At 43.5% G+C, this 70,578-nt stretch overlaps 2 protein-coding genes across 2 annotated transcripts; both read right to left on the reverse strand.

Moving 5' to 3' along the window:
- Positions 1 to 15,966: 15,966 nt before the first annotated feature.
- On the reverse strand, positions 15,967 to 40,333 carry LOC121841760 (GATA zinc finger domain-containing protein 14-like). The gene is made up of 11 exons (XM_042311778.1): positions 40,272 to 40,333; positions 39,368 to 39,925; positions 37,586 to 38,009; positions 24,077 to 24,291; positions 23,762 to 23,992; positions 23,417 to 23,494; positions 21,395 to 21,661; positions 19,749 to 20,018; positions 18,793 to 19,062; positions 17,308 to 17,583; positions 15,967 to 16,270 (listed from the first exon to the last, which is right to left on the reverse strand). Exons 1-11 carry the CDS (start codon positions 40,331 to 40,333, stop codon positions 15,967 to 15,969), a joined length of 2,955 nt encoding a protein of 984 aa, XP_042167712.1.
- A 1,356-nt stretch (positions 40,334 to 41,689) lies between these two features.
- Positions 41,690 to 43,414, reverse strand: LOC121841761 (integumentary mucin C.1-like). The gene is made up of 3 exons (XM_042311779.1): positions 43,408 to 43,414; positions 43,012 to 43,212; positions 41,690 to 42,129 (listed from the first exon to the last, which is right to left on the reverse strand). The coding sequence occupies exons 1-3, from the start codon at positions 43,412 to 43,414 to the stop codon at positions 41,690 to 41,692; spliced, it is 648 nt and encodes a 215-aa protein (XP_042167713.1).
- Positions 43,415 to 70,578: the final 27,164 nt, after the last annotated feature.

Below are 70,578 nucleotides of genomic sequence, written 5' to 3' on the forward strand. Positions count from 1 at the left end.
CGAAGATGCTGGATATTGGTGGAAACTGGAACACGCTGTCGTACACGTAAATCCAAAGCATCCCAGACGTGCTCAATTGGTGACATGTCTGGTGAGTATGCAAGCATTGAAAGAACTGGGACATTTTCAGATTCCAGGAATTGTGTACAGATCCTTGCGACATGGGGCTGTGCATCATCATGCTGAACCATGAGATGATGGCGGCGGACAAATTGCACGACATGATTTCGTCACTGTATCGCTGCACATTTAATTTGCCATTGATAAAATGCAATTGTGTTCATTATCCGAAGCTTTCACTTGCCCATACCATAACCCCACCACCACAGTGGGGCACTCTGTTGACAATGTTGACATTAGCTAACCGCCCGCCCCACGATGCCATAAACATGGTCTGCAGTTATGAGACCAGTTGGACGTATTGCCAAATTCTCTCATTTGGACACAGATTATGGAAGAGAAATTAACATGACATTCTCTGGAAACAGCTCTGTTCTGCCCTCTCCACCTCATTCACTGCTGCCTGCTAATGCTCAACCTGCTCTCTTTAGGAAGAAGTTCTGAATATCAATATTTGCTCTGTGTTATGCTACAGGCTCTGACTAAGTGACAGGCGTTTTGCTGAGTGATGACATTGACATCTAACTGGTGCGGGAGCTGCCAAGGGACATTGACCGGTCCAGTGCGTTGTGAAATCTCAACAAATCACAGCAGGCACCGCATCACTCCATGGGCTCCTTGCAATGCCTGCTACTGCCTAGTGCAGGATATTGTACTGTTCATTTTTGTCATAAAAATGTGTCAGCAAATTTCTTTTTTTATAGTGCATAGCGCAAGTGATGCGTGGTTATGGAAACTCATCAGACTGAAATTAATAAAATAAAATGTACTGTATTCTTTTTTATTGTACCATCAAAAGGTTTGGGGCTGACACCCAGGAAATCCAGGCCTAGTGACACCATTTCATTTTTGAAACCCACAAGTTATCTATTTTTCAAATGCAACCACTATGCTGTGACTGTCATACAAAATTAAGCAACTAGGTAATGCTAAAAGAACGGATCTTGGAAACTTGTGGTGGTTGTGAACATGCAATTACAGCACCTATATGGGTTATGAGAACTAACAGGTAAAGTGTATGTACAGTATGCATGATTTTAGCAAAAAGCATTTGCTAAATCTCATATTTTACACAACATATCAAAAGTATGTGGACACCTGCTCGTCGAACATCTCATTCCAAAATCATGGGCATTAATTTGGAGTTGGTTCCCCCCTTTGCTGCTATAACAGCCTCCATTCTTCTGGGAAGGCTTTCCAATAGATGTTGGAACATTGCTGCAGGGATTGGCTTCCATTCAGCCACAAGAGCATTAGTGTTGTGCAATTAGGACTGGCTCGCAGTTGGCATTCCAATTCATCCCAAATGTTTTCGATGGGGTTGAGGTCAGGGCTCTGTGCAGGCCAGTCAAGTTCTTCGACACCGATCTCGACAAAGAATTTCTGTATGGACTTTGCTTTGTGCATGGAGGCATTGTCTGAAACAGGAAAGGTCCTTCCCCAAACTGTTGCCACAAAGTTGGAAGCACACAATCGTCTAGAATCTCATTGTATGCTGTAGTATTAAGATTTCCCTTCACTTGAACTAAGAGGCTTATACCAAACCATGAAAACAGCCCCAGACCATTATCCTCCTTCACCAAATTTTACAGTTGGCTCTAAACATTCAGGCAGGTAGTGTTCTCCTGGCCTCTGCCAAACCAAGATTAGTCCGATAGACTGCCAGATGGTGAAGTGAGATTCATCACTCCAGAGAAACACGTTTCCACTGCTCCAGAATCCAATGGCGGTATTTATACCACTCCAGCCGACGCCAGGCATTGCACTTGGTGATCTTAGGCTTGTGTGCGGCTGCTCGTCCATGGAAACCCACTTCATAAAGCTCCTTGACGAACAGTTATTTTGCTGACTTTGCTTTCAAAGGCAGTTTGGAACTCTGCAGTGAGTGTTGCAATCGAGGACAGATTATTTTTTCACGGTATGCACTTTAGCACTCAGCGGTCCCGTTCTGTGAGGTTCTGTGGCCTACCACTTTGCGGCTGAGCCGTTGTTGCTCCTAGATGTTTCCACTTCACAATAACAGCACATACAGTTGACCGGGGCAGCTCTATAACAGGGAAGAAATTTGATGAACTGACTTGTCATGTTGAAAGTCACTGATCTCTTCAGTAAGGCCATGCTGCTGCCAATGTTTGTCTATGGAGACTGCAAGGGTGTGGCTTAAATAGGCGAATCTACTAACTTGAATGGGTGTCGAAATACTTTTGAATATATATTGTATTTTATTATATTGCATGAAAGAATGCATTGTGTACTCCTCTGCATGATTAATGTGCACACGTGTCTCTGAGAAAGCAATTATCTTGTGGTATAACTGGTAAGGCAAATCATTCCGATACCTCTTTTGCAATCAGACAATGAACAAAAACAACATTTAGGCGGATGGCACTGATGATGTATTTGCACATTGGGGCAGGGTAGATGGATTATCCAGGGTGGAGTAATGTTTAGAACATTCTAACAACACAAAAGGGCTGACATTGAGGTCACCCAACCAGTGGATCAGCAATTGCAATATTAAGGCTGTAAATATGGTCTGAGATTCTTATTCAGCATACCTGGGTTCTCCTGCCATACTGACAGTAATGATCGTGAGGTGATAGAGTGAGGATATGCGCTACTTTTGGACCTGTATTCCTGGCTGACAATAACTTTGTGACCCTTTGGGAGTATAATTTTATGTGGACTTTATTTATTATTTCAAGAAGTTCAGGTGAGTGGAAATTGGCATGCAAGATACTGAATTTCGTGTAAGAATGCTAGGATTTTTTTATGATTTAGATTTTATAGCATTACTTTGTAGAGTTATCTCTCATTATCCAACTAATTTCATATTCATGATTGTATTTGTGCATTTCATCATTATAAATGCAATTGTTTTTTATGTGCAAACTTTATACACACATCTGAACTTCAAAAATAACAGTTTAACAATTAAAATCCATCAAAACAAAATATTAACACAATTAAACAATATATACAAAAAAAATCTATGTTTCATAATTTTGTCATCAATATTGATATTTGACAGAATTTCGTGTTAAACTACAAAACAGTAATAAACACTCAAACATCAAAATTCCTCTCCAAAAAACGGTGTTATTGCACCAGTTTAGAGAAATGTTTCCTAATCCAATAATATCACATTAAATGATCTTGTCACCAAGTAAACTTGTGACCAAAATCTCCTTCACGTTTATCTACCAAATCAATCAAGAAGGTTACCAAGTGAAAGCAAGAAAGGACATCAGACATAGTAGGATTCTTTCATTATAGAATGCCAAGAACGTCTTCACACCCTTTGCAAGCTTTTCACATTGCGCAGCCTTAAATTAAAATCTAAAAATCAATTAATTAAATTAAGCTACTCCACACTTTGTAAGTAAAATGAAAATGATAGAAATGTGCTTTAAAAAACAAATATATATATATATTGATTGTGTAGGCCTGCACACCCTTGATGTGGCACTTCTAAGTAGGCCTACTGGCCTGTATGACACTGGCCTCCATTCCAAATCATAATTGTTGATTGCAACAAGGCCATTGTGTAATACTGTATTATATAACGGGTGGGTCTTGTTCTGAATGTTGATTGGTTCAAATCGAATTCCAGACAGTGACTATTCCACAAATTACCGCTGGCTAAATCTATGACCTTAAAATGCCTATTTACTCTGTTCCATCTGACTGCTCCATCCACTGTCTCTTCAGTCCAGCCAAGCAATTTACAAACTTGATCTCCACTATAAAAAAAAACATAATCTCACATTTCTTTTTAGCTACCATTTAGTTTTCAACAGCAGAGATTTGTATAAACCTTGCTCTCTGTCTCTCCGACATTTGCAACATTGTTTCAATTTTCAAATTCGATCTCCAGCTGTCCAGTAATAATGAACATGTCGGGAGTAGGGACGAGACGGACAGACAGGCAGCTTTTCTCAGCCAGTCAAAATCAGTTCATGGATATATATACAAAGAAATGTCAATTGAAAAAGGTAAGTGCAGCTAGTTTGCCATCTGTCCATCTTCAGTTTGAAGTGATTATGTTAGCTGTGTTGTTCACTAGCTCCTCTGAACAACAGTGTCCTGACGAGTAAGCACATTTTCTTTGCCAGGCAAAATCGCACCTCATTAGCTCATTGTAATGGATGTCTGCAAATCAATGTCAATAGAAAGCAATTTAAACAAATGCAAATACTTTGCTGGTATTCTGGCTGTACTTTTTAACGTGAATGTAAATTAGCTATAGTTGGCTTGCTAGCAAGCAAGGGATAAGAACGTTGTCAGCGAGTATGGCAATGGGACATTTAGAATGAACAACTGGGTTGCGTCCATACACTTCACAAGACTGAGGCAGGTGTAAGGTTTCTTTACTATGACTGTGAGTTGTGGTTCTCGTACCTGAATTCACTAACTGTAAAAGTTACTCTGAATAAGAGTGTCTTCTAAATTACTAAATGGTTTTCCACATGGTGTTGAGTGTTTCTGAGGGTGCTAGTCTAGGTCCAGACTTAAATCTGCTTGAAAATCAGAGTCATGGGTATGCTTGTCACCAGCAGGGACTGGAGAGTTAGTTAGGATCAAAAGTAGTTGTATTTCTCAGGTCTTCAATTACTCAAATTGCCAAATACACACCAGAATGGTTTTCCACACAATTGTGTTTCTGAGTGTGCTAGTCTTAAAAAAAATCAAAGACAAGATTTCAATGTTGCGCTCCTTCAGTGATCCCCAACCAACTTGACTGAGGTTGAGCAAGTTTGCCGAGAACAATGGATCGATGTTTCTGAAAAAGTTGATGTAATCTTATTAAAAGTATTCCACACCAGTCATATGTGCCAAATGGTGCTTCCACTGAATATGAACTCTTGGGTGTGAAGACCTACGCAATCAATACATTGTTTGTTTTCAGTACTTTGAGAACATATCTATAATTTCTCTTTCACTTTGAAAGTATGGAGTTATTTATGTAGATCTGTGGGAAAATCCCAATTTTGTCTATTGTTGGATTTTAATTTAATTTAACATTTTTTAAACTGTGCGAAGGGTGTGAAAACATTCTCCATATATGGGGCGGCAGCATAGCCTAGTGGTGTTGGACTAGTAACCGGAAGGTTGCAAGTTCAAACCCCCGAGCTGACAAGGTACAAATCTGTCGTTCTGCCCCTGAACAGGCAGTTAACCCACTGTTCCAAGGCCGTCATTGAAAATAAGAATTTGTTCTTAACTGAGTTGCCTAGTTAAATAAAGGTTAAAAAAATGCATATTTGTAAAGCAATAAGGCAGCTTAATTTTATTTTAATTAATTTTTATTTTTCCTAAATCTATTTTGCATGTTCATCACAAAATTTGTGAATATCTGGGTTTTCCCTCTTCACAATGCAGAAAGACTGCATTTATTCAGTGGACACCACTCGTTTTTACAGATTTTTCTATTGTATTATTGACTGTACGTTTGTTTATCCCATGTTTAACTGTTGTTTTTGTCACACTGCTTTGCTTTATCTTGGCCAGGTAACAGTTGTAAATGAGAATTTGTTCTCAACTGGCCTACCTGGTTAAATAAAGGTGAAATAAAAAATAAATAAATTAAAAATTACAACAAACCTGTCATAATTGTTTTCTTTACTAAAGTAGAGGTTTATTATTATTATTGCTAAAGGTACTGTATAGGTGTAAACATACACATTTTTTAGCAAGAGATAGAACTTGTATTTTCTAAGAATGGAGCAGAAATGTGCAGAAAGTAGTTTTGAATGCATTTTATTGAACGGAAACAATAACAGTCTTGAACTTTTTTTGGGCAATATAGTGATATACTTTTATATACTGTACAATGAGAAATTCTGCTACAAAATATGAGTCTTCTCCCATTTTGTTATCCATTGCCCCCACCCACAAGGTGTATAAACAACAACAGTAAATAAGTAAATAAAATAAAATAAGATGATAGATGCAAAACAAAAACATGAAGAACATAAATCAATCAACTCTAATTATCACGTAGGACAGTATGCAAATGTGTGTGCATGGACTTTGTAGGTGTATTTCTCACATGTGCAGCACATAGTATTTGTTTTACAGTTCTTCCTTGTGGGGCAGAATTGGCATCTCCTCCTCTTGCCTGCCCCAGCTGCAGCCTCAGGTGGATCAAGACAAGATTCAGCCACCTGAACAGCTTTCACCAGCGCAGGAGAGGCTGCTGTGCGGGGGATGCGCTCCCTTCTTTGAATGTGTGGGGTTACAAGTGCCTTTCCCAGCTGCTCCAGGAACACCCTTCTCTTGATTCGCTTATCAGTCATCCAGGTAAGGTTGATCTTGTTCCATATCACGAAGGCATTGTATGAGGACACATCAAAGATATTATGGAAGATGACCAGGGGCCAGAGGGCAGTCATCCTCCTGCAGCTGTAAGTTTAAATCACCTTGTCCAGGTTGTCCACGTCTCTTTTCTTATGGTTGTAGTCCAGGACGATGGCTGGCTTCCTGTCCTCAAAACCACTGATCTCAGACTTTGTGTGCAGTGTGCACAGGAGGACCACATTCTTGTTCCTCTTTGGGAGATAAGAAACTAGAGTGGTGGTGGGGGTGAAGGCACATTTTGATAAGAATGCCTCTCTCCCCCTTGTTGCAAGGAGTGCAGGGGGAAATCACGCTTGTTTTTTCTAACTGTGCCAACCATGGTGGTCTTCCTCTTCAGGAGTTGCTGGCTGAGTCATAAGAGGTGAAGAAATTGTCGTTGTGCCCCCTCAGTCCATCTGTCACATTAAGCACAACCTGCATCCCCTGGTTCTTCCCTGGGCCTCCACTGGTCGGCTTCCCTGTGTTGACTTACGTCTTCCAAGTGTAGCTGGATTGTGCATCACAGGCCACCCATATCTTGATGCCATACTTTGCTGGCTTGCTGGGCATATACTGCCGGAAACGACAGCAACCTTTTGACCAAAGAGATTACGATCAGTAATTAGTATCCGTGTCACAAAAAACAATCACATAAATCAATGATATTACAGCAATACATAATAAAATTAACAGTGGAAATTACTTATATTACAGATATGAAAATAAACATTTACCTCTGAATGGAACCAGTTGCTCATCCACTGTTACTTCAGGCCCAGGGTTGTAGAGGTATGGCAGACGCTCCACCCACTTCTCCCAGACCTCTCTTAAGGCCTCCAGTTTGTCTCTCACATGTCTTGCAGGTCTTTTATTTTTTATTTAACCTTTATTTAACCAGGCAGGCTAGTTGAGAACAAGTTCTCATTTACAACTGCGACCTGGCCAAGATAAATCAAAGCAGTGCGACACAAACAAAAACACAGAGTTACACATAGAATAAAGAAATACAGTCAATAATTCAATAGAAAAAGTCTATATACATTGTGTGCAAATGAGGTAGGATAAGAGAGGTAAGGCAATAAATAGGCCATGGTGGCGAAGTAATTACAATATAGCAATTAAACACTGGAATGGTAGATGTGCAGAAGATGAATGTGCAAGTAGAGATACTGGGGTGCAAAGGAGCTAAATAAATAACAATATAGGGAGGAGGTAGTTGGGTGGGCTATTTACAAATGGGCTATGTACAGGTGTAGTGATCTGTGAGCTGCACTGACAGCTGGTGCTTGAAGCTAGTGAGGGAGATATGAGTCTCCAGCTTCAGTGATTTTTGCAGTTCGTTCCAGTCATTGGCAGCAGAGAACTGGGAGGAAAGGCGGTCGAAGGAGGAATTGGCTTTGGGGATGACCAGTGAAATATACCTGCTGAAGTGTGTGCTGCTATGGTGACCAGTGAGCTGAGATAAGACTGGGATTTACCTAGCAAAGACTTATAGATGAGCCAGTGGGTTTGGTGACGAATATGAAGCGAGGGCCAGCCAATGAGAGCATTTAGGTCGCAGTGGTGGGTAGTATATGGGGCTTTGGAGACAAAATGGATTGCACTGTGATAGACTGCATCCAATTTGCTGAGTAGAGTTTTGGAGGCTATTTTGTAAAGACATCGCCGAAGTCAAGGATCGGTAGGATAGTCAGTTTTATGAGGGTGTTTGGCAGCATGAGTGAAGGATGCTTTGTTGCAAAATAGGAAGCCGATTCTAGATTTAATTTTGGATTGGAAATGCTTAATGTGAGTCTGGAAGGAGAGTTTGCAGTCTAACCAGACACCTATGTGTTTGTAGTTGTCCACATATTCTAAGTCAGAATCATCCAGAGTAGTGACGTTGGACGGGCGGGCAGGTGTGGGCAAAGTGAATGTAAGAAATGAAAATCGAAACAGTCCTGAAAGGTGAAAACACAAAACAGGAAACAACTACCCACAAACAACAGGTGGGAAAAGGCTACCTAAGTATGGTTCTCAATGAGAGACAACGATAGACAGCTGCCTCTGATTGGGAACCATACTAGGCCAAACGCATAGAAAAGAAAACATAGAATGCCCACCCCAACTCACGCCCGACCAAACCAAAATAGAGACATAAAAAAGGAACTATGTTCAGGGCGTGACAGTGCGTGTGTGGTTATTGTGGTGCGTAAATGGTTTTATAACCTGGGGTCAAAAATGACCCTAAGACAATCTTTGTACCCTGGTGGTGTTCAGCTTTCATGGAAATATGAACAAAGGTGATGTTTCACTTTTCTAATGTTGGGGTCACTCTCGGGGAAAGTCATAAAATGTCAAGTTGAAAAAATGTAGGGGGTTTTCTCTGCTTTTAAACAAAGTGGCTTTAAAGGGAAATGTATGACCCTTAAGACATCACAAGGGTGATGCAGATTGAATTGGAGATTGGAGTTGAATACTTATTAACTTAAGACATTTCAGATGTTCTTTTTCTATTAATTTATAAAATGTCTAAAAACGTCACTTGTCTTTGACATTATGGGGTATTGTGTGTAAACCACTGACACAAAATCTTAATTGAATACAATTTAAATAGGCTGTAACATTTTCTTTCTGAAAAAATCAAGAGGTGTGAATACTTCCTGAAGGTAGTGTATGATATCTGTTATGAGATTTCACTTGATGATACTTCCTCCAGACAATATTTTGTTTGTCAGGCATTTCGGAAATGTACAATTTAGTGATTTACCGACTGTTGAACATTTTCATGTTCATGGCACTCAATATCTCAGATAAGTACAGTATGTATAATGTAGTATGTAGACTTCAACAACATTGATAAGATTCATTTTAGTTTATTTCCGTGTTATTACAATACATCTACTATCTAAAGGCTATTTGTTAATACATGTTTATTGGTATATGGTTTTATATGGCAATATTTATTCAAGGGTTTTCAAAGTAATTTCCAAAGATTACAACGTATGGCTGGAGTTGGGTCACAATAAGGACAAATATAGATGACAGAATAGACAATTAGGTTTACATGCTTATTTTATAATTGAATTTGTTAATTTCATTTGTATGATATTACATTATTCATAACCTATTGCAATATACTAAAACAAAATGTAAATATTAAATAGCAAAACATCACACAATTTCAAAATGATACATTTTCTGGTTTTGTGGCAGAATTAGCTTCATTACATTATCAGCTTAATGGGTTTAATTGAGTCCTAGAGTTATTCTGTTCTGAAGAAATAGATCAGCATTGAAGCAAGTAATATAGTGACCATTTCTTGAGGTCTGTTTCTTGCCATAGCGCTGCTGGAGGTATTTGAACCCTCTGTAGTGTTTGTGGTTGCTGCTGGCGTGACTGTCGTGGTGGTTGCAGTAGTCATAGCAGTAGTCATAGCAGTAGTCGTAGTTGTAGTCATAGCAACAGTTGTAGCATTAGACGTCGAGTTCCGGAGTTCTGTAAAAAAAAAAACAGATTTTGACCATTTAAAAGCCTCTGCAAAGCCTTCCCAAAGTCTATGTTCTTGCAAAAATATAAAAGATGTAAGCTGCAGACCACCTGAACAAAATAATGATTCATGCAAATCAGGGATGATCAACTGGTGTCCAGCAGTATCCATTTAGTATATTATACAGTACATTCGGAAAGTATTCAGACCCCTGACTTTTTCCCCATTTTGTTACGTTACAGGCTTATTCTAAAATAGATTTAACAGTTTTTTTCCCTCATCAATCTACTCACAAAACTGCATGATGGCAAAGCAAAAACAGGTTTCTAGACATTTCATGTAAAAATAAAAAAACAGAAATACCTTATTTACATAGGTAATCAAACCCTTTGCTATGAGACATGAAATTAAGCTCAGGTGCATCCTGTTTCCATTGATCATCCTTGAGATGTTTCTACAACTTTTAGTCCACCTGTGATGAATTCAATTGAGTGGACATGATTTGTAAAAACACACACCTATATAAGGTCCCACAGTTGACACTGCATGTCAAAGCAAAAACCAAGCCATGAGGTCGAAGGAATTGTCTGTATAGTTCTGAGACAGGGATGTGTCTAGGCACAACTCTGGGGAAGGGTACCAAAACATTTATGCAGCATTGAAGGTCCCTAAGAACACAGTGGCCTCCATCATTCTTAAATGGAAGAAGTTTGGAGCAACAAGACTCTTCCTGGAGCTGGCTGCCCGGCCAAACTGAGTAATCAGGGGAAAAAGGGCCTTGGTCAGGGAGGAGACCAAGAACATGATGGTCACTCTGACAGAGCTCTATAGTTCCTCTGTGGAGATGGGAGAACCTTCCAGAAGGACAACCATCTCTGCAGCTTTCCACCAATCAGGCCTTTATGGTAGTGTGGCCAGAAGGATGCCACTTCTCAGTAAAACAGCCCGCTTGGAGTTAGTCAAAAGGCACTTAAAGACTCTCAAACCATGAGAAACAAGATTATCTGGTCTGATGAAACCAAGATTGTATTCTTTGGCCATAATGTCAAACGTCTTGTCTGGAGGAAACCTGACACCATCCCTATGGTGAAGTATGGTGGTGGCAGCATCATGCTGTGGGGATGTTTTTCAGCAGCAGCGGAAACTCTCCAAATGCAGGTGTGACAAGCTTGTAGAGCCATACCCCAGAAGACACGAGGCTATAATTGCTGCCAAAGATGCGTCAACTAATTATTGATTAAAGGGTCTGAAAACATATGTAAATGTGATATTCAGTGTTTTTTTTCTAAAACATTTGCAAAACTTTCTTCACCTGTTTTGCTTTGTCATTATGAGGTATTGTGTGAAGATTGATCAGGGGGAAAAAGTGATTTAACCTCTATGGGATCGGTGTCCCTAAATTGGGACAGGTCTCGCTCAATATGCAATAATGTGACTAGAATTACGTTGTAAACAAAAGCCAAATCCGGGACATCGACATGTCTAATATGGGCAGAAATCTTAAATTGTTGTTCATCGAACTGCAGTGTCCCATTTACAGCATCTATTACAGCAAAAAATAACATGCTATTATTTTGAATATTGATTCAAACAATCATCTGTACTGTATGAATTTTCATAAATATTGTGTTAAGATTCATCCTTACCAGCTTTGATACTGCCAGGAAAAACATCTAAGAAAACTGTGGACGTGTTGATGGATGTCTTGAGGGAGTCCTCTACATTTGTAACGTTAGGGACCACAGACTGGCGTGTGAAGATCAAGTTGGTTGTCACACCCACAGACCCAGACCTAAAAATCAAAGAAGTAAAATGTATGTGAAAAGGGATAAAAGTTATTATTATTGGTTGTAGTAGTATTAGTATGATTAAATAATGGTAAACGTAAATAACACACTTGTTCTAGCTGCAAGTAAGTTGTAGAAATATGGACCAAAATGAAAACTGAACATACCAAAAACTGATGATGATGCATCTGAGGAAGATCCCAGGATATACATTTGTGTATCCTCGAGTCAACTGTAGAAAGATATCAGAGGGCATAATGAGTATTTTAAGAACAAAAAATGTGTAGTAGTTACTAATAACTCTCAAGCAAGATATTTTTGTAAATGTCCATTTCAATATTTCTATTAATGATCAACTTTTACCTCAGTTGTGACATTTAAAGCCAAAGTAATGTAATCCAAGGAATTTGAATCTTTGTAGGCTTCCATAAACGTACGGTTCAACCGAACTTTAGAATAAGTACACCTTCATTTGACGTTGGAGGGTTTGTGGATGCGGTGGTTGGGGAAACAGTTGTTGTTGTCTTAGCAGCTGTAGTTGACGTTGGTGCAGCTGTAGCTGTGGTAGTTACAGCAGCTGTGGTTGTTGTGTGGTGGGTGTTGCTGGTCTTTGCAGCAACTGTGGTTGTCGATGGTGAAGCTGTGAGTGTAGTGGGAGCTGCAGTGGTTGATGTTGGCACTGCTGTGGTTGTTGTGGGAGCAGTTGTAGTTGTTGTAGGGGTGGCTGTTGTTGTCATAGCAGCAGCTGGGGATGTTGTTAGTGCAAATGTTGTGGTTGTGGATGCAGCTGTGGTAGCTGTGGATGCAGCTGTGGTGGTCATTGGAGCACCTGTGGTTGTTGTGAGGTTAGCTTTAATTGTGGTAGGGCTAGTATTGATGGTTGTTACAGAAGCTTTTGTTGTTGCTGTTGTTGTTATGGCAGCTGTTGTTGTAGAGGGAGCAACTGTGGTTGTTGTGGGAGCTCCTGTTGTTGTGGGAGCCACTGTTGTTTTAACAGGAGCTGTAGTTGTCGTCTGTGTAGCTGTGGTTGTTTTGGGTGTAGCTGTGTTTGTTGTGGGGATAGCGGTAGTTGTTGTGGAAACAGCTGTGGTTGTAAGGGAAGCTGTTGTGGTTGTGGGAGAAACTGTGATTGTTGTGGGAGAAGCTGTAGTTGTTGTAAGGGACATTGTTGTGGTTGTGGGACTTGCTGTAGTTGTGGAAGCAGATGTGTTTGTTTTGGGTGAATCTGTGATTGTTGTTGGAGCAGCTGTGGTAGTTGTGGGCAGGGCTGTGGTTGTTGTTTCTGCAGTTGTTGTAAGGGAAGTTGTTGTGGGATTTGCAGTGGTTGTGAGAGCAGATGTGATTGTTGTAGCAGCAGCTATGATTGTTGTGAGAGAAACTGTGGTTGTTGTTGGTGCAGCTGTGGTTGTTGAAGCCTCAGCTGTAGATGGTGTTGCTTTGGTTGTGATTTGTGAAGATGTGGTTGTTGCGGGGGCAGCTAAGTTTGTTGTGGGAGCAGCAGTGGTTGTCGTGGGTAGAGTTTTGGGTGTTGATGCCACAAATGTTGTTGTAGCAGCAGCTGGGATTGTTGTTGGAGTTGCTGTGGTTGTTGTGGATACAGCTTTTGTTGACATAGCAGCTGTGGTTGTGGGAAAAACTTCAGTTGACGGATCTGCCGCTGTTGTGGAAACAATTGTGGTTGTTGTGGGTGAATCTGTTGTTGTAGTTGGAGCAGATGTGGTTGTGGTGGGCAGGACGTTGGTTGTTGTTGCTGCAGCTTTTGTTGTTGTAGCACCAGCAGTTGTTGTTGTGTAAGCAGCTGAGGTTGTTGTGGAAGACGATGTGGTTGTTGTTGGTGCAATTGTAGTTTTGTGGCCTCAGCTGTACTTGTTGAAGCCTCTGCTGTAGATGTTATTGGAGATGCTGTGGTTGTGGTTGGTGCATATGTGTTTGGTGTGGGCGAGGTTTTCGGTGATGTTGCTGTAGCTGTTGTTATTGTTGTAGAAGCAGCTGTGGTTGTGGTTGTTGTGACTGCATCTGTAGTGGTTGTAGCTACAGCTGTACTTGTCATAGCTGCTGCTGTAGATGTCATTCGTGTTGCTGTGGTTGTGTTGGGGGAAACTGTGCTTGTAGTAATGGAAGCTATTATGGTTGTGGGAGCTGCTGTAGTGGTGGGAGCAGATGTGGTTGTTGTGGGCAGTAGTTCAGTTGTTGTGGGCAGGGGTTCAGTTGTTGTGGGAAGGTCTTCGGATGTTCTAGCAGGAGCTGTGGTTGTTGTGGGCAGGGGTTCAGTTGTTGTGGGAAGGTCTTCAGATGTTGTAGCAGGAGCTGTGATTGTTGTGGGCAGGGGTTCAGTTGTTGTGGGAAGGTCTTCGGATGTTGTAGCAGTAGCTGTGGTTGTTGTGGGCAGGGGTTCAGTTGTTGTGGGAAGGTCTTCGGATGTTGTAGCAGGAGCTGTGGTTGTTGTGGGCAGGGGTTCAGTTGTTGTGGGAAGGTCTTCGGATGTTGTAGCATTAGCTGTGGTTGTTGTGGGCAGGGGTTCAGTTGTTGTGGGAAGGTCTTCGGATGTCGTGGCAAGAGCTGTGATTGTTGTGGGCAGGGATTCAGTTGTTGTGGGAAGGTTTTCGGATGTTGTAGCAGGAGCTGTGGTTGTGGTGGGCAGGGGTTCAGTTGTTGTGGGAAGGTCTTCGGATGTTGTAGCAGGAGCTGTGGGGAAAAATCAGGGGAAAAAGGGCCTTGGTCAGGGAGGAGACCAAGAACATGATGGTCACTCTGACAGAGCTCTATAGTTCCTCTGTGGAGATGGGAGAACCTTCCAGAAGGACAACCATCTCTGCAGCTTTCCACCAATCAGGCCTTTATGGTAGTGTGGCCAGAAGGATGCCACTTCTCAGTAAAACAGCCCGCTTGGAGTTAGTCAAAAGGCACTTAAAGACTCTCAAACCATGAGAAACAAGATTATCTGGTCTGATGAAACCAAGATTGTATTCTTTGGCCATAATGTCAAACGTCTTGTCTGGAGGAAACCTGACACCATCCCTATGGTGAAGTATGGTGGTGGCAGCATCATGCTGTGGGGATGTTTTTCAGCAGCAGCGGAAACTCTCCAAATGCAGGTGTGACAAGCTTGTAGAGCCATACCCCAGAAGACACGAGGCTATAATTGCTGCCAAAGATGCGTCAACTAATTATTGATTAAAGGGTCTGAAAACATATGTAAATGTGATATTCAGTGTTTTTTTTCTAAAACATTTGCAAAACTTTCTTCACCTGTTTTGCTTTGTCATTATGAGGTATTGTGTGAAGATTGATCAGGGGGAAAAAGTGATTTAACCTCTATGGGATCGGTGTCCCTAAATTGGGACAGGTCTCGCTCAATATGCAATAATGTGACTAGAATTACGTTGTAAACAAAAGCCAAATCCGGGACATCGACATGTCTAATATGGGCAGAAATCTTAAATTGTTGTTCATCGAACTGCAGTGTCCCATTTACAGCATCTATTACAGCAAAAAATAACATGCTATTATTTTGAATATTGATTCAAACAATCATCTGTACTGTATGAATTTTCATAAATATTGTGTTAAGATTCATCCTTACCAGCTTTGATACTGCCAGGAAAAACATCTAAGAAAACTGTGGACGTGTTGATGGATGTCTTGAGGGAGTCCTCTACATTTGTAACGTTAGGGACCACAGACTGGCGTGTGAAGATCAAGTTGGTTGTCACACCCACAGACCCAGACCTAAAAATCAAAGAAGTAAAATGTATGTGAAAAGGGATAAAAGTTATTATTATTGGTTGTAGTAGTATTAGTATGATTAAATAATGGTAAACGTAAATAACACACTTGTTCTAGCTGCAAGTAAGTTGTAGAAATATGGACCAAAATGAAAACTGAACATACCAAAAACTGATGATGATGCATCTGAGGAAGATCACAGGATATACATTTGTGTATCCTCGAGTCAACTGTAGAAAGATATCAGAGGGCATAATGAGTATTTTAAGAACAAAAAATGTGTAGTAGTTACTAATAACTCTCAAGCAAGATATTTTTGTAAATGTCCATTTCAATATTTCTATTAATGATCAACTTTTACCTCAGTTGTGACATTTAAAGCCAAAGTAATGTAATCCAAGGAATTTGAATCTTTGTAGGCTTCCATAAACGTACGGTTCAACCGGAACTTTAGAATAAGTACACCTTCATTTGACGTTGGAGGGTTTGTGGATGCGGTGGTTGGGGAAACAGTTGTTGTTGTCTTAGCAGCTGTAGTTGACGTTGGTGCAGCTGTAGCTGTGGTAGTTACAGCAGCTGTGGTTGTTGTGTGGTGGGTGTTGCTGGTCTTTGCAGCAACTGTGGTTGTCGATGGTGAAGCTGTGAGTGTAGTGGGAGCTGCAGTGGTTGATGTTGGCACTGCTGTGGTTGTTGTGGGAGCAGTTGTAGTTGTTGTAGGGGTGGCTGTTGTTGTCATAGCAGCAGCTGGGGATGTTGTTAGTGCAAATGTTGTGGTTGTGGATGCAGCTGTGGTAGCTGTGGATGCAGCTGTGGTGGTCATTGGAGCACCTGTGGTTGTTGTGAGGTTAGCTTTAATTGTGGTAGGGCTAGTATTGATGGTTGTTACAGAAGCTTTTGTTGTTGCTGTTGTTGTTATGGCAGCTGTTGTTGTAGAGGAGCAACTGTGGTTGTTGTGGGAGCTCCTGTTGTTGTGGGAGCCACTGTTGTTTTAACAGGAGCTGTAGTTGTCGTCTGTGTAGCTGTGGTTGTTTTGGGTGTAGCTGTGTTTGTTGTGGGGATAGCGGTAGTTGTTGTGGAAACAGCTGTGGTTGTAAGGGAAGCTGTTGTGGTTGTGGGAGAAACTGTGATTGTTGTGGGAGAAGCTGTAGTTGTTGTAAGGGACATTGTTGTGGTTGTGGGACTTGCTGTAGTTGTGGAAGCAGATGTGTTTGTTTTGGGTGAATCTGTGATTGTTGTTGGAGCAGCTGTGGTAGTTGTGGGCAGGGCTGTGGTTGTTGTTTCTGCAGTTGTTGTAAGGGAAGTTGTTGTGGGATTTGCAGTGGTTGTGAGAGCAGATGTGATTGTTGTAGCAGCAGCTATGATTGTTGTGAGAGAAACTGTGGTTGTTGTTGGTGCAGCTGTGGTTGTTGAAGCCTCAGCTGTAGATGGTGTTGCTTTGGTTGTGATTTGTGAAGATGTGGTTGTTGCGGGGGCAGCTAAGTTTGTTGTGGGAGCAGCAGTGGTTGTCGTGGGTAGAGTTTTGGGTGTTGATGCCACAAATGTTGTTGTAGCAGCAGCTGGGATTGTTGTTGGAGTTGCTGTGGTTGTTGTGGATACAGCTTTTGTTGACATAGCAGCTGTGGTTGTGGGAAAAACTTCAGTTGACGGATCTGCCGCTGTTGTGGAAACAATTGTGGTTGTTGTGGGTGAATCTGTTGTTGTAGTTGGAGCAGATGTGGTTGTGGTGGGCAGGACGTTGGTTGTTGTTGCTGCAGCTTTTGTTGTTGTAGCACCAGCAGTTGTTGTTGTGTAAGCAGCTGAGGTTGTTGTGGAAGACGATGTGGTTGTTGTTGGTGCAATTGTAGTTTTTGTGGCCTCAGCTGTACTTGTTGAAGCCTCTGCTGTAGATGTTATTGGAGATGCTGTGGTTGTGGTTGGTGCAGATGTGTTTGGTGTGGGCGAGGTTTTCGGTGATGTTGCTGTAGCTGTTGTTATTGTTGTAGAAGCAGCTGTGGTTGTGGTTGTTGTGACTGCATCTGTAGTGGTTGTAGCTACAGCTGTACTTGTCATAGCTGCTGCTGTAGATGTCATTCGTGTTGCTGTGGTTGTGTTGGGGGAAACTGTGCTTGTAGTAATGGAAGCTATTATGGTTGTGGGAGCTGCTGTAGTGGTGGGAGCAGATGTGGTTGTTGTGGGCAGTAGTTCAGTTGTTGTGGGCAGGGGTTCAGTTGTTGTGGGAAGGTCTTCGGATGTTCTAGCAGGAGCTGTGGTTGTTGTGGGCAGGGGTTCAGTTGTTGTGGGAAGGTCTTCAGATGTTGTAGCAGGAGCTGTGATTGTTGTGGGCAGGGGTTCAGTTGTTGTGGGAAGGTCTTCGGATGTTGTAGCAGTAGCTGTGGTTGTTGTGGGCAGGGGTTCAGTTGTTGTGGGAAGGTCTTCGGATGTTGTAGCAGGAGCTGTGGTTGTTGTGGGCAGGGGTTCAGTTGTTGTGGGAAGGTCTTCGGATGTTGTAGCATTAGCTGTGGTTGTTGTGGGCAGGGGTTCAGTTGTTGTGGGAAGGTCTTCGGATGTCGTGGCAAGAGCTGTGATTGTTGTGGGCAGGGATTCAGTTGTTGTGGGAAGGTTTTCGGATGTTGTAGCAGGAGCTGTGGTTGTTGTGGGCAGGGGTTCAGTTGTTGTGGGAAGGTCTTCGGATGTTGTAGCAGGAGCTGTGGTTGTTGTGGGCAGGGGTTCAGTTGTTGTGGGAAGGTCTTCGGATGTTGTAGCAGGAGCTGTGATTGTTGTGGGCAGGGGTTCAGTTGTTGTGGGAAGGTCTTCGGATGTTGTAGCAGGAGCTGTGGTTGTTGTGGGCAGGGGTTCAGTTGTTGTGGGAAGGTCTTCGGATGTTGTAGCAGTAGCTGTGGTTGTTGTGGGCAGGGGTTCAGTTGTTGTGGGAAGGTCTTCGGATGTTGTAGCAGGAGCTGTGGTTGTTGTGGGCAGGGGTTCAGTTGTTGTGGGAAGGTCTTCGGATGTTGTTGTGGCTGCATCTGTAGTGGTTGTAGCTACAGCTGTACTTGTTGAAGCTGCTGCTGTAGATGTCATTAATGTCTCTGTGGTTGTTTTGGGGGAAGCTGTGCTTGTAGTGTTGGAAGCTATTATGGTTGTGGGAGCTGCTGTAGTGGTGGGAGCAGATGTAGTTGTTGTGGGAAGGTCTTCGGATGTTTTAGCAGGAGCTGTGGTTGTTGTGGGCAGGTCTTTGGATGTTGTTGTTGTTGTGGGTGCATCTGTAGTGGTTGTAGCTACAGCTGTACTTGTTGAAGCTGCTGCTGTAGATGTTATTGGAAATGCTGTGGTTGTTGTTGGTGCAATTGTAGTTTTTGTGGCCTCAGCTGTACTTGTTGAAGCCTCTGCTGTAGATGTTATTGGAGATGCTGTGGTTGGTGCAGATGTGGTTGTTATGGGCGAGGTTTTGGGTGTTGTTGCTGTAGCTGTTGTTATTGTTGTAGCAGCAGCTGTGGTTGTGGTTGTTGTGGCTGCATCTGTCGTGGTTGTAGCTACAGCTGTACTTGTCGTAGCTGCTGCTGTAGATGTCATTAATGTTGCTGTGTTTTTTGGGGGGGAAGCTGTGCTTGTAGTAATGGAAGCTATTATGGTTGTGGGAGCTGCTGTAGTGGTGGGAAAAGATGTGGTTGTTGTGGGCAGTGGTTCAGTTGTTGTGGGAAGGTCTTCGGATGTTGTAGCAGTAGCTGTGGTTATTGTGGGCAGGGGTTCAGTTGTTGTGGGAAGGTGTTCGGATGTTGTAGCAGGAGCTGTGGTTGTTGTGGGCACGGGTTCAGTTGTTGTGGGAAGGTCTTTGGATGTTGTAGCAGGAGCTGTGATTGTTGTGGGCAGGGGTTCAGTTGTTGTGGGAAGGTTTTCGGATGTTGTATCAGGAGCTGTGGTTGTTGTGGGCAGGGTTCAGTTGTTGTGGGAAGGTCTTTGGATGTTGTTGTTGTGGCTGCATCTGTAGTGGTTGTAGCTACAGCTGTACTTGTTGAAGATGCTGCTGTAGATGTCATTAATGTCTCTGTGGTTGTTTTGGGGGAAGCTGTGCTTGTAGTGTTGGAAGCTATTATGGTTGTGGGAGCTGCTGTAGTGGTGGGAGCAGATGTAGTTGTTGTGGGAAGGTCTTCGGATGTTTTAGCAGGAGCTGTGGTTGTTGTGGGCAGGTCTTTGGATGTTGTTGTTGTTGTGGGTGCATCTGTAGTGGTTGTAGCTACAGCTGTACTTGTTGAAGCTGCTGCTGTAGATGTTATTGGAGATGCTGTGGTTGTTGTTGGTGCAATTGTAGTTTTTGTGGCCTCAGCTGTACTTGTTGAAGCCTCTGCTGTAGATGTTATTGGAGATGCTGTGGTTGGTGCAGATGTGGTTGTTATGGGCGAGGTTTTGGGTGTTGTTGCTGTAGCTGTTGTTATTGTTGTAGCAGCAGCTGTGGTTGTGGTTGTTGTGGCTGCATCTGTCGTGGTTGTAGCTACAGCTGTACTTGTCGTAGCTGCTGCTGTAGATGTCATTAATGTTGCTGTGTTTTTTGGGGGGGAAGCTGTGCTTGTAGTAATGGAAGCTATTATGGTTGTGGGAGCTGCTGTAGTGGTGGGAAAAGATGTGGTTGTTGTGGGCAGTGGTTCAGTTGTTGTGGGAAGGTCTTCGGATGTTGTAGCAGTAGCTGTGGTTATTGTGGGCAGGGTTCAGTTGTTGTGGGAAGGTGTTCGGATGTTGTAGCAGGAGCTGTGGTTGTTGTGGGCAGGGGTTCAGTTGTTGTGGGAAGGTCTTCGGATGTTGTAGCAGGAGCTGTGGTTGTTGTGGGCAGGGGTTCAGTTGTTGTGGGAAGGTCTTCGGATGTTGTAGCAGGAACTGTGATTGTTGTGGGCAGGGGCTCAGTTGTTGTGGGAAGGTTTTCGGATGTTGTAGAAGGAGCTGTGGTTGTTGTGGGCAGGGGTTCAGTTGTTGTGGGAAGGTCTTCAGATGTTGTAGCAGGACCTGTGATTGTTGTGGGCAGGGGTTCAGTTGTTGTGGGAAGGTCTTCGGATGTTGTAGCAGGAGCTGTGGTTGTGGTGGGCAGGGGTTCAGTTGTTGTGGGAAGGTCTTCGGATGTTGTAGCATTAGCTGTGGTTGTTGTGGGCAGGGTTTCAGTTGTTGTGGGAAGGTCTTCAGATGTTGTAGCAGGAGCTGTGATTGTTGTGGGCAGGGGATCAGTTGTTGTGGGAAGGTCTTCGGATGTTGTAGCAGGAGCTGTGATTGTTGTGGGCAGGGGTTCAGTTGTTATGGGAAGGTCTTCGGATGTCGTAGCAGGAGCTGTGGTTGTTGTGGGCAGGGTTCAGTTGTTGTGGGAAGGTCTTCGGATGTTGTAGCAGTAGCTGTGGTTGTTGTGGGCAGGGGTTCAGTTGTTGTGGGAAGGTGTTCGGATGTTGTAGCAGGAGCTGTGGTTGTTGTGGGCACGGGTTCAGTTGTTGTGGGAAGGTCTTTGGATGTTGTAGCAGGAGCTGTGATTGTTGTGGGCAGGGGTTCAGTTGTTGTGGGAAGGTTTTCGGATGTTGTATCAGGAGCTGTGTTGTTGTGGGCAGGGGTTCAGTTGTTGTGGGAAGGTCTTTGGATGTTGTTGTTGTGGCTGCATCTGTAGTGGTTGTAGCTACAGCTGTACTTGTTGAAGATGCTGCTGTAGATGTCATTAATGTCTCTGTGGTTGTTTTGGGGAAGCTGTGCTTGTAGTGTTGGAAGCTATTATGGTTGTGGGAGCTGCTGTAGTGGTGGGAGCAGATGTAGTTGTTGTGGGAAGGTCTTCGGATGTTTTAGCAGGAGCTGTGGTTGTTGTGGGCAGGTCTTTGGATGTTGTTGTTGTTGTGGGTGCATCTGTAGTGGTTGTAGCTACAGCTGTACTTGTTGAAGCTGCTGCTGTAGATGTTATTGGAGATGCTGTGGTTGTTGTTGGTGCAATTGTAGTTTTTGTGGCCTCAGCTGTACTTGTTGAAGCCTCTGCTGTAGATGTTATTGGAGATGCTGTGGTTGGTGCAGATGTGGTTGTTATGGGCGAGGTTTTGGGTGTTGTTGCTGTAGCTGTTGTTATTGTTGTAGCAGCAGCTGTGGTTGTGGTTGTTGTGGCTGCATCTGTCGTGGTTGTAGCTACAGCTGTACTTGTCGTAGCTGCTGCTGTAGATGTCATTAATGTTGCTGTGTTTTTGGGGGAAGCTGTGCTTGTAGTAATGGAAGCTATTATGGTTGTGGGAGCTGCTGTAGTGGTGGGAAAAGATGTGGTTGTTGTGGGCAGTGGTTCAGTTGTTGTGGGAAGGTCTTCGGATGTTGTAGCAGTAGCTGTGGTTATTGTGGGCAGGGGTTCAGTTGTTGTGGGAAGGTGTTCGGATGTTGTAGCAGGAGCTGTGGTTGTTGTGGGCAGGGGTTCAGTTGTTGTGGGAAGGTCTTCGGATGTTGTAGCAGGAGCTGTGGTTGTTGTGGGCAGGGGTTCAGTTGTTGTGGGAAGGTCTTCGGATGTTGTAGCAGGAACTGTGATTGTTGTGGGCAGGGGCTCAGTTGTTGTGGGAAGGTTTTCGGATGTTGTAGAAGGAGCTGTGGTTGTTGTGGGCAGGGGTTCAGTTGTTGTGGGAAGGTCTTCAGATGTTGTAGCAGGAGCTGTGATTGTTGTGGGCAGGGGTTCAGTTGTTGTGGGAAGGTCTTCGGATGTTGTAGCAGGAGCTGTGGTTGTGGTGGGCAGGGGTTCAGTTGTTGTGGGAAGGTCTTCGGATGTTGTAGCATTAGCTGTGGTTGTTGTGGGCAGGGTTTCAGTTGTTGTGGGAAGGTCTTCAGATGTTGTAGCAGGAGCTGTGATTGTTGTGGGCAGGGGATCAGTTGTTGTGGGAAGGTCTTCGGATGTTGTAGCAGGAGCTGTGATTGTTGTGGGCAGGGGTTCAGTTGTTATGGGAAGGTCTTCGGATGTCGTAGCAGGAGCTGTGGTTGTTGTGGGCAGGGGTTCAGTTGTTGTGGGAAGGTCTTTGGATGTTGTAGCAGGAGCTGTGATTGTTGTGGGCAGGGGTTCAGTTGTTGTGGGAAGGTCTTCGGATGTTGTAGCAGGAGCTGTGATTGTTGTGGGCAGGGGTTCAGTTGTTGTGGGAAGGTTTTCGGATGTTGTATCAGGAGCTGTGGTTGTTGTGGGCAGGGGTTCAGTTGTTGTGGGAAGGTCTTCGGATGTTGTAGCAGGAGCTGTGATTGTTGTGGGCAGGGGTTCAGTTGTTGTGGGAAGGTTTTCGGATGTTGTATCAGGAGCTGTGGTTGTTGTGGGCAGGGGTTCAGTTGTTGTGGGAAGGTCTTCAGATGATGTAGCAGGAGCTGTGGTTGTTGTGGGCAGGGGTTCAGTTGTTGTGGGAAGGTCTTCGGATGTTGTAGCAGGAGCTGTGGTTGTTGTGGGCAGGGGTTCAGTTGTTGTGGGAAGGTCTTCGGATGTTGTAGCAGGAGCTGTGATTGTTGTGGGCAGGGGTTCAGTTGTTGTGGGAAGGTCTTCGGATGTTGTAGCAGGAGCTGTGATTGTTGTTGGAAGGGGTTCAGTTGTTGTGGGAAGGTCTTCGGATGTTGTTGCAGGAGCTATGGTTGTTGTGGGCAGGGGTTCAGTTGTTGTGGGAAGGTCTTCGGATGTTGTAGCAGGAGCTATGGTTGTTGTGGGCAGGGGTTCAGTTGTTGTGGGAAGGTCTTCGGATGTTGTAGCAGGAGCTGTGGTTGTTGTGGGCAGGGGTTCAGTTGTTGTGGGAAAGTCTTTGGATGTTGTTGTTGTGAGTGCATCTGTAGTGGTTGTAGCTACAGCTGTACTTGTTGAAGCTGCTGCTGTAGATGTCATTAATTTCGCTGCGGTTATTTTGGGGGAAGCTGTGCTTGTAGTAATGGAAGCTATTATGGTTGTGGGAGCTGCTGTAGTGGTGGGAGCAGATGTGGTTGTTGTGGGCAGTGGTTCAGTTGTGGTTTTTGTTGGTGCAATTGTAGTTTTTGTGGCCTCGGCTGTACTTGTTGAAGCCTCTGCTGTAGATGTTATTGGAGATGCTGTGGTTGTAGGTGGTGCAGATGTGGTTGTTGTGGGAGCAGCTGTGTTTGTAATGGGAGCAGCTGTGGTTGTGGTTGTTGTGAGTGCATCTGTAGTGGTTGTAGCTACAGCTGTACTTGTTGAAGCCTCTGCTGTAGATGTCATTAATGTTGCTGCGGTTATTTTGGGGGAAGCTGTGCTTGTAGTAATGGAAGCTATTATGGTTGTGGGAGCTGCTGTAGTGGTGGGAGCAAATGTGGTTGTTGTGGGCAGTGGTTCAGTTGTGGTTGTTGTTGGAGCAATTGTAGTTTTTGTGGCCTCGGCTGTACTTGTTGAAGCCTCTGCTGTAGATGTTATTGGAGATGCTGTGGTTGTAGGTGGTGCAGATGTAGTTGTTGTGGGTGCAGCTGCGTTTGGAATGGGAGCAGCTGTGGTTGTGGTTGTTGTGAGTGCATCTGTAGTCGTTGTAGCTGCTGCTGTAGATGTCATTAATGTCGCTGTGGTTGTTTTGGGGGAAGCTGTGCTTGTAGTAATGGAAGCTATTATGGTTGTGGGAGCTGCTGTAGTTGTGGGAGCAGATGTGGTTGTTGTGGAAAAAGCTGTGGTTGTTGGTGCAACTGTGGTTGTTGTTTCCTCAGCTGTACTTGTTGAAGCCTCCAATGTAGATGTTATTGGAGATGCTGCGGTTGTAGGTGGTGCAGATGTGGTTGTTGTGGGAGCAGATGTGTTTGGAATGGGAGCAGCTGTGGTTGTGGTTGTTGTGAGTGCATCTGTAGTGGTTGTAGCTACAGCTGTACTTGTCATAGCTGCTGCTGTAGATGTCATTAATGTTGCTGCGGTTGTTTTGGGGGAAGCTGTGCTAGTAGTAATGGAAGCTATTATGGTTTTGGGAGCTGTTGTAGTGATGGGAGCAGATGTGGTTGTTGTGGGCAGTGGTTCAGTTGTTGTGGGAAGGTCTTCGGATGTCGTAGCAGGAGCTGTGGTTGTTGTGGGCAGGGGTTCAGTTGTTGTGGGAAGGTCTTTGGGTGTTGTAGCAGGAGCTGTGGTTGTTGTGGGCAGGGGTTCAGTTGTTGTGGGAAGGTCTTTGGATGTTGTGGTTGTTGTGGGTGCATCTGTAGTCGTTGTAGCTACAGGTGTACTTGTTGTAGCTGCTGCTGTAGATGTCATTAATGTCGCTGTGGTTGTTTTGGGGGAAGCTGTGCTTGTAGTAATGGAAGCTATTATGGTTGTGGGAGCTGCTGTAGTTGTGGGAGCAGATGTGGTTGTTGTGGAAAAAGCTGTGGTTGTTGGTGCAACTGTGGTTGTTGTTTCCTCAGCTGTACTTGTTGAAGCCTCCAATGTAGATGTTATTGGAGATGCTGCGGTTGTAGGTGGTGCAGATGTGGTTGTTGTGGGAGCAGCTGTGTTTGGAATGGGAGCAGCTGTGGTTGTGGTTGTTGTGAGTGCATCTGTAGTGGTTGTAGCTACAGCTGTACTTGTCATAGCTGCTGCTTTAGATGTCATTAATGTTGCTGCGGTTGTTTTGGGGAAGCTGTGCTAGTAGTAATGGAAGCTATTATGGTTGTGGGAGCTGCTGTAGTGATGGGAGCAGATGTGGTTGTTGTGGGCAGTGGTTCAGTTGTTGTGGGAAGGTCTTCGGATGTCGTAGCAGGAGCTGTGGTTGTTGTGGGCAGGGGTTCAGTTGTTGTGGGAAGGTCTTTGGGTGTTGTAGCAGGAGCTGTGGTTGTTGTGGGCAGGGGTTCAGTTGTTGTGGGAAGGTCTTTGGATGTTGTGGTTGTTGTGGGTGCATCTGTAGTCGTTGTAGCTACAGGTGTACTTGTTGTAGCTGCTGCTGTAGATGTCATTAATGTCGCTGTGGTTGTTTTGGGGGAAGCTGTGCTTGTAGTAATGGAAGCTATTATGGTTGTGGGAGCTGCTGTAGTTGTGGGAGCAGATGTGGTTGTTGTGGAAAAAGCTGTGGTTGTTGGTGCAACTGTGGTTGTTGTTTCCTCAGCTGTACTTGTTGAAGCCTCAATGTAGATGTTATTGGAGATGCTGCGGTTGTAGGTGGTGCAGATGTGGTTGTTGTGGGAGCAGATGTGTTTGGAATGGGAGCAGCTGTGGTTGTGGTTGTTGTGAGTGCATCTGTAGTGGTTGTAGCTACAGCTGTACTTGTCATAGCTGCTGCTGTAGATGTCATTAATGTTGCTGCGGTTGTTTTGGGGGAAGCTGTGCTAGTAGTAATGGAAGCTATTATGGTTTTGGGAGCTGTTGTAGTGATGGGAGCAGATGTGGTTGTTGTGGGCAGTGGTTCAGTTGTTGTGGGAAGGTCTTCGGATGTCGTAGCAGGAGCTGTGGTTGTTGTGGGCAGGGGTTCAGTTGTTGTGGGAAGGTCTTTGGGTGTTGTAGCAGGAGCTGTGGTTGTTGTGGGCAGGGTTCAGTTGTTGTGGGAAGGTCTTTGGATGTTGTGGTTGTTGTGGGTGCATCTGTAGTCGTTGTAGCTACAGGTGTACTTGTTGTAGCTGCTGCTGTAGATGTCATTAATGTCGCTGTGGTTGTTTTGGGGGAAGCTGTGCTTGTAGTAATGGAAGCTATTATGGTTGTGGGAGCTGCTGTAGTTGTGGGAGCAGATGTGGTTGTTGTGGAAAAAGCTGTGGTTGTTGGTGCAACTGTGGTTGTTGTTTCCTCAGCTGTACTTGTTGAAGCCTCAATGTAGATGTTATTGGAGATGCTGCGGTTGTAGGTGGTGCAGATGTGGTTGTTGTGGGAGCAGCTGTGTTTGGAATGGGAGCAGCTGTGGTTGTGGTTGTTGTGAGTGCATCTGTAGTGGTTGTAGCTACAGCTGTACTTGTCATAGCTGCTGCTTTAGATGTCATTAATGTTGCTGCGGTTGTTTTGGGGGAAGCTGTGCTAGTAGTAATGGAAGCTATTATGGTTGTGGGAGCTGCTGTAGTGATGGGAGCAGATGTGGTTGTTGTGGGCAGTGGTTCAGTTGTTGTGGGAAGGTCTTCGGATGTCGTAGCAGGAGCTGTGGTTGTTGTGGGCAGGGGTTCAGTTGTTGTGGGAAGGTCTTTGGGTGTTGTAGCAGGACCTGTGGTTGTTGTGGGCAGGGGTTCAGTTGTTGTGGGAAGGTCTTTGGATGTTGTGGTTGTTGTGGGTGCATCTGTAGTCGTTGTAGCTACAGGTGTACTTGTTGTAGCTGCTGCTGTAGATGTCATTAATGTCGCTGTGGTTGTTTTGGGGGAAGCTGTGCTTGTAGTAATGGAAGCTATTATGGTTGTGGGAGCTGCTGTAGTTGTGGGAGCAGATGTGGTTGTTGTGGAAAAAGCTGTGGTTGTTGGTGCAACTGTGGTTGTTGTTTCCTCAGCTGTACTTGTTGAAGCCTCCAATGTAGATGTTATTGGAGATGCTGCGGTTGTAGGTGGTGCAGATGTGGTTGTTGTGGGAGCAGCTGTGTTTGGAATGGGAGCAGCTGTGGTTGTGGTTGTTGTGAGTGCATCTGTAGTGGTTGTAGCTACAGCTGTACTTGTCATAGCTGCTGCTGTAGATGTCATTAATGTTGCTGCGGTTGTTTTGGGGGAAGCTGTGCTAGTAGTAATGGAAGCTATTATGGTTGTGGGAGCTGCTGTAGTGATGGGAGCAGATGTGGTTGTTGTGGGCAGTGGTTCAGTTGTTGTGGGAAGGTCTTCGGATGTCGTAGCAGGAGCTGTGGTTGTTGTGGGCAGGGGTTCAGTTGTTGTGGGAAGGTCTTTGGGTGTTGTAGCAGGAGCTGTGGTTGTTGTGGGCAGGGGTTCAGTTGTTGTGGGAAGGTCTTTGGATGTTGTGGTTGTTGTGGGTGCATCTGTAGTCGTTGTAGCTACAGGTGTACTTGTTGTAGCTGCTGCTGTAGATGTCATTAATGTCGCTGTGGTTGTTTTGGGGGAAGCTGTGCTTGTAGTAATGGAAGCTATTATGGTTGTGGGAGCTGCTGTAGTTGTGGGAGCAGATGTGGTTGTTGTGGAAAAAGCTGTGGTTGTTGGTGCAACTGTGGTTGTTGTTTCCTCAGCTGTACTTGTTGAAGCCTCAATGTAGATGTTATTGGAGATGCTGCGGTTGTAGGTGGTGCAGATGTGGTTGTTGTGGGAGCAGCTGTGTTTGGAATGGGAGCAGCTGTGGTTGTGGTTGTTGTGAGTGCATCTGTAGTGGTTGTAGCTACAGCTGTACTTGTCATAGCTGCTGCTGTAGATGTCATTAATGTTGCTGCGGTTGTTTTGGGGGAAGCTGTGCTAGTAGTAATGGAAGCTATTATGGTTGTGGGAGCTGCTGTAGTGATGGGAGCAGATGTGGTTGTTGTGGGCAGTGGTTCAGTTGTTGTGGGAAGGTCTTCGGATGTCGTAGCAGGAGCTGTGGTTGTTGTGGGCAGGGGTTCAGTTGTTGTGGGAAGGTCTTTGGGTGTTGTAGCAGGAGCTGTGGTTGTTGTGGGCAGGGTTCAGTTGTTGTGGGAAGGTTTTTGGATGTTGTGGTTGTTGTGGGTGCATCTGTAGTCGTTGTAGCTACAGGTGTACTTGTTGTAGCTGCTGCTGTAGATGTCATTAATGTCGCTGTGGTTGTTTTGGGGAAGCTGTGCTTGTAGTAATGGAAGCTATTATGGTTGTGGGAGCTGCTGTAGTTGTGGGAGCAGATGTGGTTGTTGTGGAAAAAGCTGTGGTTGTTGGTGCAACTGTGGTTGTTGTTTCCTCAGCTGTACTTGTTGAAGCCTCCACTGTAGATGTTATTGGAGATGCTGTGGTTGTGGTTGGTGCAGATGTGGTTGTTGTGGGAGAAGCTGTGTTTGTAGTAAGAGTATCTGTAGTTGATGTGGGCAAGGTTTTGGGTGTTGTTGCTGTAGCTATGGTTGTTGTTGTTTCAGCAGCTGTGGTTGATGAAGGCGAGGTTTTGGGTGTTGTTGCTGTTGTTGTTGAATCAGCAGCTCTGGTTGGTGTGGGTGCATCTGTGGTGGTTGTAGCTACAGCTGTACTTGTCGTAGTTGCTGCTGTAGATGTCATGAATGTTGCTGTGGTTGTGTTGGGGAAGCTGTGCTTGTAGTAATGGAAGCTATTATGGTTGTGGGAGCTGCTTTAGTCGTGGGAGCAGATGTGGTTTTGTGGGTGAATCTGTGATTGTTGTTGGATATGCTGTGGATAGTGTGGGAAGGGCTTCGGATGTTGTAGCAGGAGCTCTAGTTGTAGTGGACAGGGGTTTGGTTGTTGTGGGAGCAGCTGTGGTTGTGGGAGCAATTGTAGTTGTTGTGGGTGAATCTGTGATTGTAGTTGGAGCAGATTCAGTTGTGGGCAGGATGTTGGTTGTTGTTTCTGCAGCTTTTGTTGATGTAGCAACAGCAGTTGTTGTTGTGGGAGCTGCTGTGGTTGTTGTGGAAGATGATGTGGTTGTTGTTGGTGCAATTGTGTTTTTTGTGGCCTCAGCTGTACTTGTTGAAGCCTCTGCTGTAGATGTTATTGGAGATGTTGTGGTTGGTGCAGATGTGGTTGTTGTGGGAGCCGCTGTGTTTGTAGTGGGAGCAGCTGTGGTTGTTGTGGGTGAGGTTTTGGGTGTTGTTGCTGTAGCTGTTGTTGTTGTTGTCGTATCAGCACCTGTGGTTGCTGTGGGTGCATCTGTGGTGGTTGTAGCTACAGCTTTACTTGTCGTAGCTGCTGCTGTAGATGTCATTAATGTTGCTGTGGTTGTTTTGGGGGAAGCTGTGCTTGTAGTAATGGAAGCTATTATGGTTGTGGGAGCTGCTTTAGTCGTGGGAGCAGATGTGGTTTTTGTGGGTGAATCTGTGATTGTTGTTGGATATGCTGTGGATGTTGTGGGAAGGGCTTCGGATGTTGAAGCAGGAGCTCTAGTTGTAGTGGACAGGGGTTTGGTTGTTGTGGGAGCAGCTGTGGTTGTGGGAGCAATTGTAGTTGTTGTGGGTGAATCTGTGATTGTAGTTGGAGCAGATGTAGTTGTGGGCAGGATGTTGGTTGTTGTTTCTGCAGCTTTTGTTGATGTAGCAACAGCAGTTGTTGTTGTGGAGCTGCTGTGGTTGTTGTGGAAGCTGCTGTGTTTGTTGTGGAAGATGATGTGGTTGTTGTTGGTGCAATTGTGTTTTTGTGGCCTCAGCTGTACTTGTTGAAGCCTCTGCTGTAGATGTTATTGGAGATGCTGCGGTTGTAGGTGGTGCAGATGTGGTTGTTGTGGGAGCAGCTGTGTTTGGAATGGGAGCAGCTGTGGTTGTGGTTGTTGTGAGTGCATCTGTAGTGGTTGTAGCTACAGCTGTACTTGTCATAGCTGCTGCTGTAGATGTCATTAATGTTGCTGCGGTTGTTTTGGGGAAGCTGTGCTAGTAGTAATGGAAGCTATTATGGTTGTGGGAGCTGCTGTAGTGATGGGAGCAGATGTGGTTGTTGTGGGCAGTGGTTCAGTTGTTGTGGGAAGGTCTTCGGATGTCGTAGCAGGAGCTGTGGTTGTTGTGGGCAGGGGTTCAGTTGTTGTGGGAAGGTCTTTGGGTGTTGTAGCAGGAGCTGTGGTTGTTGTGGGCAGGGGTTCAGTTGTTGTGGGAAGGTCTTTGGATGTTGTGGTTGTTGTGGGTGCATCTGTAGTCGTTGTAGCTACAGGTGTACTTGTTGTAGCTGCTGCTGTAGATGTCATTAATGTCGCTGTGGTTGTTTTGGGGAAGCTGTGCTTGTAGTAATGGAAGCTATTATGGTTGTGGGAGCTGCTGTAGTTGTGGGAGCAGATGTGGTTGTTGTGGAAAAGCTGTGGTTGTTGGTGCAACTGTGGTTGTTGTTTCCTCAGCTGTACTTGTTGAAGCCTCAATGTAGATGTTATTGGAGATGCTGCGGTTGTAGGTGGTGCAGATGTGGTTGTTGTGGGAGCAGCTGTGTTTGGAATGGGAGCAGCTGTGGTTGTGGTTGTTGTGAGTGCATCTGTAGTGGTTGTAGCTACAGCTGTACTTGTCATAGCTGCTGCTGTAGATGTCATTAATGTTGCTGCGGTTGTTTTGGGGGAAGCTGTGCTAGTAGTAATGGAAGCTATTATGGTTGTGGGAGCTGCTGTAGTGATGGGAGCAGATGTGGTTGTTGTGGGCAGTGGTTCAGTTGTTGTGGGAAGGTCTTCGGATGTCGTAGCAGGAGCTGTGGTTGTTGTGGGCAGGGGTTCAGTTGTTGTGGGAAGGTCTTTGGGTGTTGTAGCAGGAGCTGTGGTTGTTGTGGGCAGGGGTTCAGTTGTTGTGGGAAGGTTTTTGGATGTTGTGGTTGTTGTGGGTGCATCTGTAGTCGTTGTAGCTACAGGTGTACTTGTTGTAGCTGCTGCTGTAGATGTCATTAATGTCGCTGTGGTTGTTTTGGGGAAGCTGTGCTTGTAGTAATGGAAGCTATTATGGTTGTGGGAGCTGCTGTAGTTGTGGGAGCAGATGTGGTTGTTGTGGAAAAAGCTGTGGTTGTTGGTGCAACTGTGGTTGTTGTTTCCTCAGCTGTACTTGTTGAAGCCTCCACTGTAGATGTTATTGGAGATGCTGTGGTTGTGGTTGGTGCAGATGTGGTTGTTGTGGGAGAAGCTGTGTTTGTAGTAAGAGTATCTGTAGTTGATGTGGGCAAGGTTTTGGGTGTTGTTGCTGTAGCTATGGTTGTTGTTGTTTCAGCAGCTGTGGTTGATGAAGGCGAGGTTTTGGGTGTTGTTGCTGTAGCTGCTGTTGTTGAATCAGCAGCTCTGGTTGGTGTGGGTGCATCTGTGGTGGTTGTAGCTACAGCTGTACTTGTCGTAGTTGCTGCTGTAGATGTCATGAATGTTGCTGTGGTTGTGTTGGGGGAAGCTGTGCTTGTAGTAATGGAAGCTATTATGGTTGTGGGAGCTGCTTTAGTCGTGGGAGCAGATGTGGTTTTTGTGGGTGAATCTGTGATTGTTGTTGGATATGCTGTGGATAGTGTGGGAAGGGCTTCGGATGTTGTAGCAGGAGCTCTAGTTGTAGTGGACAGGGGTTTGGTTGTTGTGGGAGCAGCTGTGGTTGTGGGAGCAATTGTAGTTGTTGTGGGTGAATCTGTGATTGTAGTTGGAGCAGATTCAGTTGTGGGCAGGATGTTGGTTGTTGTTTCTGCAGCTTTTGTTGATGTAGCAACAGCAGTTGTTGTTGTGGGAGCTGCTGTGGTTGTTGTGGAAGATGATGTGGTTGTTGTTGGTGCAATTGTGTTTTTTGTGGCCTCAGCTGTACTTGTTGAAGCCTCTGCTGTAGATGTTATTGGAGATGTTGTGGTTGGTGCAGATGTGGTTGTTGTGGGAGCCGCTGTGTTTGTAGTGGGAGCAGCTGTGGTTGTTGTGGGTGAGGTTTTGGGTGTTGTTGCTGTAGCTGTTGTTGTTGTTGTCGTATCAGCACCTGTGGTTGCTGTGGGTGCATCTGTGGTGGTTGTAGCTACAGCTTTACTTGTCGTAGCTGCTGCTGTAGATGTCATTAATGTTGCTGTGGTTGTTTTGGGGAAGCTGTGCTTGTAGTAATGGAAGCTATTATGGTTGTGGGAGCTGCTTTAGTCGTGGGAGCAGATGTGGTTTTTGTGGGTGAATCTGTGATTGTTGTTGGATATGCTGTGGATGTTGTGGGAAGGGCTTCGGATGTTGAAGCAGGAGCTCTAGTTGTAGTGGACAGGGGTTTGGTTGTTGTGGGAGCAGCTGTGGTTGTGGGAGCAATTGTAGTTGTTGTGGGTGAATCTGTGATTGTAGTTGGAGCAGATGTAGTTGTGGGCAGGATGTTGGTTGTTGTTTCTGCAGCTTTTGTTGATGTAGCAACAGCAGTTGTTGTTGTGGGAGCTGCTGTGGTTGTTGTGGAAGCTGCTGTGTTTGTTGTGGAAGATGATGTGGTTGTTGTTGGTGCAATTGTGTTTTTTGTGGCCTCAGCTGTACTTGTTGAAGCCTCTGCTGTAGATGTTATTGGAGATGCTGCGGTTGTAGGTGGTGCAGATGTGGTTGTTGTGGGAGCAGCTGTGTTTGGAATGGGAGCAGCTGTGGTTGTGGTTGTTGTGAGTGCATCTGTAGTGGTTGTAGCTACAGCTGTACTTGTCATAGCTGCTGCTTTAGATGTCATTAATGTTGCTGCGGTTGTTTTGGGGGAAGCTGTGCTAGTAGTAATGGAAGCTATTATGGTTGTGGGAGCTGCTGTAGTGATGGGAGCAGATGTGGTTGTTGTGGGCAGTGGTTCAGTTGTTGTGGGAAGGTCTTCGGATGTCGTAGCAGGAGCTGTGGTTGTTGTGGGCAGGGGTTCAGTTGTTGTGGGAAGGTCTTTGGGTGTTGTAGCAGGAGCTGTGGTTGTTGTGGGCAGGGGTTCAGTTGTTGTGGGAAGGTCTTTGGATGTTGTGGTTGTTGTGGGTGCATCTGTAGTCGTTGTAGCTACAGGTGTACTTGTTGTAGCTGCTGCTGTAGATGTCATTAATGTCGCTGTGGTTGTTTTGGGGGAAGCTGTGCTTGTAGTAATGGAAGCTATTATGGTTGTGGGAGCTGCTGTAGTTGTGGGAGCAGATGTGGTTGTTGTGGAAAAAGCTGTGGTTGTTGGTGCAACTGTGGTTGTTGTTTCCTCAGCTGTACTTGTTGAAGCCTCCAATGTAGATGTTATTGGAGATGCTGCGGTTGTAGGTGGTGCAGATGTGGTTGTTGTGGGAGCAGCTGTGTTTGGAATGGGAGCAGCTGTGGTTGTGGTTGTTGTGAGTGCATCTGTAGTGGTTGTAGCTACAGCTGTACTTGTCATAGCTGCTGCTGTAGATGTCATTAATGTTGCTGCGGTTGTTTTGGGGGAAGCTGTGCTAGTAGTAATGGAAGCTATTATGGTTGTGGGAGCTGCTGTAGTGATGGGAGCAGATGTGGTTGTTGTGGGCAGTGGTTCAGTTGTTGTGGGAAGGTCTTCGGATGTCGTAGCAGGAGCTGTGGTTGTTGTGGGCAGGGGTTCAGTTGTTGTGGGAAGGTCTTTGGGTGTTGTAGCAGGAGCTGTGGTTGTTGTGGGCAGGGGTTCAGTTGTTGTGGGAAGGTTTTTGGATGTTGTGGTTGTTGTGGGTGCATCTGTAGTCGTTGTAGCTACAGGTGTACTTGTTGTAGCTGCTGCTGTAGATGTCATTAATGTCGCTGTGGTTGTTTTGGGGGAAGCTGTGCTTGTAGTAATGGAAGCTATTATGGTTGTGGGAGCTGCTGTAGTTGTGGGAGCAGATGTGGTTGTTGTGGAAAAAGCTGTGGTTGTTGGTGCAACTGTGGTTGTTGTTTCCTCAGCTGTACTTGTTGAAGCCTCCACTGTAGATGTTATTGGAGATGCTGTGGTTGTGGTTGGTGCAGATGTGGTTGTTGTGGGAGAAGCTGTGTTTGTAGTAAGAGTATCTGTAGTTGATGTGGGCAAGGTTTTGGGTGTTGTTGCTGTAGCTATGGTTGTTGTTGTTTCAGCAGCTGTGGTTGATGAAGGCGAGGTTTTGGGTGTTGTTGCTGTAGCTGCTGTTGTTGTTGAATCAGCAGCTCTGGTTGGTGTGGGTGCATCTGTGGTGGTTGTAGCTACAGCTGTACTTGTCGTAGTTGCTGCTGTAGATGTCATGAATGTTGCTGTGGTTGTGTTGGGGGAAGCTGTGCTTGTAGTAATGGAAGCTATTATGGTTGTGGGAGCTGCTTTAGTCGTGGGAGCAGATGTGGTTTTTGTGGGTGAATCTGTGATTGTTGTTGGATATGCTGTGGATAGTGTGGGAAGGGCTTCGGATGTTGTAGCAGGAGCTCTAGTTGTAGTGGACAGGGGTTTGGTTGTTGTGGGAGCAGCTGTGGTTGTGGGAGCAATTGTAGTTGTTGTGGGTGAATCTGTGATTGTAGTTGGAGCAGATTCAGTTGTGGGCAGGATGTTGGTTGTTGTTTCTGCAGCTTTTGTTGATGTAGCAACAGCAGTTGTTGTTGTGGGAGCTGCTGTGGTTGTTGTGGAAGATGATGTGGTTGTTGTTGGTGCAATTGTGTTTTTTGTGGCCTCAGCTGTACTTGTTGAAGCCTCTGCTGTAGATGTTATTGGAGATGTTGTGGTTGGTGCAGATGTGGTTGTTGTGGGAGCCGCTGTGTTTGTAGTGGGAGCAGCTGTGGTTGTTGTGGGTGAGGTTTTGGGTGTTGTTGCTGTAGCTGTTGTTGTTGTTGTCGTATCAGCACCTGTGGTTGCTGTGGGTGCATCTGTGGTGGTTGTAGCTACAGCTTTACTTGTCGTAGCTGCTGCTGTAGATGTCATTAATGTTGCTGTGGTTGTTTTGGGGGAAGCTGTGCTTGTAGTAATGGAAGCTATTATGGTTGTGGGAGCTGCTTTAGTCGTGGGAGCAGATGTGGTTTTTGTGGGTGAATCTGTGATTGTTGTTGGATATGCTGTGGATGTTGTGGGAAGGGCTTCGGATGTTGAAGCAGGAGCTCTAGTTGTAGTGGACAGGGGTTTGGTTGTTGTAGGAGCAGCTGTGGTTGTGGGAGCAATTGTAGTTGTTGTGGGTGAATCTGTGATTGTAGTTGGAGCAGATGTAGTTGTGGGCAGGATGTTGGTTGTTGTTTCTGCAGCTTTTGTTGATGTAGCAACAGCAGTTGTTGTTGTGGGAGCTGCTGTGGTTGTTGTGGAAGCTGCTGTGTTTGTTGTGGAAGATGATGTGGTTGTTGTTGGTGCAATTGTGTTTTTTGTGGCCTCAGCTGTACTTGTTGAAGCCTCTGCTGTAGATGTTATTGGAGATGCTGTGGTTGTGGTTGGTGCAGATGTGGTTGTTGTGGGAGCCGCTGTGTTTGTAGTGGGAGCAGCTGTGGTTATTGTGGGTGAGGTTTTGGGTGTTGTTGCTGTAGCTGTTGTTGTTGTCGTATCAGCACCTGTGGTTGCTGTGGGTGCATCTGTGGTGGTTGTAGCTACAGCTTTACTTGTCGTAGCTGCTGCTGTAGATGTCATTAATGTTGCTGTGGTTGTTTTGGGGGAAGCTGTGCTTGTAGTAATGGAAGCTATTATGGTTGTGTGACCTGCTGTAGTGTTGGGAGCAGATGTGTTTTTTGTCGGTGAATCTGTGATTTTTGTTGGATTCACTGTGGTTGTTGTGGGCAGTGGTTCAGTTGTTGTGGGAAGGGCTTCAGATGTTGTAGCTGGAGCTGTGGTTGTTGTGGGCAGGGATGTGGTTGTTGTGGGCAGGGATTCGGTTGTTGTGTGAATCGCTTTGGTTGTTCTTGCAGAAGCTGAGGTTTTTGATGGAGAAATGGTTGTTTTTGTATCCAAAGCTGTTGTTGAAGTAGCAGCAACTGTGGTTGTTGTGGGGAAAGCTGTGGTTGTTGTTGGATCAGCTGTGGTTGTGTAAGAGGAGGCTATTGTGGTTGTTGGAAATGCTGTAGTTGTTGTTATTAAATATGAGGTTGTTGTGGGTGCATCTGTGGTTGTTGTGGGAGCAGCTGGGGTTGTTGTGGGGGCAACTGTGGTTGTTGGAGCTGTGGCTATGGTTTTTGGAGCTACGGCTGTGGTTGTCATTGATGCAGATGTGGTTGTTTCGATTGCAGCTGTGATTGTTGTAGCCACAGCTGTACTTTTCAGAGCCACAGCTGTAGATATCATTGGTGTGGCTGTAGTTGTTGTTGAAACATATGTTGTTGTTTGGGGAGCAGCTGTGGTTGTTGTTGCCATGGATGTGGTTGTTGTAGAAGCCGCTGTGGTTGTTGTGTGGTAAGCTGTGGCAATTGTGGGATTAGCTGTCGTTGTGTTTGTAGGCGTAGTAGCAGTCGTGCTTTGCTGGAGTTCTGTATAAAACATTGTTTTATTACGACCATTAAAATGCTCTGCAATATCTGTTAAATGTGCTGAATTAAATTTGTTTGGTAACCCAACACCACAGTCCCAGACAACTCAGACAACTACGCTTTCTCCCCATAATGTGTTTGAATTGCATAATGTGTTGTGTTTAGATGAATCCTTACCAGCTTTGATACTGCCAATAATAACATTTAAGAAGACTGTGAACGTGTTGATGGACGTCTTGAGGGAGACCTCTACATTTGTAACGTTAGGGACCACAGACTGGCTTGTGAAGATCAAGTTAGTTGTCACACCCACAGAACCAGACCTAAATACCAAAGAACAGAATTGATGTGAAATTCAATAAAATGTATTACTGTTGTTAGTAGGAGTAATAGCAAAATTAGTATTTTTAAAGAATACATGTGAATTATACACTTTGTCTACCTGCAAATAAGTAAGTTGCATAAATGTGGACTAAAAAGAAAGTCAACATACCAGAAACTGATGATGATGCATCTGAGGAAGATTACAGGATATATTCTTTTGAATCCTTGATTCAACTGTAGAAAAATATCAGTGTACACAATAAGCATTAAAAGGACAGGAAAAATAGTAAATATAACTCACAATCAAGTTTTGTTATAAATGTCCATTTAAAGATTTGTGCTTATGTCAATTATCAACATTTACCTCAGATGTCAGATTTGAAGCCAAATTAAGGTACTCATTGGACTGTGGACTTTTGTAGTCTTCCAAAAATGTACGATTCAGCCGGAAATGCAGAATAAGTACACCTTCATTTGCTGTTGGAGGGTCAGTGGAATCACTCGTTGGGGCAACAGTAGTTGTTGGAGCAACAGGTGTTGTTGTTGTAGCAGAAGCTGGAGTTATCATTGTTACAGCTGTGGTTATCATTGGTGAAGCTGTGGTTGTTGTGTAAAAAGCTGTGGTTGTTGTGGCGGCAGCTGTGGTTGTTGTGGGGGTAGCTACGGTTGTTGTACGAACAGCTGTGAATGTTGTGGGGCCGGCTGTTGTTGTCGTAGCAGCATCTGTGTTTGATGTGGGGGAAACTGTGGTTGATGTGGGGCTGGCTGTGGTTGTCTGAGCTGCGGCTGTGGTTGTTCCGGGAGCATCTGTGGTTGTGGGGATTGCTTTGGTTGTTGTAGCTGTTGTTGTCGTAGCAGCAGCTATGGTTGTTGTGGGGGAAGCTGTGGTTGTTGTGGGAACAGCTGTTGTTGTTGTTTGGACGGCTGTTGTTGTTGTAGCCACAGTTTTAGTTGTCGTAGAAGAAGCAGCTGTGGTTGTGGTTGGAGCAGCTGTGGTTTTTGTGGGGACGACTGTGGTTGTTGGTTGTTCGCATGGTTTAGGGTGTTGTTGCCCCTTCTGTTGTTGATGTTTCAGCTTATGATGATCTGGGTGCCGCTGTGGTTTTTGAGGGTACAGCTCTTCTTCTTGTGTCTGCAGTGTGGTTGTTGTGGGAGCAGCTGTAGTCGGTGTTGGTGCTGCTGTGATTTTTGTTGGAGAAAGTGTTGTTTTTGTAGCCAAATCTGTAGTTGTCGTAGCAGCAGTAACTGTGGTTTTTGTGGTGGATGCTGTGGTTGTTGTGAGTACAGCTGTGGTTGTTGTAGGGGAAGCTGTGGTGGTTCTGGGAGCTGCTGTAGTTGTTGTCAACATTTTTTGGATTGTTGTGGGTGCATCTGTGGTTGTTGAATCCGCAGTTGTTGTTGTAGTAGCAGCAACTGTGGTTGTCATGGGGAAAGCTGTGGTTGTTGTTGAGGCGGCTGTGGTTGTTGAAGAGGAAGCTGTTGTGGTTGTTGGAATTTCTGTAGTAGTTGTTAGAGAATATGTGGTTGTTGTGGGTGCATCTGTGGTTGTTGTGGGAGCAGCTGTGGTTGTTGTGAGTACAACTGTGGTTGTTGGAGCTGTGGTTGTGGTTGTCGGAGCTACTGCTGTGGTTGTCATTGATGCCGATGTGGTTGTTTCGTTTGCAGCTGTGATTGTTGTTGCCACAGCTGTACTTTTCATTGCCACAGCTGTAGATGGCATTGGTGTGGCTGTGCTTGTTGTTGGATCATCTGTTTTTGTTTTCGGAGCAGCTGTGGTTGTTGTTGTAATGGCTGTGGTTGTTGTAGCAGCAGCCGTTGTTGTCTTAGCAGCTGCAGTGGTTGTTGTGTGGGAATATGTGGGAATTGTGGGAGCAGCTGTCATAGCAGCAGTCTTGTTATTCTGGAGTTCTGTATAAAAACATTTTTTTATTACGACCATTAAAAGGCTCTGCAAAATCTGTTAAATGTGCTGAATTAAATTTGTTTGGTGACCCAACACCACAGTCCCGGACAACTCGGACAACTACTCTTTGTCCTCATAATGTGTTTGAATTGCATAATGTGTTGTGTTTAGATGAATCCTTACCAGCTTTGATACTGCCAGTAATAACATCTAAGAAGACTGTGAACGTGTTGATGGACGTCTTGAGGGAGACCTCTACATTTGTAACGTTAGGGACCGCAGACTGGCTTGTGAAGATCAAGTTAGTTGTCACACCCACAGAACCAGACCTAAATACCAAAGAACAAAATTGATGTGAAATGCAATAAAAGTTATTACTGTTGTTAGTAGGATTATTTGTACTATTAGTTTTGTTAAAGAATGGTTTACATGTGACTAATACACTTTGTCTGTCTGCAAATAAGTAAGTTGTAGAAATGTGGACCAAAAAGAAAGTCAACATACCAGAAACTGATAATGATGCTTCTGAGGAAGATTACAGGATATATTCTTTTGAATCCTTGATTCAACTGTAGAAAAATATCAGTGCACAAAATAAGCATTAAAAGGACAAGAGAAATAGTAAATATAACTCACAATCAAGTTTTGTTATAAATGTCCTTTAATAAATGTCCATTTAAAGATTCGTGCTTATGTCAATTATCAACATTTACCTCAGTTGTCAGATTTGAAGCCAAATTAAGGTACTCATTGGACTGTGGACTTTTGTAGGCTTCCAGAAATGTGCTATTCAGCCGGAAATGCAGAATAAGTACACCTTCATTTGCTGTTGGAGGGTCAGTGGAATCACTGGTTGGGGCAACAGGTGTTGTTGTTGTAGCAGAAGCTGTAGTTATCGTTGTTACAGCTGTGGTTATCATTGGTGAAGGTGTGGTTGTTGTGTAAAAGCTGTGGTTGTTGTAGCGGCAGCTGTGGTTCTTGTGGGGGTAGCTACTGTTGTTGTATGAACAGCTGTGGATGTTGTGGGGCCGGCTGTTGTTGTCGTAGCAGCATCTGTGTTTGATGTGGGGAAGCTGTGGTTGATGTGGGGCTGGCTGTGGTTGTCAGAGCTGCGGCTGTGGTTGTCGTTGTAGACGTGGTTGTTCGGGAGCATCTGTGGTTGTTCCGGGAGCATCTGTGGTTGTGGGGGTGGCTTTGGTTATTGTAGCTGTTGTTGTCGTAGCAGCAGCTATGGTTGTTGTGGGGGAAGCTGTGGTTGTTGTGGGAACAGCTGTGGATATTGGCTGGACGGCTGTTTTTGTCGTAGCAGCATCTGTGTTTGATGTGGGGGAAGCTGTGGTTGATGTGGAGCTGGCTGTGGTTGTCGGTGCTGCGGCTGTGGTTGTCATTGTAGACGTGGATGTTCCGGGAGCATCTGTGGTTGTGGGGATGGCTTTGGTTGTTGTAGCTGCAGCTGTTGTTGTCGTAGCAGCAGCTATGGTTGTTGTTGGGGAAGCGGTGGTTGTTGGGGGAACAGCTGTTGTTGTTGTTTGGATGGCTGTTGTTGTTGTAGCTACAGTTTTAGTTGTCGTAGCAGAAGCAGCTGTGGTTGTTGTTGGAGCAGCAGTGGTTTTTGTGGGGACGACTGTGGTTGTTGGTTGTTCGCATGGTTTAGGGTGTTGTTGCCCCTTCTGTTGTTGATGTTTCAGCTTATGATGATCTGGGTGCCGCTGTGGTTTTTGAGGGTACAGCTCTTCTTCTTGTGTCTGCAGTGTGGTTGTTGTGTGAGCAGCTGTAGTCGGTGTTGGTGCTGCTGTGGTTTTTGTTGGAGAAAGTGTTGTTTTTGTAGCCAAATCTGTAGTTGTCGTAGCAGCAGTTACTGTAGTTTTTGTGGTAGATGCTGTGGTTGTTGTGAGTACAGCTGTGGTTGTTGTAGGGAAGCTGTGGTGGTTCTGGGAGCTTCTGTAGTTGTTGTCAACATTTTTGTGATTGTTGTGGGTGCATCTGTGGTTGTTGAATCCGCAGCTGTTGTTGTAGTAGCAGCAACTGTGGTTGTCGTGGGGAAAGCTGTCGTTGTTGTTGGAGCAGCTGTGGTTGTTGAAGAGGAAGCTGTTGTGGTTGTTGGAATTTCTGTAGTAGTTGTTAGAGTATATGTGGTTGTTGCGGGTGCATCTTTGGTTGTTGTTGGAGCAGCTGTGGTTGTTGAAGAGGAAGCTGTTGTGGTTGTTGGAATTTCTGTAGTAGTTGTTAGAGAATATGTGGTTGTTGTGGGTGCATCTGTGGTTGTTGTGGGAGCAGCTGTGGTTGTTGTGAGTACAACTGTGGTTGTTGGAGCTGTGGTTGTGGTTATCGGAGCTACTGCTGTGGTTGTCATTGATGCCGATGTGGTTGTTTCGTTTGCAGCTGTGATTGTTTTTGCCACAGCTGTACTTTTCATTGCCACAGCTGTAGATGGCATTGGTGTGGCTGTGCTTGTTGTTGGATCATCTGTTTTTGTTTTGGGAGCAGCTGTGGTTGTTGTTGTAATGGCTGTGGTTGTTGTAGCAGCAGCCGTTGTTGTCTTAGCAGCTGCAGTGGTTGTTGTGTGGGAATATGTGGGAATTGTGGGAGCAGCTGTCATAGCAGCAGTCTTGTTATTCTGGAGTTCTGTATAAAAACATTTTTTTTATTACGACCATTAAAAGGCTCTGCAAAATCTGTTAAATGTGCTGAATTAAATTTCATTGGTGACCCAACACCACAGTCCCGGACAACTCGGACAACTACTCTTTGTCCTCATAATGTGTTTGAATTGCATAATGTGTTGTGTGTAGATGAATCCTTACCAGCTTTGATACTGCCAGTAATAACATCTAAGAAGACTGTGAACGTGTTGATGGACGTCTTGAGGGAGACCTCTACATTTGTAACGTTAGGGACCGCAGACTGGCTTGTGAAGATCAAGTTAGTTGTCACACCCACAGATCCAGACCTAAATACCAAAGAACAAAATTGATGTGAAATGCAATAAAAGTTATTACTGTTGTTAGTAGGATTATTTGTACTATTAGTTTTGTTAAAGAATGGTTTACATGTGACTAATACACTTTGTCTGTCTGCAAATAAGTAAGTTGTAGAAATGTGGACCAAAAAGAAAGTCAACATACCAGAAACTGATAATGATGCTTCTGAGGAAGATTACAGGATATATTCTTTTGAATCCTTGATTCAACTGTAGAAAAATATCAGTGCACAAAATAAGCATTAAAAGGACAAGAGAAATAGTAAATATAACTCACAATCAAGTTTTGTTATAAATGTCCTTTAATAAATGTCCATTTAAAGATTCGTGCTTATGTCAATTATCAACATTTACCTCAGTTGTCAGATTTGAAGCCAAATTAAGGTACTCATTGGACTGTGGACTTTTGTAGGCTTCCAGAAATGTGCTATTCAGCCGGAAATGCAGAATAAGTACACCTTCATTTGCTGTTGGAGGGTCAGTGGAATCACTGGTTGGGGCAACAGGTGTTGTTGTTGTAGCAGAAGCTGTAGTTATCGTTGTTACAGCTGTGGTTATCATTGGTGAAGGTGTGGTTGTTGTGTAAAAAGCTGTGGTTGTTGTAGCGGCAGCTGTGGTTCTTGTGGGGGTAGCTACGGTTGTTGTATGAACAGCTGTGGATGTTGTGGGGCCGGCTGTTGTTGTCGTAGCAGCATCTGTGTTTGATGTGGGGGAAGCTGTGGTTGATGTGGGGCTGGCTGTGGTTGTCAGAGCTGCGGCTGTGGTTGTCGTTGTAGACGTGGTTGTTCCGGGAGCATCTGTGGTTGTTCCGGGAGCATCTGTGGTTGTGGGGGTGGCTTTGGTTATTGTAGCTGTTGTTGTCGTAGCAGCAGCTATGGTTGTTGTGGGGAAGCTGTGGTTGTTGTGGGAACAGCTGTGGATATTGGCTGGACGGCTGTTTTTGTCGTAGCAGCATCTGTGTTTGATGTGGGGAAGCTGTGGTTGATGTGGAGCTGGCTGTGGTTGTCGGTGCTGCGGCTGTGGTTGTCATTGTAGACGTGGATGTTCCGGGAGCATCTGTGGTTGTGGGGATGGCTTTGGTTGTTGTAGCTGCAGCTGTTGTTGTCGTAGCAGCAGCTATGGTTGTTGTTGGGGAAGCTGTGGTTGTTGGGGGAACAGCTGTTGTTGTTGTTTTTGGATGGCTGTTGTTGTTGTAGCTACAGTTTTAGTTGTCGTAGCAGAAGCAGCTGTGGTTGTTGTTGGAGCAGCAGTGGTTTTTGTGGGGACGACTGTGGTTGTTGGTTGTTCGCATGGTTTAGGGTGTTGTTGCCCCTTCTGTTGTTGATGTTTCAGCTTATGATGATCTGGGTGCCGCTGTGGTTTTTGAGGGTACAGCTCTTCTTCTTGTGTCTGCAGTGTGGTTGTTGTGGGAGCAGCTGTAGTCGGTGTTGGTGCTGCTGTGGTTTTTGTTGGAGAAAGTGTTGTTTTTGTAGCCAAATCTGTAGTTGTCGTAGCAGCAGTTACTGTAGTTTTTGTGGTAGATGCTGTGGTTGCTGTGAGTACAGCTGTGGTTGTTGTAGGGGAAGCTGTGGTGGTTCTGGGAGCTTCTGTAGTTGTTGTCAACATTTTTGTGATTGTTGTGGGTGCATCTGTGGTTGTTGAATCCGCAGCTGTTGTTGTAGTAGCAGCAACTGTGGTTGTCGTGGGGAAAGCTGTCGTTGTTGTTGGAGCAGCTGTGGTTGTTGAAGAGGAAGCTGTTGTGGTTGTTGGAATTTCTGTAGTAGTTGTTAGAGTATATGTGGTTGTTGTGGGTGCATCTTTGGTTGTTGTTGGAGCAGCTGTGGTTGTTGAAGAGGAAGCTGTTGTGGTTGTTGGAATTTCTATAGTAGTTGTTAGAGAATATGTGGTTGTTGTGGGTGCATCTGTGGTTGTTGTGGGAGCAGCTGTGGTTGTTGTGAGTACAACTGTGGTTGTTGGAGCTGTGGTTGTGGTTATCGGAGCTACTGCTGTGGTTGTCATTGATGCCGATGTGGTTGTTTCGTTTGTAGCTGTGATTGTTTTTGCCACAGCTGTACTTTTCATTGCCACAGCTGTAGATGGCATTGGTGTGGCTGTGCTTGTTGTTGGATCATCTGTTTTTGTTTTGGGAGCAGCTGTGGTTGTTGTTGTAATGGCTGTGGTTGTTGTAGCAGCAGCCGTTGTTGTCTTAGCAGCTGCAGTGGTTGTTGTGTGGGAATATGTGGGAATTGTGGGAGCAGCTGTCATAGCAGCAGTCTTGTTATTCTGGAGTTCTGTATAAAAACATTTTTTTTATTACGACCATTAAAAGGCTCTGCAAAAACGTGCTGAATTAAATTTGTTTGGTGACCCAACACCACAGTCCGGGACAACTCGGACAACTACTCTTTGTCCTCATAATGTGTTTGAATTGCATAATGTGTTGTGTTTAGATGAATCCTTACCAGCTTTGATACTGCCAGTAATAACATCTAAGAAGACTGTGAACGTGTTGATGGACGTCTTGAGGGAGACCTCTACATTTGTAACGTTAGGGACCGCAGACTGGCTTGTGAAGATCAAGTTAGTTGTCACACCCACAGAACCAGACCTAAATACCAAAGAACAAAATTGATGTGAAATGCAATAAAAGTTATTACTGTTGTTAGTAGGATTATTTGTACTATTAGTTTTGTTAAAGAATGGTTTACATGTGACTAATACACTTTGTCTGTCTGCAAATAAGTAAGTTGTAGAAATGTGGACCAAAAAGAAAGTCAACATACCAGAAACTGATAATGATGCTTCTGAGGAAGATTACAGGATATATTCTTTTGAATCCTTGATTCAACTGTAGAAAAATATCAGTGCACAAAATAAGCATTAAAAGGACAAGAGAAATAGTAAATATAACTCACAATCAAGTTTTGTTATAAATGTCCTTTAATAAATGTCCATTTAAAGATTCGTGCTTATGTCAATTATCAACATTTACCTCAGTTGTCAGATTTGAAGCCAAATTAAGGTACTCATTGGACTGTGGACTTTTGTAGGCTTCCAGAAATGTGCTATTCAGCCGGAAATGCAGAATAAGTACACCTTCATTTGCTGTTGGAGGGTCAGTGGAATCACTGGTTGGGGCAACAGGTGTTGTTGTTGTAGCAGAAGCTGTAGTTATCGTTGTTACAGCTGTGGTTATCATTGGTGAAGGTGTGGTTGTTGTGTAAAAAGCTGTGGTTGTTGTAGCGGCAGCTGTGGTTCTTGTGGGGGTAGCTACGGTTGTTGTATGAACAGCTGTGGATGTTGTGGGGCCGGCTGTTGTTGTCGTAGCAGCATCTGTGTTTGATGTGGGGGAAGCTGTGGTTGATGTGGGGCTGGCTGTGGTTGTCAGAGCTGCGGCTGTGGTTGTCGTTGTAGACGTGGTTGTTCCGGGAGCATCTGTGGTTGTTCCGGGAGCATCTGTGGTTGTGGGGGTGGCTTTGGTTATTGTAGCTGTTGTTGTCGTAGCAGCAGCTATGGTTGTTGTGGGGGAAGCTGTGGTTGTTGTGGGAACAGCTGTGGATATTGGCTGGACGGCTGTTTTTGTCGTAGCAGCATCTGTGTTTGATGTGGGGGAAGCTGTGGTTGATGTGGAGCTGGCTGTGGTTGTCGGTGCTGCGGCTGTGGTTGTCATTGTAGACGTGGATGTTCCGGGAGCATCTGTGGTTGTGGGGATGGCTTTGGTTGTTGTAGCTGCAGCTGTTGTTGTCGTAGCAGCAGCTATGGTTGTTGTTGGGGAAGCTGTGGTTGTTGGGGGAACAGCTGTTGTTGTTGTTGTTTGGATGGCTGTTGTTGTTGTAGCTACAGTTTTAGTTGTCGTAGCAGAAGCAGCTGTGGTTGTTGTTGGAGCAGCAGTGGTTTTTGTGGGGACGACTGTGGTTGTTGGTTGTTCGCATGGTTTAGGGTGTTGTTGCCCCTTCTGTTGTTGATGTTTCAGCTTATGATGATCTGGGTGCCGCTGTGGTTTTTGAGGGTACAGCTCTTCTTCTTGTGTCTGCAGTGTGGTTGTTGTGTGAGCAGCTGTAGTCGGTGTTGGTGCTGCTGTGGTTTTTGTTGGAGAAAGTGTTGTTTTTGTAGCCAAATCTGTAGTTGTCGTAGCAGCAGTTACTGTAGTTTTTGTGGTAGATGCTGTGGTTGTTGTGAGTACAGCTGTGGTTGTTGTAGGGGAAGCTGTGGTGGTTCTGGGAGCTTCTGTAGTTGTTGTCAACATTTTTGTGATTGTTGTGGGTGCATCTGTGGTTGTTGAATCCGCAGCTGTTGTTGTAGTAGCAGCAACTGTGGTTGTCGTGGGGAAAGTTGTCGTTGTTGTTGGAGCAGCTGTGGTTGTTGAAGAGGAAGCTGTTGTGGTTGTTGGAATTTCTGTAGTAGTTGTTAGAGTATATGTGGTTGTTGTGGGTGCATCTTTGGTTGTTGTTGGAGCAGCTGTGGTTGTTGAAGAGGAAGCTGTTGTGGTTGTTGGAATTTCTGTAGTAGTTGTTAGAGAATATGTGGTTGTTGTGGGTGCATCTGTGGTTGTTGTGGGAGCAGCTGTGGTTGTTGTGAGTACAACTGTGGTTGTTGGAGCTGTGGTTGTGGTTGTCGGAGCTACTGCTGTGGTTGTCATTGATGCCGATGTGGTTGTTTCGTTTGTAGCTGTGATTGTTGTTGCCACAGCTGTACTTTTCATTGCCACAGCTGTAGATGGCATTGGTGTGGCTGTGCTTGTTGTTGGATCATCTGTTTTTGTTTTGGGAGCAGCTGTGGTTGTTGTTGTAATGGCTGTGGTTGTTGTAGCAGCAGCCGTTGTTGTCTTAGCAGCTGCAGTGGTTGTTGTGTGGGAATATGTGGGAATTGTGGGAGCAGCTGTCATAGCAGCAGTCTTGTTATTCTGGAGTTCTGTATAAAAACATTTTTTTATTACGACCATTAAAAGGCTCTGCAAAAACGTGCTGAATTAAATTTGTTTGGTGACCCAACACCACAGTCCGGGACAACTCGGACAACTACTCTTTGTCCTCATAATGTGTTTGAATTGCATAATGTGTTGTGTTTAGATGAATCCTTACCAGCTTTGATACTGCCAGTAATAACATCTAAGAAGACTGTGAACGTGTTGATGGACGTCTTGAGGGAGACCTCTACATTTGTAACGTTAGGGACCGCAGACTGGCTTGTGAAGATCAAGTTAGTTGTCACACCCACAGAACCAGACCTAAATACCAAAGAACAAAATTGATGTGAAATGCAATAAAAGTTATTACTGTTGTTAGTAGGATTATTTGTACTATTAGTTTTGTTAAAGAATGGTTTACATGTGACTAATACACTTTGTCTGTCTGCAAATAAGTAAGTTGTAGAAATGTGGACCAAAAAGAAAGTCAACATACCAGAAACTGATAATGATGCTTCTGAGGAAGATTACAGGATATATTCTTTTGAATCCTTGATTCAACTGTAGAAAAATATCAGTGCACAAAATAAGCATTAAAAGGACAAGAGAAATAGTAAATATAACTCACAATCAAGTTTTGTTATAAATGTCCTTTAATAAATGTCCATTTAAAGATTCGTGCTTATGTCAATTATCAACATTTACCTCAGTTGTCAGATTTGAAGCCAAATTATGGTACTCATTGGACTGTGGACTTTTGTAGGCTTCCAGAAATGTGCTATTCAGCCGGAAATGCAGAATAAGTACACCTTCATTTGCTGTTGGAGGGTCAGTGGAATCACTGGTTGGGGCAACAGGTGTTGTTGTTGTAGCAGAAGCTGTAGTTATCGTTGTTACAGCTGTGGTTATCATTGGTGAAGCTGTGGTTGTTGTAGCGGCAGCTGTGGTTCTTGTGGGGGTAGCTACGGTTGTTGTACGAACAGCTGTGGATGTTGTGGGGCCGGCTGTTGTTGTTGTAGCAGCATCGGTGTTTGATGTGGGGGAAGCTGTGGTGTATGTGTGGCTGGCTGTGGTTGTCGGAGCTGCGGATGTGGTTGTCGTTGTAGGCGTGGTTGTTCCGGGAGCATCTGTGGTTGTAGCGATGGCTTTGGTTGTTGTAGCTGTTGTTGTCGTAGCAGCAGCTAGGATTGTTGTGGGGGAAGCTGTAGTTGTTGTGGGGACAGCTGTGGATGTTGGGCGGGCTGCTGTTGTCTTAGCAGCATCTGTGTTTGATGTGGGGGAAGCTGTGGTTGATGTGGGGCTGGCTATGGTTGTCGGAGCTGCGGCTGTGGTTGTCGTTGTAGACGTGGTTGTTCCGGGAGCATCTGTGGTTGTTCCTGGAGCATCTGTTGTTGTGGGGATGGCTTTGGTTGTTGTAGCTGTTGTTGTCGTAGCAGCATCTGTGTTTGATGTGGGGGAAGCTGTGGTTGTTGTGGGAACAGCTGTGGATATTGGCTGGACGGCTGTTGTTGTTGTAGCAGCATCTGTGGTTGATGTGGGGCTGGCTGTGGTTGTCGGAGCTGCGGCTGTGGTTGTCATTGTAGACGTGGTTGTTCCGGGAACATCTGTGGTTGTGGGGCTGGCAGTGGTTGTTGTAGCTGCAGCTGTGGTTCTTGTGGGGGTAGCTACGGTTGTTGTACGAACAGCTGTGGATGTTGTGGGGACGGCTGTTGTTGTCGTAGCAGCATCTGTGTTTGATGTTGGGGAAGCTGTGGTTGTAGTGGGGCTGGCTGTGGTTGTCGGAGCTGCAGCTGTGGTTGTCGTTGTGGATGTGGTTGTAGCGGGAGCGTCTGTGGTTGTGGGGTTGGCTTTGGTTGTTGTAGCCACATTTTTAGTTATCGTAGCAGCCTCAGCTGTGCTTGTTGTGGATTTTCTGGGGACGACTTTGGTTGTTTGTTGTTGGCAGGGTTTTGGGTGTTGTTTCCCCTGCTGTTGTTGTTGTTGCAGATGATGTTGTTGTTCATGCAGCTGTGGTTGTTGTTGCCACAACTCATTTTGTTGTGTCTTCTGCGTGGTTGTTGTGGGAACAGCTGTGGTTGTTGTTGGAGCATCTGTGGTTGTTATGGGCTCAGGTGTGGTTGATTGTGCTGGCTCAGTTGCCACGATTGCTGTTGCCGTAAGTACTGTTGATGGAATGGAAATTATTATTCGTATTTATTTTGTTGTTTCACGTTTCATCATACCAAGCACATTTAAGGGGAAATTTGAAGTGTCATTCCTATATCTGAGAGACATACGAATGATCAGTATGTAAATATTTTTGGGACACATATTTAACCCCTATTTTTGTCACTAAACAATTTCCTTACATATTTTAATTTGCCTTAACTGGTATCGGGCTGCCTTCAGGCAAGTCTTATGAGGCTTGTTGGCATCCTAGAACAAAACAACTGACGCACGTGTTCGTGAGAGACTCACCTTTACATCGATGGGTCAATAGTTTGTAGGCCAAACCATTCGGACAATACAGAGTATTTTTAAATTTTTTATGTATCATTGTTTTTAGCTCTGCCACTTTCCACTGCAGATGCGGAAGGCAGATATGGGCGGAATGCGGTTGATTGAGACGCAGCCCATCCAAAAACACATCTCTACCTTAAACAGTCTGATTTGAACAGGGATTTATTTTATTATGCGAGTTACATTTCCGGAAATTGACCCAAGAGGGTTTTAATATGTTTCTGAGCTATTGCCATTCAAGCAGGTATAAATACAGCTGGTATGAAGAGTTTTTAATAATTTCTGCCTGCTGTATTTGGCATTGCATACATTTGGCATTGTGTAAACATTTGTTGTGTGGTTATTGGACTGTGGTATGCAGTAATGATTGGTCAAATTTGATTTTGCTAAATTTTCCAATTTCAGGATCAGGAAATGAAAAATGATGTCTTCCATTTTGAAGAGGTGGTAACCTACTGCAGAGGCCTTTCAGAGGCATTTGGGGCTCAGACCCAGGGGTAAACGAAGGTCCTGGCAAAATTGTGCAGTTCGCGGACGATTCTTTATTTTTTAATTAATCTTTCTACTGATTCAAGAGTCAAGATTTTTTTCCCAAGTGACTCCTTCCTTGTATATATTTGTTTGACCTGCTGGCACAACAGGATTAATTTGCGCTCTTCCTGCTCACCGGCTGCTGAGATTTGCTCCGACTACCAACTGTCTATCTTATCTTCATGAAAGAAAATACATAATGCTGCAGGCAGCATAGAGAAGACAAATACATAATGCTGCAGGCAGCATAGAGAAGACAAATACATAATGCTGCAGGCAGCATAGAGAAGACAAATACATAATGCTGCAGGCAGCATAGAGAAGACAAATACATGTCCAGAACTGATAAATGAAAGTATGCTGCAGGAATGAGTGCAATTAAGAGAGGATGCAAGGAATAAAGGAAATGCAATTGAGATTCTCCCAAGTTTAAACATTTGGATGCGTTCGGGTATTGTTTCCCAGGCAATAACTTTGGCTCTGCCCACAAAGGGTATAGAAAAGGGAATCTCTATCAATCCACTTATTGTAGTTCTGTGTTAAATGGCATAAATATAATATAAATAATATTAGAACCATGTTCTCTATATATAACCGATTTGATGCCTGATGTGTGATGTGATGAACCAGAAAGTCAAATTTCTAAATAAATAACTTTTACCACTTGTTTAAAGGTATGTAACCAAGGTGGTGAAATGATGATTCAATGCAATAATTGCATGCACGCGTGTGCCCCATGCCACAGGCAAGTTTGGTTGGTCCGTATCTAGTGTGGGTGGAACATTATCACTGTTTCTGCTAGCTTCTTCTCCACTGCAATGTATTTCTGGATTCTAGGACTGGAAATATTTAGTGCACACATTAGCTGGTTAGACAGCCACCCATGCATTTTTGAAACGTTCTGCTAATTATTGGCTAGTAGTAGCCGATAACGACAAGGCAAACATAATTAGCATCTCTATTTTATTTGAGATTAACTGAGAAGAGGACCTTTGTCAACTGTCTTGCATGTCATGTATAGCTAGCTAGATATATCTAGCTTGAGGCAAGGCAGAAGCAGAGGCACCTTTCATCATAAATCACAAATACTGTTGAGAAAATGACATCACCGCTTTCTGTGCAATTAAAAAACCTGAACCAGTTAGATGTCATTGATAACCAATCAGGTTTGAATAATCTAAATATGTGTTTTATGGTTGTGATGGACTTCACACCAAAGTGAGTGAGTGACTCAAGTGCGAGCTGTTGAGAATCGTTAACATTTTTAACATTCAAGCAACCTAAAGCCAGAAGGTAGCTAGCTAACTATTTCCAAGTACAGGCATTCATTTGAGAACCCATATAATGAATCTAGCAAGCCAGCTAGATATCTAGCCTGCAATACTTTTTGCCATGTTTGTCAATGCCTAATGCTAGCTAGCTATCCAGTTCCAACCTGCCTGGCTGCCCACCCAACCAGCTAGCAATGTGCAACTAGCTAGCTACATCTTTCTAGTACAGAAGTGACATTCTTGAAGTCAACGTTGTATATTAATTAGTACTGTAGCAAAGGATGAATTATCCAGTCAGTTAAGACTGCATGAATATGTTTTAAACCTTAAACTGTAGCATCATAATGTTAATTTAAAAAATATGATACGGTTTTCCCAGCATTCTGAAGCAATCTATACCTTTTGTGGTCATTGCTAATGGTAACAATGGACCAAATGTCATTGATGACACAAGCTTGTCTTCCTCCATGGTGAACAAGAGCCTTTTGGAATAATGATTAATTTTACATTTTAGTTTGTGGTTTTCCTGTGTGCTCTGGGCATTACTAAATCAAATGAATGGAATTAGTAGAAAGATGTGTTCTTTTGACTGAGAGAGTTAAAAACCCAGAGTCAGTGAAAAGTAACTAACTTCCAATCAATACTTTTACAACCATATTTCATATAACTCTATGTAGTTTTACATGCTTTGAGACATTATCAGAATTGTTGTAATATCACAAAAATGACTGAAGTGATTGGGCAATGCAAATACTGACATCCAGAGATACATATAACCGTCCTTGTCTTCAATGCAACCAATACTAAAATAAAGAGATGTACATGTTGTGTCTCCCTACCTTCAGATTTTGTGTCTCCCTACCTTTAGGCTCCTTTTCCTTTTTGCCCATGTGATCCAGAATAAAGTCTGGCACAGAACCACAGCGTCACACACTGCTTTAGCTTATTTTGAATCTGCTCCCAAAAACGGACACATGACATTTCATAAACTTGAGTGGGCAGGCAGTCAAAGAAGCTGAACCAGCTAGGCTAACTTGGAGAAGAAACATTACACTTTAACACATCCTTAATAAAGTTTGTGCCACTGATTATCAGATCATCTTTGGCAGGACTAGGGTTGGAAAAATATGGTAACTTCTCAAAAATGTCCAAGTTTTTCCAGAAATCTTGGTAGAAGAATTCCACATTTCCTGGTTGTTCCCTCCTAATTCCAGGAATCTTCCAACCGGGATATCTGTAAAACCTTTGGTTTATATTCCCCAAATTTTCATTCCTAGGTTTGACTATGTGGAGTGGACACATTTTAGCTCAGTTTTTTATCTCGGTGCTGAAGCCGCAGTAGTCAGGTCTTGGACTCATCAACCCAAAATCAACCCATCCATTGTCAACTATCTCCCATTTTTTTAAGATTCGATGCAGCTGTTTTTATCTCACTACCAAAATCATGTCTGGGTAACAATTAAGTATCTTACTGTGTTTGTTTTATATTGAAATGGTCAAAAAGAAAAATAGCTTTTTAGCAAAGAGCAATTTCTCAAGCAACATGTTTGCCAGGACTGTCATGGAGTGGTTTGAGTGGGGTGGGAAAACTGAAAATGAGCTGTTATTGGAGAAGTTTGGAAATATTCGTATTGTTCCATTATATCATTTACCACATGGTGACATCACCATGGATGGCCAAAACTACATCCCACTGAACATTCTCAAATTTCAAATGGCTTTTCAAACCGCTCTTACAAAAAGGCTTTGTCATAATTTTCACAGTATTGTTCCAACCTCATAGTGTGGAAATATATATAAAACACAGGAAAATCACATTGTGGACTGCACTGGGATGTTAACAATTTCACAATCTCCATATAATTGTTTTAGACATTGTTTAAGGCATATTCTCATATGAACCTCAGGAACTAAGTAATGACACAGACGTTTAATGTACCACTCTTGAAACTATGGAGCTAAACCCCAAGGTTTTTGAGCATGTTCTGCTCTCATTTCTTACCTGTTAGGCATAGCAGTGTGGTGCTCATCTTGATTTTGGCCATATTTCCACCACCTAAGAGAGAAGGATGATATCAGGTTTTCTACTGTTTGAACTATATTTTGATATTCTGCCTATATATATTCTGCCTATATATATTCTCCCCAATATATGTACATTTTGGCATGTAGATTTGTTACAAACTTACCCAAATGGTTTTTCGATAATCTGAGTCACAAATTTGACCAATCACATTATGTCACATACAGTCATGACTGCAATCATTTGCACCTTTGATAAAGACTACATTTTTTAGAAAGATTATATAATAATAATACAAATATAATTGCTTAGAGGAACATTTTTTTGTTTCATTTTAAATTTTTTCTCTCAAAAAGAAATGATTGGCACACCGGTTTTCAATAGTCCGGCACCCTCCCCTTGGGAGGATAATGGTACTGAGACTTTATCAAAAATGTTTTTTAACATTGGAGAACACATTGGGAGGAATCTTAGACCATTCCTCCATACAGAATATTTCCAGATCATTGATGTCCTTCGTCTGCGCTTTGACTTGCCTTAAAATAATAAAATAATAATTGTATCACTTTTTGCAAATCCAATCAGTTTTGCATGTTGATTCAACATGATCACATAGATTTTGGGGGTTGAAACGGCGTGGAAACAACGTTGATTCAACTATATTTTTCTCCAGTGGGTAGTTTTATGTTACTTTACATGTTGTCATATGTTATCACATGATCTTCACTTAAGATCACGTGAACACATGAAAACCTGTTTTTGGAACAGTGGTTGGTGGGTTTGGTGTCAAAAGAAAATACCTACTGTACAATAGAGTGGCAGATCTTTGATGCTCTGAGGCTATTTTGCTTCCGCTGGTCCTGGGGTCCTTGTTAAGGTCAATGGAAACATGAACTTTACCCAGTACCAGGACATTTTAGCCAAAAACATGGTGTCCTCTGCCAGGAAGTTGATCTTCCAAGACAATTACCCAAAATACACATCAAAATCCTCAAAGAAATGGTTAATTGACCACAAAATTACAACATTTGCAATGGCCATCTCAGTCTCCAGATTGGAACCCCATTTAAAACCTGTTGTTTGAATCAAAGAGGGTAGTCCATAAACTCAGGCGAAGGATATCAAAGATCTGGAAGGATTTTTATTTTATTTTATTTTTTACCTTTATTTAACTTGTCAAGTCAGTTGAGAACAAATTCTTCTTTTCAATGACAGCCTAGGAACAGTGGGTTAACTGCCTGTTCAGGGGCAGAACGACAGATTTGTGCCTTGTCAGCTCGGGGATCTGAACTTGCAACCTTCCGGTTACTAGTCCAACACTCTAACCACTAGGCTACCCTGCATCGAGGAATGGTAAAAGATCCCTCCCATTGTGATTTCCAAACTCATAAAACATTTTAGAAAAAGACTCAATGCTGTTATTCTTACAAGGGGAGGGTGATAACGTATTGAAAACAGGGCCAATAATTGTTATTAATTCATTTTTAGAAGAAAAACAATTACTTGTGAAATAAAATCTCTTTCTCTGAGCAATTGTATTAGTCTAAAATAATATAATGTTTTGGGCATACAATATAGCTCAGTATTTTTACTATTTATTTCATAGAGTCTTTTTGCTAATCTTTATCATAGGTGCCAATAATTGTTTGTGACATTATTTAGAAACTAGCATACTAGCTGGCATATTGTGTTATGATTTGTGTGTGTATGTGTTATTTTCATATAACTGAGATTTAAAAGGGCATTCAGTTGTTATAAATTAATGATATGTTAACTTAATGATATGTTACCTTAAATTAACAAATTAATGCCTCATGAGTTTAGTTCAACTGTCTAACTCAATTGCCGGAGAGGAAGGAAACTGCTCAAGGATTTCACCATGAGGCCAACTTTAAAACAGTTACAAAGTTTTAATGGCTGTGATAGGTGAAAACTGACAACATTGTAGTTCTCCACAATACTAACCTAAATGACTTGAGTGCAAAAAAGGCACTTTTCTGCAGGAGAATTACCAAAAACACAAGGCGAAATATACACTGGCGTTGCTTACCAAACTACATTGAATGTTCCTGATTGGCCTAGTTACAGTTTTGACTTAAATCAGCTTGAAACTCTATGGTAAGACTTATGTAAATACATAAATATTGTAGATTCCATTTGTACAGATTTTCCCAGAAAGACTCACTGCTGTAGTTGATGCCAAATATGATTCTAACATGTATTGACTCAGGGGTGTGGATACTTATGTCAACAAGATATTTTTGTATTTTCTTTTTAGTAAATCAGCAAACATGTTTTCATTTTGTCCTTATGGGATATTGCGTGTAGATGGGTGTAACACAACAAAATGTGGAATAGGTCAAGGGGTATGATTACTTTCTGGAAGGCATTGTATAATGAAATAATCCTATTATGTCTCATGTCCTTTCTTGAACTGACTTGATATCCTTCTTGATTGATTTGGCAGATATAAATTAATGATATTTGGGGCCACAGGTCTACTTGGTGGCAAGATCTTTTCATATTATTGGATTGGTGAAATATCACTCACTGATTTTGAAAGACATTTCAATGTTTTAGTCTTCATTACTAGTGTGTAATTTCAAATATATTTCTGTCAAATACCTATTTTGATGACTCATTAGTTTTTTTGGATTTTAAATGTGGAACTGCTATTTTTGATGTTCAGATATATGTGTGTATAAAGTTTGCACGTAAATAAACAATTGATTAAAATGATGAAATACACAAATACTGTCATGACAATTAAATTAGTTGGATAATGATAGATATCTTTATAAAGTAATGCTATAAAACTAATGCTATGGCACGTTATTTAAGTGTTAGCCATTGTTGCCAGAATGACACAATTTACCACAATCTGCCACCATCTACCACAAACAGTCATGGCATAAGCTCAAAACATTTAAAGGAAGAACAACTGTAGCATTCTAACACTAAATTCAGTATCTTGCATGCCAGATTCCACTCACCTGTACAGTGTCTTCTCTCTCTATCACCTCACAATCAGTAATGCCAGTATGACAGGAGGATGCAGGTATGCTCAATCTGAATCTCAGATCGTATTTAAAGCCTTACTGTGGCAATTGCTGATCAGCGGGTTGGGTGGTGTCTTGTGTTGTTAGGCCCTCTTTATAGGTGACAACATTCCTAAACATTCCTCCACCCTGGCAAATCCAGCTACCCTGCCACACTGTGGAAAGACATCAATGTAATCTGCCTATCGGTTGTTGTTTTTCTTGATGGTCTGATTGCAAAAGAGGTATCAAAATTATTTTCCAGACCGGTTATACCACAAGTCACAGATAATTGCACATAGGACTGGCAATACAGAGATGTATCTGTTCCTCACAGATATCTTGGAGGAAAAAAAGGTAAAGGCGTGGATCAGAAAGCCAGTGAGTGTCTAGTTTTACCTCCGTTTTGTTGATGCAGAGCATTTCGATCGGGCTCAATGGGTGACATGTCTGGTAAGTATGCACGGTAGAACACTGGGACATTTTCAGCATCCAAGAATTGTGTTCAGATCCTTGTGACATGGGGCCATGCATCATCATGCTGAAACATGAGGTGATGTAGGCGAATAAATGGTACAACAATTGGCCTCAAGATTTTGTTTGCGGTATCACTCTGCATTCAAATTGCCATTGATAAAATGCAAATGTGTTCGTTATCCGTAGCTTATGCCTGCTGTACCATAACTCACTCCCACCATGGGGCACTCTGTTCACAATGTTGACATTAGCAAACCACTATCCCCATGATGTCATAAACGTGGTTTACAGTTTTAAGGCCGGTTAGACGTATTGCCAAAATCTCTAAAATGACCTTGTATGCGGCTTATGGTAGAGTTATGGTAGAGAAATTAACATTAAATTATCAGGGAACAGCTCCAGTTGATATTCCTACAGTCAACATGCCAATTGAACTCTCCCTCAAAACTTGAGACATCTGTGGCATTGGGTTGTTTACCAAAACCACATATTATAGAGTGGCCTTTTTTTCCCACCACAAGGTGCACCTGTGTAATGATCATGCTGTTTAATCTGTTTCTTGATATGCCACACTTGTCAGGTGAATGGATTATACTTGCAAAGGATACATGCTCAATAACAGGGATGTAAACAAATTTGAGCACACAATAAGATAAATAAGCTTTTTGTTTTGTATGGAACATTTCTCGGCTCTTTTCTTTCAGCTCATGAAACATGGGACTATCACTTTTTTTCAGTGTAGTTAATTACCACCAACCCTGTTAAAACCTGTGGCTAATTATGCGTTTAGATGGGGTATGCAAAAATTGAAAGGCGGTGACAGCAAAAGCAAGCCAGCACGACGGTGTGCATCACTATGGGGTTTTCAGAAAAATGATCTGTGCAAATCAACATCCTCTACAAATCAACCCTATGGCAGACGACAAAAAATATTTTAACTCTGCTGCTGCAGCAGCTACACTTTGACTTTCTGTCTGTTCTGATCTCTCCACCTGATTCACTGCTACCTGTTCATGCTCTTACCTGTCTCTTTTGGATGAAGTTCGTCTATCGTCTATGGACCTATTGGGGTGGTAAGCAAATTGAAGGGGATCAAGGGTGACAGGTAAGGTGGAGGTGATAGGATACTTGAGGAGTCTCTCAAAGTACTTCATACAGTCGTTTTGCCCATCTTTATCAAGGGTCAATAATATTGGACCTGACTGCATGTCATACTGTATGTAACTGAAATATTTCAAATACACCCAATATTTGACATGTAACTGACACATTCACTGATGTGATGTACAACTCTAGAAAAACCCCTTACTTGAAATAGAACTATAGACCAATATGCCAGCTTATAGGTTACAAAAAGGTAAAATGCCTAGAGGTCAGCATTTTGATGTTTTCTAATAATAACATGCTGGAAAGTACGTTGACCTAACTGAGTCAGTCAAACAGGAAACAGAAGCATAATTTCTTAAAACCCACATTCAAATGTTCAGTTTAAAGGTATAATAAAACTTTATAGTCAAAGCTGAATGTTTTAAGAAGTCCTGAATAATAATAACAGCGATCTGGTATGTCTATCCTCATTCCTCTCAAGGTAAACTGGGCGGTAGGTACCTAGTTGTGGTTTCACTAATTGTTGGCTGACAGTGTCTCTGTTCTACATTTATGTTTCTCACGAAAGCATCTAATTAATATTCTGCCAGATCCTGATTTTACTTCCTCATTCCAATCAGATTATTACACTTGGCACTTTCATACAACATCAAGCAGTTTCGAATAGTACCACATGAAAGTAGAAGCACAGTTAACATGTCTTCCAATATGCTGTGTCTACAAACATGATTATCTTGGTTTTCTTGGTTTGTCTAGGAAATAAGGTCAACTGTACAATTCATTTTCTATCTGCAACTTTCTAAGCATTGCACCTAAAGGACAAGACCACTGGGGCATTTTCAGATGAGGATAAATGTTACAAAACATTCAGAAAGAAGTACAGGAGCCTCTTTATGTCTGTCTTGAGCATGCATTCTAAGTAGGCAGTTATAGATCTTGGAATACAGCCATTTCCTATCTACACATCATCGCACAGTTCTGGCTTGATCTGATTTCTCTCTAGAGAAACTACACATTGAGTTCAGAGATGAAAAAACAAATTAGGTGGAATTCAAAAAGATAAACCGACGTCGGTCAAGTCATTGTTTAAAACCAACATTTTGATTAATCGCTCAGCACTGAGGTGAACAAAACATTTAAAACACATTGTCCCTTAAGGTATGTGTCCTCAAATGTTATGTCATCTAAAAATCTCACATTAGCTTGTAGGACTGACTCATTTAAATGAATCAATCATATAACTTATTCCATTCTACAGGTGTTTTTATTCATTCATGTCGACTAAGGGGCTTTATAGGTCCTTGTGTGTCATTTTGGAGTTGTGTTGTGCAGACACTTATTCTTTACAGCTGAGTTGCCCTGGTCATGTCAGTATACCAACTATTGACATGTTGCAACTCTACCTTGTTACATTGCAGAGGAGCCAAAGAGGAGACGAGAGAGGAGTGTAGACAAAAGAGGTACTAGAAGAGGGCAGACAAGAGGGACAGCAACAGAAGACCCTGGGAAATCAATGGAGAGTCTGAGGATGGGTGAACACTCAGTAGACTGTATCACTTAAAGCTGCTCTATGGATTCTAATAACTGCACAGTGTGTGTTTGTGTGTCAGTTTGAGAGAGAGAGAGAGAGAGAGAGAGAGAGAGAGAGAGTGTGTGTGTTTGGGTACTGTGGGAGTCTTTAAATAGTTTGGCTCATTGGGGTGGTCAGAGCTTGACCTTGTTGACTGGTATGGAGGTTTTTGGCAATACACTATAGATAGTATGTGTTCTAGAGTAGAGAATGTTCCAGAGTAGAGAGACCCACAGTACCTTCTGTAATTGAGTACTGGCAGTGTTGGCTGTGGCAGATGGGAATTATCACATGACAGTTGAAAAATATAGGGCAAATAGAAATCAAAACTGTATGGTCTTCAGCAATAGATGGGAGGGGTTGAGGGTAGCTGAAGGATGGGATTAAAAACAAACAAAAGATAACTATTGTACACTGTGTAAAATTGATATAGTGTGTATAAGATGGAAGTAGAAGCCTAAACGCTGTTGTCCATTAGTTTACTTCAATTAGAGGAAGGGTGGTAAGGTTAGGGAAAATAATAAAGGAAATTATATACAATTTTTAAATATATAACCCTAAAACGAATTAACTGATCATGTAAATGAATATTTTTGATTTTTTTAAATGATTGTTTTATACTTACTGAAAACTAAAAGTTGCAAAGCTCGCTCACCATGTTATCCTACAGTATCAATCAAAAGTATGGACACACCTACTCATTCCAGGGTCAATCTTTATTTTTCCTATGTTCTACTTTGTATAATCATAGTGAAGACATCAAAACTATGAAGTAACACATATGGAATCATGTCGTAACCAAAAAAGTGTTAAACAAATCAAAATACATTTTCTATTTGAGATCCTTCAAAGTAGTCATCACCCTTTGCCTTGATGACAGCTTTGCACACTCTTGGAATTCTCTCAACCAGCTTCATGAGGTAGTCATCTGGAATGCATTTCAATTAACAGGTGTGCCTTATTAAAAGTGAATAGCTTTTTCTCAAAATCCTCCATTTTGTCCGCACTACACGACACCATTTCCCATTCCCCCAATGCAGTGGATTGAGATTCATTCAATGTAAAAGGGAAATTTCTAGCATAAACTGACAGATTTTTATGGGGACTTTTTACAATGCTAATTAGCTTTCCACGGGAAGCGGACATCGACTCTAGGGTGTTAATTGCTTTGAATTATTTTGAATAATTGTATTCCTTCTTTTAAGAGGAAGCAAGGTTTTTGGCTAACATGTCCTGGTACTTGCTAAAGTTCATGATGACGCTGATCTAATAAGGTCCCCAGGACGAGGTGAAGTGAAATACTTCTATAACATCATAAAATATCAAAGATCCCCCACCATAGGTGGAGAGGTACCTTTCTGCATTTGCTGCTGTGCATGACCAAACTGCTCTATTTTCATGTCATCTGAATCTGACAATAGCACTGGTTCAAATCCAAGTCTCAACGCTGTTAATCAGTCTCCTGACATCAACTTATTAAAAACGATGTTTTGAATTAAAGAGGGCAGTCCATAAGCACTGACGAAGGATATCAAAGACGTGGAAAGATTTTGTATGCATGAATGGTCTACGATTCCTCCCAATGTGTTCTCCAATATCATAAACATTTTAGAAAAGGCTCTTCAGTGTCATTATCCTTTCAAGGGTAGTGTGCTGGAGTATTGAAAACAGGGGTACCAATAATTTAGATGTTTATCTTTTTTTCTTTTCTTTTTAACCTTTATTTTACTAGGCAAGTCAGTTAAGAACAGATTCTTATTGTCAATGACAGCCTAGGAACACTGGGTTAACTGCCTGTTCAGGGGCAGAACAACAGATTTTGTACCTTGTCAGCTCGCGGATTTGAACTTGCAACCTTTCGGTTACTAGTCCAAACGCTCTAACCACTAGGCTACCCTGCCACCCCAGTATTAATTGTTAAATTCATTATTGTATTAGTATAAAATCATATATTTTTCCATTATTTTTGAGCATGCAATATAATTCAGTATTTGTCGTATTTATTTTAATATCAAATCACATCAAATGTTATTGTTCACATACACATTTTTAGCAGATGTTATTGTGAGTGTAGCAAAATGCTTGTGCTTCTAGTTCTGACAGTGCAGCAACACCTACCATGTGATCTAACAGTTCCACAACAACTACCAAATACACACAAATCTATGTAAAGGAATGGAATAAGAATATATACATACAAATATATGGATGAGAAATGACAGAGCGACATAGACAAGATGCAATAGATGGTATAAAGAACAGTTTATTTTTTTATATTTTTTATTTCACCTTTATTTTACCAGGTAGGCTAAATCAAATCAAATCAAATTTATTTATATAGCCCTTCGTACATCAGCTGATATCTCAAAGTGCTGTACAGAAACCCAGCCTAAAACCCCAAACAGCAAGCAATGCAGGTGTAGAAGCACGGAGGCTAGGAAAAACTCCCTAGAAAGGCCAAAACCTAGGAAGAAACCTAGAGAGGAACCAGGCTATGTGGGGTGGCCAGTCCTCTTCTGGCTGTGCCGGGTGGAGATTATAACAGAACATGGCCAAGATGTTCAAATGTTCATAAATGACCAGCATGGTCGTATAATAATAAGGCAGAACAGTTGAAACTGGAGCAGCAGCACGGTCAGGTGGACTGGGGACAGCAAGGAGTCATCATGTCAGGTAGTCCTGGGGCATGGTCCTAGGGCTCAGGTCAGGCTAGTTCAGAACAAGTTCTCATTTGCAACTGCGACCTGGCCCAGATAAAGCGTAGCAATTGGACACATACAACAACACAGAGTTACACGTGGAATAAACAAAACATACAGTCAATAATACAGTAGAAAAAAAGTATATATACAGTGAGTGCAAATGAGGTAAGTTAACGAAATAAATAGGCCATGGTGGCGAAGTAATTACAATATAGCAATTAAACACTGGAATGGTAGATCGGCAGAAGATGAATGTGTAGGTAGATACTGGGGTGCAAAGGAGCAAAATAAATAAATAAATACCAGTATGGGGATGAGGTAGGTAGATGGGCTGTTTAAAGATAGGCTAAGTACAGGTGCAGTGATCTGTAAACTGCTCTGACAGCTGGTGCTTAAAGCAAGTGAGGGAGATGTGAGTCTCCAGCTTCAGAGATTTTTCCAATTTGTTCCAGTCATGGACAGCAGAGAACTGGAAGGAAAGACGACCAAAGGAGGAATTGGCTTTGGGGGTGACCAGAGAGATATACCTGCTGGAGCGCGTGCTACGAGTGGGTGCTGCTATGGTGACCAGTGAGCTGAGATAAGGCGGGGCTTTACCTAGCAGAGACTTGTAGATAACCTGTGGCCAGTGTGTATGGCGACGAGTATGAAGCGAGGGCCAGCCAACGAGAGAGCGTATAGGTCGCAGTGGTGAGTAGTGTATGGGGCTTTGGTGGCAAAACGGATGGCACTGTGATAGACTGCATCCAGTTTGTTGAGTAGAGTGTTGGAGGCTATTTTATAGATGACATCACCGAAGTCGAGGATCGGTAGGATGGTCAGTTTTACGAGGGTATGTTTGGCAGCATGAGTGAAGGATGCTTTGTTGCGATATAGGAAGCCGATTCTAAATTTAATTTTGGATTGGAGATGCTTAATGTGAGTCTGGAAGGAGAGTTTACAGTTTAACCAGACACCCAGGTATTTGTAGTTGTCCACGTATTCTAAGTCACAGCCGTTCAGAGTAGTGATGCTGGACAGGCGAGCAGGTGCGGGCAGCGATCGATTGAAAAGCATGCATTTAGTTTTACTTGCGTTTAAGAGCAGTTGGAGGCCACGGAAGGAGAGTTGTATGTCATTGAAGCTCGTCTGGAGGTTAGTTAACACAGAGTCCAAGGAGGGGCCAGAAGTATACAGAATGGTGTCGTCTGCGTAGAGGTGGATCAGAGAATGACCAGCAGCAAGAGCAACATCATTGATGTATACAGAAAAGAGAGTCGGCCTGAGAATTGAACCCTGTGGCACACCCATAGAGACTGTCAGAGGTCCAGACAACAGGCCCGCCGATTTGACACACTGAACTCTATCAGAGAAGTAGTTGGTAAACCAGGCGAGGCAATCATTTGAGAAACCAAGGCGGTCGAGTCTGCCAATAAGAATGTTGTGATTGACAGAGTCGAAAGCCTTGGCCAGGTCGATGAATTTGGCTACACAGTAATGTCTCTTATCGATGGCGGTTATGCATATGAGATGAGTAACGCAAGATACAGTGCCTTGCGAAAGTATTCATGCCCCTTGAACTTTGCGACCTTTTGCCACATTTCAGGCTTCAAACATAGAGATATAAAACTGTATTTTTTGTGAAGAATCAACAATAAGTGGGACACAATCATGAAGTGGAACGACATTTATTGGATATTTTAAACTTTTTAACAAATCAAAAACTGAAAAATTGGGCGTGCAAAATTATTCAGCCCCTTTACTTTCAGTGCAGCAAACTCTCTCCAGAAGTTCAGTGAGGATCTCTGAATGATCCAATGTTGACCTAAATGACTAATGATGATAAATACAATCTACCTGTGTGTAATCAAGTCTCCGTAGAAATGCACCTGCACTGTGATAGTCTCAGAGGTCCGTTAAAAGCGCAGAGAGCATCATGAAGAACAAGGAACACACCAGGCAGGTCCGAGATACTGTTGTGAAGAAGTTTAAAGCCGGATTTGGATACAAAAAGATTTCCCAAGCTTTAAACATGCCATGGAGCACTGTGCAAGCAATAATATTGAAATGGAAGGAGTATCAGACCACTGCAAATCTACCAAGACCTTGCCGTCCCTCTAAACTTTCAGCTCATACAAGGAGAAGACTGATCAGAGATGCAGCCAAGAGGCCCATGATCACTCTGGATGAAATGCAGAGATCAGCTGAGGTGGGAGACTCTGTCCATAGGACAACAATCAGTTGTATATTGCACAAATCTGGCCTTTATGGAAGAGTGGCAAGAAGAAAGCCATTTCTTAAAGATATCCATAAAAAGTGTCGTTTAAAGTTTGCCACAAGCCACCTGGGAGACACACCAAACATGTGGAAGAAGGTGCTCTGGTCAGATGAAACCAAAATTGAACTTTTTGGCAACAATGCAAAACGTTATGTTTGGCGTAAAAGCAACACAGCTCATCACCCTGAACACACCATCCCCTCTGTCAAACATGGTGGTGGCAGCATCATGGTTTGGGCCTGCTTTTCTTCAGCAGGGACAGGGAAGATGGTTAAAATTGATGGGAAGATGGATGGAGCAAAATACAGGACCATTCTGGAAGAAAACCTGATGGAGTCTGCAAAAGACCTGAGACTGGGATGGAGATTTGTCTTCCAACAAGACAATGATCCAAAACATAAAGCAAAATCTACAATGGAATGGTTCAAAAATAAACATATCCAGTTGTTAGAATGGCCAAGTCAAAGTCCAGACCTGAATCCAATCGAGAATCTGTGGAAAGAACTGAAAACTGCTGTTCACAAATGCTCTCCATCCAACCTCACTGAGCTCGAGCTGTTTTGCAAGGAGGAATGGGAAAAAATGTCAGTCTCTCGATGTGCAAAACTGATAGAGACATACCCCAAGCGACTTACAGCTGTAATCGCAGCAAAAGGTGGCGCTACAAAGTATTAACTTAAAGGGGCTGAATAATTTTGCCCAATTTTTCAGTTTTTGATTTGTTAAAAAAGTTTGAAATATCCAATAAATGTCGTTCCACTTCATGATTGTGTCCCACTTGTTGTTGATTCTTCACAAAAAATACAGTTTTATATCTTTATGTTTGAAGCCTGAAATGTGGCAAAAGGTCGCAAAGTTCAAGGGGGCCGAATACTTTCGCAAGGCACTGTATATAAACATTATTAAAGTGACATTATAAACTAGTGATTAGTGATTCATTTATTAAATTGGCCAATGATTCAAGTCTGTATGTAGCCTCTCTTTGTTAGTGATAGCTGTTTAACAGTCTGATGGGCTTGAGCTAGAAGCTGTTTTTCAGTCTCTCAGGCTCAGCATTGATGCACTTGTACTGACCTCGCCTTCTGGATGGTAGGTAGCAAGGTGAACAAGCAATGGCTTGGGTGGTTGTTGCCCTTGATTATATTTTTGAAACAGCCCAACAGGATGATCTCAATTGGGCATCTGTGAAAGTGCACTCACCACCTCCCTGTACTCTCGTAGTTGTTGGTAATCAAGCTTACTACTGTTGTGTCATCTGCAAACTTGATGATTGAGTTGGAGGCGTGCATGGCCAAGCAGTCATGGGTGAACAGGGAGTACAGGAGGGGGCTGAGAACACACCCTTGTGGGGCCCCAGAGTTGAGGATCAGCGAAGTGGAGATGTAGTTTCCTATCTTCACAACCTATGGGCGGCCCATCAGGAAGTCCAGGACCCAAATGCCCAGGGTGTGGTTGAGTCTCAGGGCCTCTATCTTAATGATGAGCTTGGAGGGTACAATGATGTTCAATGCTGAGCTATAGTCAATGAACAGCATTCTTACAAAGGTATTCCTCTTGTCCAGATGGGATAGGGCAGTGTGCAGTGTTATGGAGATTGCATCGTCTGTGGACCTATTGGGGTGGTAAGCAAATTGAAGTGGATCTAGGGTGTCAGGTAAGGTGGAGGTGATAGGATACTTGAGTAGCCTCTCAAAGCACTTCATACAGTCATACAATATTGGACCTGACTGCATGTCATAATGTATGTAACTGACATATTTCAAATACATCCGATATTTGACATACAACTCTAGAGAAAACCCATTACTTGAAATAGAACTATAGACCAATATGCCAGTTTATAGGTTTCAAAAAGGTAAAATGCCTAGATATCAGCATTTTGATGGTTTCCAATAATAACATGTTGGAAAGTACGTTGACCTAACTGAGTCAGTCAAACAGGAAACAGAAGCATAATTTCTTAAAACCCACATTCAAATGTTCAGTATAAAGGTACAATAAAACTTTATAGTCAAAGCTGAATGTTTTAAGAAGTACTGAATAATTTAACAGCCATCTGGTATGTCTATCCTCATTCCTCTCAAGGTAAACTGGGCGGTAGGTACCTAGTTGTGGTTTCACTAATTGTTGGCTGACAGTGTCTCTGTTCTACATTTGTGTTTCTCACGAAAGCATCTAATTAATATTCTGCCCCATCCTGATTTTACTTCCTCGATCCTATCAGATCCTTACACTTGGCACTTTAATACAACATCAAGCAGTTTCGAATAGTACCGCATGAAAGTATGTCTTCCAATATGCTGTGTCTACAAACATGATTATCTTGGTTTTCTTGGTTTGTCTAGGGAATAAGGTCAACTGTATAATTAATTTTCTATCTGCAACTTTCTAAGCATTGCACTTAAAGGACAAGCCCACAGGGGCATTTTCAGATGAGGACAAATGTTACAAGACATTCAGAAAGAAGTACAGGAGCCTCTTTATATCTGTCTTGAGCATGCATTCTAAGTGTGCAATTATAGATATTGGAACACAGCCATTTCCTATCTACACATCATCGCACAGTTCTGGCTTGATCTGATTTCTCTAGAGAAACTACACATTGAGTTCAGAGAAGAAAAAACGAATTCGGTGGAATTCAAAAAGTTGAACCAACGTCGATCAAGTCATTGTTTAAAACCAACATTTTGATTAATCGCTCAGCACTGAGGTGAACAAAACATTTAAAACACATCGTCCCTTAAGGTATGTGTCCTCAAATGTTATGTCATCTAAAAATCTCACATTAGCTTGTAGGACTGACTCATTTAAATGAATCAATCATATAACTTATTCCATTCTACGGGTGTTTTTATTAGTTCATGTAGACTAGGGGTTATATAGCTTCTTGTGTGTCATTTTTGGAGTTGTGTTGTGCAGACACTTATTTTTTACAGCTGAGTTGCCCTGGTCACAGTAATTTTAAACCAACTATTGACATGTTGCAACTCTACCTTGTTACATTGCAGAGGAGCCAAAGAGGAGGACAGATGAGAACAGCAGGCCAGTGGAGCACTTAGAACAGCAGCCAGGGGCAACTGGTAGGGAAGAGGATGATTAGGTGGCCCAGACACTGGCTCAAAACAAGTTAAGCTACCCCAGTATCCCCTTGACCGTTTTGGATTGCTAAACAAAAGAGACACACTAGAAAAGACTCAGAAACAGCAACTGAAGAGTAGATGATGGAGAAATACGCCAGCCAAGACACAGAGACAGCAACAGAAGAATAGGTGATGGATAGAGACACGCCAGACAAGACACAGAAACAGCAACAGAATGACAGGATATGAGGGAGACACCAGAAGAACGGAGAGTCTGAGGAGGGGTGAGCACTCAGACTGTATCACTAAAGCTGCTCTATGGATTCTAATTACTGCACAGTGTGTGTTTGAGAGAGAGAGAGGGTGAGAGAGAGAGAGAGAGAGAGAGATAGATAGATAGATAGAGAGAGAGAGAGAGAGAGAGAGACTGTAAGTCTGTAAGTGTTTGGGTACTGTGGGATTCTTTAAATAGTTTGGCTCATTGGGGTGGTCAGAGCTTGACGTTGTTGATTGGTATGGTGGTTTTTGGCAATACTCTGTAGATGTACGTGTTCTAGAGTAGAGAATGTTCCAGAGTAGAGAGACCCACAGTACCTTCTGTAATTGAGTACTGGCAGTGTTGGCTGTGGCAGGTGGGAATTATCACATCACAGTTGAAAAATATATGGGCAATAGAAATCAAAACTGTATGGTCTTCAGCAATAGATGGGAGGGGTTGAGGGTAGCTGAAGGATGGGATTAAAAACAAACAAAAGATACATTTTATACAGTGTACAATCGTTATGTAGTGTGTATAAGATGGAAGTAGAAGCCTAAACGCTGTTGTATGGAGTAGAAGGTGAGGACCAAAACGCAGCGTTGTTAGTATACATTCTTCTTTATTGAAGAAAGAACATGAAGTAAACTGAACCAAAACAATAAACGAATAACGACCGTGAAGCTATAATAAGAAAACTGTGCTGACACAAGCAACTAACATAGACATAGATAATCACCCACAAATTACCCACAGACTATGGCTGCCTAAAGATGGTTCCCAATCAGAGACAACGATAGACAGCTGCCTCTAATTGACAACCAATCTAGGTAACCATGGACATACAATTTACCTAGAAAGTAAACAACCGCATAAACATACAAAACCCCTAGACAAGTTAAAACACATACCTCACCCATGTCACACCCTGACCTAACCAAAATAACAAGAAAAACAAAGAATACTAAGGTCAGGGTGTGACAGTACCCCCCCCCCCCAGAGGTGCGGACTCCCGGCTAACACCTAAACCGATAGGGCAGGGTCTGGTGGGCATCTGTCCATGGTGGCGGCTCTGGCGCTGGACGTGGACCCCACTCCACCATAGTCTTAGTCTGCTTTTGTTGCCTCCTGGGAACGGCGACCCTCGCCGCCAACCTAGGACTGGCAACCCTACTACAGGGCCCTACTGGACTGAGGGGCACCTCCGGACTGAGGGGCACCTCCGGACTGAGGGGCACCTCCGGACTGAGGGGCAGCTCCGGACTGGCTGACAACTCTGGCAGATCCTGGCTGACTGGCGGCTCTGGCGGATCCTGCCTGACTGGCGGTTCTGGCGGATCCTGGCTGACTGGCGGCTCTGGCGGCTCCTTGCAGACTGGCGGCTCTGGCAGCTCCTTGCAGACTGGCGGCTCTGGCGGCTCCTTGCAGACTTGTGGCTCTGGCGGCTCCTTGCAGACTGGCGGCTCTGGCGGCTCCTTGCAGACTGGCGGCTCTGGCGGCTCCTTGCAGACAGGAGACTCTGGCGGCTCGGGACAGGAGGAAGGCTCTGGCGGTGCTGAACAGACGAGGCGCACTGTAGGCCTGGTACTTGGTGCCGGCACTGGTGGCACTGGGCCAAGGACACGCACCTCAGGGCGAGTGCGGGGAGGAGGAACAGGGAGTACTGGGCTCTGGACACGCACAGGAAGCCTGGTGCGGGGGGCTGCCACCGGAGGGCTGGTGTGTGGAGATGGCACCGGATAGACCGGCCCGAGAAGGTGTACTGGAGATCTGGAGCATCGAGCCAGCCCAACCTTACCTGGTTGAATGCTCCCCGTAGCCCGCCCAGTGTGGCAAGGTGGAATAGCCCACACTGGGCTGTGCAGGTGAACCAGGGACACCATGCGTAAGGCTGGTGCCATGTATGCCGGCCCAAGGAGACGCACTGGAAACCAGATGCGTAGAGCCAGCTTCATGGCACCTGGCTCGATGCTCAACCTATCCCGGCCGATACGAGGAGCTGGAATGTACCACCCCAGGCTAAGCATGTGTACTGGGGACACCGTGCGCTCCACCGGTAAGCACGGGAAGCTGGCGCAGGACTCCTACCTGCCTTGGCCACACTCCCCGTGTGGCCCCCCCGAAAATGTTTTGGGGCTACCTCTCGGGCTTCCTTACCAGCCGTGTTCCCTCGTATCGCCGGCTCCTCTCTCCGGCTACCTCTGCCCTCCTAGCTGCCTCCACCTGTTCCCATGAGAGGCGATCCTTTCCCGCCAGGATCTCCTCCCATGTGTAGCAACCCTTGCCGTCCAAAACGTCCCCCCATGTCCATTCCTTCCTATTTCGCTGCTCCTGCTGCCACTGCCTGTTACCACGCTGCTTGGTCCGTTGGTGGTGGGTGATTCTGTCACGATCGTCATATGGAGTAGAAGGTGAGGACCAAGGAACTTAGCCTTTAAATCATGGATTGATGGATAATTAATTTGATAATTTGATAGATATTGACAGGATGTTATGATGGATGTCTGTGTATGGCTCAGATACAGGGAATTCATTGGTGATATTGAGTTGGTGAGATGGAAAATACATTTTGTAACCTCCTTGGTGGATATATTTATGGACAGACTGCCATGCTGATTGATGCATTGGTAGAAACCTGTTGGTCTATGGAGAGATGAATAGAGAGGGTTCAGTCAGGGATCTAATGGTTTTTGAGTCATTAAATGCTTCTCTATTATGGCAGCAGAATGTGTCACCTTATCTACTCTCTCACCTGACTCACCAAGCGTGGTTATTTTAGGATGGGTCTAAGGACTGAGCACTGGCACCTGTAGTTGTAGATTTTGGATGGGTGTTAGAAAGGCAGGTACAATTACAATGTAATGTCATTGTTAGATTACAACTGTGAAACCGACAGTATAATACAATTTGGGTAATTATATATTATAAAGCACACAAATGCATTATATTATATAGGAAATGATATCACCCAACATATTATATAAACTGTGGTAAACAATTAGCAATTGCATGGTGTTCTGTGATATTCTGGTCATAAATTCAACCTCCTGTGAAGGTATCTATCATCTTGGTATAATTCCATGTTTCCATGTTTCGTCTTCATAACTACTCAGTCACGTAACCTATTATGGGGTAACCTAGCCCAGTTTCTAGACGGCGATACAGCTGGTAAAATACAGGAAACTTTAATAAACAAGTATGTAAATTATGTAAATTGTGTTGAGATCTGGTGACTGAGATGGCAATGGCATATGGTTTACTTTGCTTCAATATTCATACAACCATACAGTGACCACTTGACCTGACGATGGGGGCATTTTCATCCTGGAAGAGACCCCTCTCATCGGGATAGAAATGCTTCAGCATAGGTTGAAGGTGATCACTCAGAATGGATGTGTAGTTATTGGCATATTCCTGGCCTTCAAAGGGGTTGAGTGGACCTAAACTATGCCAGGGAAATGCAGCGCACACCATAACAGAGACACCTGAACCCTTCCCCTGCTTTCAATATACTTTGTATCCCTTATTT

This window comes from Oncorhynchus tshawytscha, linkage group LG34 (assembly GCF_018296145.1).
Source record: "Oncorhynchus tshawytscha isolate Ot180627B linkage group LG34, Otsh_v2.0, whole genome shotgun sequence".
Taxonomy (NCBI): domain Eukaryota; kingdom Metazoa; phylum Chordata; class Actinopteri; order Salmoniformes; family Salmonidae; genus Oncorhynchus; species Oncorhynchus tshawytscha.

What these genes read in the sequence shown, in the direction of transcription:
- LOC121841760 (XM_042311778.1), bottom strand. Translation starts at nt 40,333, where the DNA reads ATGTTGACAACAACTACAGAAGCTCCCAGAACCACCACAGCTTCCCTA. An exon ending in CAGCTGTTCATACAACAACA is followed by an intron (nt 38,010 to 39,367) that starts GTAGCTACCCCC and finishes CAACAACCACAG; the next exon opens with ATGCACCCACAACAACCACA. An exon ending in TACAGCAGAGGCTTCAACAA is followed by an intron (nt 20,019 to 21,394) that starts GTACAGCTGAGG and finishes CCACCACTACAG; the next exon opens with CAGCTCCCACAACCATAATA.
- LOC121841761 (XM_042311779.1), bottom strand. An exon ending in AACCACAGTTGCTGCTACTA is followed by an intron (nt 42,130 to 43,011) that starts CAACAACAGCTG and finishes GAACAACCACGT; the next exon opens with CTACAACGACAACCACAGCC.